General features: G+C 37.5%; 2 protein-coding genes across 2 annotated transcripts; both read left to right on the forward strand.

Annotated features, from left to right (window-relative positions):
• Window positions 1–7,866: 7,866 nt before the first annotated feature.
• LOC149801149 (uncharacterized) lies at window positions 7,867–9,218 on the forward strand. The gene is made up of 2 exons (XM_089956770.1): window positions 7,867–8,205; window positions 8,343–9,218. The coding sequence occupies exons 1-2, from the start codon at window positions 7,867–7,869 to the stop codon at window positions 9,216–9,218; spliced, it is 1,215 nt and encodes a 404-aa protein (XP_089812896.1).
• A 1,760-nt stretch (window positions 9,219–10,978) lies between these two features.
• On the forward strand, window positions 10,979–53,051 carry LOC149801150 (uncharacterized). The gene is made up of 8 exons (XM_089955170.1): window positions 10,979–11,240; window positions 13,736–13,946; window positions 19,542–19,627; window positions 26,481–26,666; window positions 29,586–29,774; window positions 37,524–37,694; window positions 40,289–40,480; window positions 47,356–53,051. Exons 2-8 carry the CDS (start codon window positions 13,775–13,777, stop codon window positions 47,923–47,925), a joined length of 1,566 nt encoding a protein of 521 aa, XP_089811296.1. The 5' UTR covers window positions 10,979–11,240; window positions 13,736–13,774; the 3' UTR covers window positions 47,926–53,051.
• Window positions 53,052–68,493: the final 15,442 nt, after the last annotated feature.

Consider the following 68,493-nt stretch of genomic DNA (forward strand, 5'->3'; position numbering starts at 1 on the left):
ATCTACGACCTTACGGACTCATCAGAGGTCTCGATTCATCATTCTAGACCTTCCATGTCCATTTGTGCCTACTTCTCTAATTGGGTTCTCTAATTCGTAGACCTATTGGTCTGTCTTGCCCCCCCCCCCCCCCACGCTTCTAGTTCACATGGAGCAATGTGGAGGCGGAATGAGACAAAGTCACAATCGGAACATATTCGGCATTTGCTGTAGTATCATATGTTCTGGACTGTGTTGTGTTGTTCGTCCGTTGTGTCGACGAGGACCACTCACATCATCCGATGCTTGGAGGGGCTAGTTCTGTTTTGTGCGTGCGCAGGTGGCTGATGAGGCCAATCATTGCACAGAATGTTCGTTTGCCTAATGGACAAGGGATGAGTGGGACATCTCCTGAAGAATTGTTGGCATGCGCTTTTCTGGCTTGCCTCTTCAGCTCTTCAGCTACTGTCCTGCTAGATTCGCACATCTTAGAGCCTTTGTGCACGCAGGAACGCCAAGTGACTCGTTCGCTTGATGTTTACTCCCTTGAATCAGGTTTTATGTAGAGCGCTTTCAATGCAGCTTTCAGATTGTCTTTGAAGCGTTTCTTCTGACCTCCATGGGATCGCTGTCCTAGCTGTAGCTTGCCATAGAAGAATCTCTTAGGCAACCGGTGGTATGGCATTCACACAACATACCCAGCCCAGCGTAGCTGAGACTGCATCAGGATGCTGTGGATGCTGGGGAGACCTGCTTAGGCAAGAACCTCAGTGTCTGGAACCTTGTCCCGCCATTTGATTTTGAGGATTTTCCTGAGGCTTGTGGTGTGAAAGTGGTTCAGCTTCCTGGCTTGGCGTTGGTACACTGTCCACGTCCTGTTCGGAATTGTTACGAGAGACCAGCTTGTTGGGTGTCAGAAATCACATGTGGACGTTGAAAGCTTTGTTCAAGAACAAAGGACACTTATTGGCGTCGTAAATCTCACCACGTTGACAGACGGCCGGAGCATTGTCTGCTAAGTTGAATAGAACAGGGTAGAATCGATATCTAATCGGAATTGAGAGAGGGTGTGGTCACCATTTCAACCCGTATTTAACTGAATACGGTAGACTAGAAACCCCCAGTAATTGTAAAACATCGTGCTGAGAAGTTGTAACAATAACTACTGGAAGTCACTTGTAAATTGGCGGGAAATCTTAGGAAATTCTAAGGAAAGACCAAGCTTCGTAAAGGTCAATGAGTTATTTGCTTGATTTTTGCAGAATATTACGGCATTGTAATTGTAATTATGTGCAGTATGTATACTTCATTACTAGAATCGTTAGTACGTAGAATTACCTTTGTAGTGTTTAATTTACATGTAGATTTCTAGCTCGTAGTTAGAATTAATATTGTAATTCGCTATTTGGTTAATTCATAGTAAACTAGTGCATTTATTCATGTGATATTCTAGATTTTGCAACTGTTGAATTGAATTGTAACTTTGGAAAATGGTTGCAGTGTGTAAAATTAGTTAATATGGATATTTTAATATTTGTATATACTTGTGGGAGTGTAATGTACAGAGATGCGTCTAATTACTGTGCTATTGTTCAGTATATTGAGATTAAGAATATATATATATATATATATATATATATATATATATATATATATATATATATATATATATATATATGTCAGTGTGTGTGTGTGTGTGTGTGTGTGTGTGTGTATATATACACGGATTTGACGCAATTATTGATGCCTGTATGATGATTAAGTAGTTGATACCGTGTTTTTATTACGACGTTATTTACCATACAAGAGCGTATGGGTATTTCGATGTGCACGAATGCATGACAGAAAAATGTAATAGCCTTTATCTGATGATTGATTGTTGGTTTAGTGTGAGGCGAGGTGGCTAAGGAAATATGCTAACGTTCTTGTGTTTTCACATGAAGATTTTAGGGGACAGACTTCCGGTGTGGTTAGTCCCAAGTCTCTAGGAGAGAGACGGAATAGAGACTAGTGGAGAAGTCTATTGTGAATCGAAGGCTAGTCGGAGAGCAGTCAAGGAGAAGAAGTTTCGAGGGAAGTCGGAAGGAGAGAAGGAATTGGGATAGGAGAGATACAGATGAGTAGAAAATAAAGACACGTGGAAAAGCGATCTCAAACTATTAATCACAGGATGCAATAGGCTATCACTTGGTCGAGAGGGAGAAGAGTGATTGGGAAATTATTATCATTTGAATATTGAATTGTATTAAATTGTTATTCTTTTGAATTTCACCTTTGTGTTCTCAATAATTTAACTGTCGGTATTGCTGGCTGGGGGCTATGAGCTTTACCTCTCTCTATCACTAATTTCACTTCCTGAAACATCGAGCGTGGGTGGAACTTCCATAGTAATTAAAATAATATATTGGGAGCACCCCACCCCAACCCTACTAAACCCCACAGCCGTTGAGAGTGAAGTTGGGCTCAACATAGGGCTTTCCAGAGGCCGGCTGATGCTGAACTTCAGTCCTCTTGGTACTGATGGTGAGACCGAAGCTTGTGCAGGAGTTTCAGAACTTGTCAACGCTGCGTTGTAGGTCGGCTTCTGAGCAAGCATTGAGGACACAGTCATCAGCAAATAAGAATTCCTTGATGGTGTCTGTCATAACCTTGGTTTTCGGTTGAAGCCTCCCGAGGCTGAACAGTTTTCAATCTGTACGGTACCTGATGCCGGTACCAACATCTCTGTCTCTGAAAGCATTAGTCAGCATGGCAGAGAATAATTGATTGAACGGTGTCGATGCCAGAACACAACCCTGCTTGACGTCATTGTTTTTTGGGAATGGTTCAGATGTATCTCCATTGTCCTGGACTCGTGCATAGATGCCGTCATAGAAATGCTGCACATTGCACATACATTGTCTCGGGCATCCGTACTTGGCCATTACCTTCCAAACACCTTCTCTGCTGACTATATCAAAGGCCTTTGTCAAGTCGACGTAGATGGAGAAAAGGTCGGGGTTTTGGTTTTCACATTTCTCTTATAGCTGCCTCGCAGAAAACACCATGATGGTTCCACTTTCTTTCCGGAATACACACTGGCTTTCTGCCAGGAGTCCCTAGTCAAGGTGCGTATTGAGGCGGTTCAGTAGGATTCTGGCGAGTATCTTTCCTGTGACTGAGAGCAAGGATATATCCCGGTTGTTTTCGCAGGCATGGCGGTTCCCTTTGCGCTTAAACAGGTGGATTATGGAAGAGTCTTTAACTTCCTGGGGGATCGTCTCTTGCTGCCACAGCAGTCGCAACAGTTGGTGGAGCCTTTCTATCAGGGCAGTGCCCCCTTCCTTGTAGAATTCAGCTGGGATGAAGTCTGAACCAGGGGCTTTGCCACTGGAGAGCAGACGTATCGCTTTCCGTGTCTCGAACAAGTTTGGAGGGTCATCCTGTGCTTCATTGATGGGTAATTGGGGGAGACGACTGATAGTTTCATCGTTGATAGATGAAAGTCGATTCAGGAAACTGTCAAAGTGTTCAGCCCATCGTTGAAGAATCTTCTCTTTGTCAGTAATTAGTGTTTCCGTCTGCGCTGAGAACGGGGATGATCCAGAGGATGTAGGTCCATACACTTCTTTCAGGGCGTTGAAGAAGTTCTTCATGTCATGCCTGTCTGCGTAGTACTGGATCTCATCAGCTTTGTTGCTCAGCCATGTGTCTCGCATCTGACGAAGTTTCTGCTGTACAGTTCTGCATATATTGTTGTATGCATCTTTGCTGAAAGCGGGCTTGGGGTTGTTGAGGTAGGTTTGATGGAGGCGGTGTTTCTCATCCAGCAACTGTTTGATCTCGTTGCAGTTCTCATCAAACTAGTCTTGGTGCTTTCTGGTTGAGGGTCCTAGGATTTCTGAAGCTGTGCTCTAGACCAGCTCTTTGAATGCCACCCAGTCGGTCTCCACATTCTGATTGTCTATAGGGGTGGATTTCAGACGTTCTCCCAGAGCATCCACGAGAGACTGTTTGGTACTGGTGCGTTTCAGCTTAGTGATGTTTAGAGGTTCAAGAGCCTTCTCTCCCTGCGGCCGTCTTTTGGGCTGAATGTGGATGTTGAGCTTGGTGATGATGAGGCGGTGGTCTGTCCAGCAGTCGACACCGCACAAGGACTTGTTCACACGCACATCCTGTCTGTCCCTTTTCCTGACAATGACGTAGTCGATGAAATGCTCGTGCTTAAAGCGAGGGTGCATCCATGACGTCCGCTTACAGGTAGGGAGGCGGAAGACTGTATTGGTGATCAGTAGTTCATGCTTGTCACAAGTCTGGAGCAAAAGCAGACTGTTGCTGTTTCAATGACCCACTTCGTGCTTTCCTAGTACTCCATCCCAGGCAACGTGATCACAGTCTACTCTTGCATTGAAGTCGCCAAGAATTGTGAGCTTATCTGCTCCTGAAGTGAAGATCCTCATAGAACGTGATCTTCACTTCATCCGGGTTGGTCATGGTTGGAGCATAGCAACTGATGATGGTAAGGTGCTTTCTTCAAGACAGGAGAGGTGTTTCACGGTGATGAGACTGTCGTTTACTCCTTTGGGAGGTCCAACCAATTCAGCAGTTAGTGCTGTATTCACTGCAAAGTCGACGCCAACCTCACGGCGCTCTTCACTTCCTCGGCCGCTCCAAAAGGAAGTGTATCCGGAGCTCTTTTCACAGAGTTCGCCTTCTCCAGCAAACCGGGTTTCACTCAAGGAAGCAATGTCCACGTTGTGTCTGGCGAGTTCCTTTCCTATTAGGGCAGTTCTCCTCTGGGGACTTTCCGTGTCACCTCTGTGCAGTTAAGTGCGTACATTCCATGCACCAAGTGTGAGAGGAACGATCTTCATTTTCTTCTTTGTATTTTGACGTCTGAAGTAGGGTCCCCGTTAGCAGCCACTGTAAGCTGGCTCGGGAGGTTGAGAGCGGGCAATGTTTAGGGCACCTTTTCTAGCCCCGTCATTATGCCAACGAGGTGAGTAGTCCATTCATGAAGAGGGCTGCTCAGTTGCTCAGGGGGCTGCCGAACCCCACTGCTGATCCATGTCAGTGACGAACGACCCTAATGGCCTGAGCCACCTGCGTCCAGGTTTGCGGTTACGGCTGCCAGTGTAGCCACACCTGCCTCTTCGTCGCTTGCCTGTTGCCATAGGACTTTAGTGGGTGATGAAATGGGATGAGTTGGGTTGAGTTGATGACAAGAGTGACTTGCGCGGTGACTTTGTTTTAAGTGAGGAAGAGTTGCGCAGTTCGTCGATCTCACTCTCTCAGCAGCATAACAAAGTCGAGTCGGCCGGAGACAGAGTTGAGTGCAGTGGATTACCAGGACGTGCTACGTGTCTCGTCGAGCTCTTATCGATCCACGGACCTATTCTGGGAATCGAAATCTGACCGTTGACCAGGTGGTTCCCTCGCACAGGATGCCGAATCGAGTCTTCACATGCTAGGCAGACAAAACTCACCGAGGGTTTAAGACCCGTCGACTACCCTCAGCCTGGTTTAGCCGGCCAGTCGATACCGTTTTCCGGGACGTAGCCGCTGCGCATGCCACAGCTCCTTGGAGCCACAGGTGAGAGCTGAGTGCCAAGTAGGGACTAAAGGTGGGCGAGCTACCCACGCAGGAGTACCACTGCTTCCCACAACTAGAGGTGCACCCCTCCCTGGACACACCATACACCACATATACTACTTAGAGTCGGAAATGGTCGAGGGATGATCTGATTGTGGTGATTCGCTTCAGTCGCATAGTCTGGTTCCCTGCTTCGCATATGCTCTCCGAGTTGCTCTCAAGCTGTACGTATTGTGGAAAGCAACTCAGAATTTTAAAGAAAAACAATTTCCCCGGCTTTCCTCACTGGTTATACTGGTTATCTAAAAAGACCTCGTATATCTTAGGTATAATTCAAAGAACCTTTAATTCCCTTTATTTTCATCTATGATTGATGTATGTACTATGGGTTATAGAGTATACAGCTTGGCCTTACTTCAGATGTGCATCTTTCAAAAAAGTGCTAGCTCTACTTGGGTCATTTTCACTTCCTGAACTTCAGAGGTAAATTGTATTAAAAAAAGAGCCGATAACTTTTTTTTTACATTTTATATATTTGGTAATTCATTCATTGCACTGTATATTCTGGCAAAATTCATTTTCCCTATTTTAATAGCTGCTTTGGATAGTATACTTTAGATTAATTCATGCTGATTTTTTAGCACAAAGGAGCAGTTATTTTATTTAGCAGTGTGCTTAAATCATGTACAATTTCCAAAAGTGCAATATCCAAAGAAATATCATCCACATTACATTAATGTAGTATAGAGGGATGCCAACATTCTCTCCATTGTGCATGTTTTAAATGCGAACAACTTCACCTTACATACGTCACTCTCTCAAAAGTATATATTAACTGGTGAGCGCCCCCTCAAGTAGAAAATCAGACTATCAAGGCTCAGGTCTCACTGGACAGTTTATCTGGTGAATTTTCATCCGACAATGACCTATTACAGAAAAATGAGAATAATTTTACACTGAAGATACAAATAAAAACAAACTAATGATTTTTGTAGAAAGCATACATGTGAGATTTTGACTGCAGTAATCAGGTTAATTCCTAATACAACTGGTGGTTTTTATACTGAACCAACACTGCCACCAACCCCTAAATTTTACATTCATTTTTGACAAGAAATAGCTATTTTGAATATTTTTCTGTGACAAGGCAGCTAAAAGAATCAGTATGTGCCTTATGCATGAATACAGTTCACTAGTACTATAACAAATTAGCATACTTTTCATCACCCCTCAACCATCTAGATTTTTAGATATTTACCTCTGTAGCAGACACACATAAATACGTAAGCCAAGTCGGCAGCTCATTTGCAGCCCAAGTTACTCTATTCAAAATGGCGGGCGTCGGTCACTTCCTGTTCTAGCTCACGACTCTTTTCAACAAATCCACAAAATTAGGCCAGGTTCTATAAACCGACATCATTTCTGTGATGTTTGGGAACATATCCTTAATCAATTTGAGAGTATCCTCGCTCATACTTTTTCTATTTAAAATTTAAGGTATTCCCTTTTAATCTACGCTGGTCACTCACCAGCAAATCCCACAATGCAACCCTAAATGGTAAACATCCGTTTTTTTTTCTTTTCTTTTTTTGGACTTGATAGATATAAGTTAAAACATGTTACACCCCATTAGCTTATCTTTCATCACCCTTACCCTCATCATGCATAAAATATTAAACCTGACGTTCCAGGCAGAGGACAATAATAATACACAATCAGTACTGATTCGGGATCGTCAGAAATTATCGCTCTCCACCCACCTCATTACCACTCTAAAAATAACAATGTCGAAGGCAAACGGACCAGTATGTAGGAACAAACTCGTTCTCCTCTATCTATGTAGCCTTTTGTTAGCTGAATCATATGCACCAGAACCAAACCCGGGTCCAAGAACCATCAAGTTTCCTTGCGGGGTCTGCAACAAAGCCTGTAAATGGACGACACCTTGTGTGCGCTGTGACTCGTGCGAAGTATGGTATCATCAAGAGTGTATGGGTATGCCAGATGCCGTTTTCAAAACCCTCCACAATGTAAGCTGAGATTGTACTCATTGTGGTTTGCCAAACTTCTCCACTGGAATATTTGACACTTTTATCTTCGATACCAGTAATAGTTACCAATGCCTTAGTGACAGTACCCAAGCAGACAGTGAGAAAAGTTTTAACAATCCAACTGCTACTTCATCTCCACACAAGCAGAGAAGCACCTCTACAACACATGGTCCCACTGGAATTAGAACTGACTTACCCATGAGAATCCTAGTAATTAATTGTCAGTCTATAAAGGGGCCTGGAAAGAAGGGACTACTAAGCAATATGATCTCCTCTACCAAAGCCACCATTGTTATTGGTACGGAATCGTGGCTAGACAGCAGCATAAATTCATCTAAAGTATTCCCAGAAAATTTCAGGTCCTATCGCAAAGATCGTCCAGAGGGATCCCATGGGGGTGGTGTATTTGTCCTAGTATCAGACCAGTATTCCAGCTGCGAGCCAGAAGAACTTAAGGCAGATAATAACTTTGAGTTAGTTTGGGCCAAAATCAAGGTTAAAGGGGCATCAGACCTATACGTTGGTGCCTTCTACAAACCTCCATCCTTAACCGAACCAAACTACTTAGATCAGCTTCACTATGTCTTACGAGAATCCCACGAGGTGCGCATGTATGGCTAGGAGGAGACTTCAACCTGGCAGATATTGACTGCGAGAATGAGTGTCCACTACCACAAGCCACAAACAATGCCCAATGCCAACATCTACTAAATATCATAAAGGACTCATTCCTGGAACAGGTTGTAGATGCAGCAACACGTGTAACTGAATTTACTTCAAATCTGCTTGACCTGTTCTTCACAAACAACAAAACACTAATCAACAAGTGTGATGTCATATCAGGAATTGCTGACCATGAAGCAGTTTACATAGAGTCCAGCCTACGACAAATGAAAGTGAAGAAAGCAGCTCGTAATGTCTTCCAATACAGGAATGCAGACTATGGCCAGTTACGTGAAGAATTTAAGTCATTACAAGAATCATTCATACGTGAAACAGATAACCTTTCTGCAAATGACACATGGAAAATGTTTGAGGAGAACATCAAACGGTTAATGGATAAATTTATACCATCTAAGACCTTATCTGGAAACAAAACAAACAAACCTTGGATAGACAAATCCATTAGAACCCAACACAGAAGACGGAACAAATTGTTTGCAAGACAGAAAACAACAGGAAAAACAAGAGATCGGGAACTATACAAAGAAGCAAAAGCAAGATCACAACGCTTAGAACGGCAGGCTTACTGGAGATATATTGAAAACTTGATAGAAGTCGGTAACCCACATCAAGAACAACAACCAAACAAGCAGAAGAGATTTTGGAAATACATTAAGTCCTTACGTAGAGACAGCTGTGGTGTGGCACCTCTCAAGGAACACGGGAAACTACATTCAGAGGCATCTGACAAGGCTAACATACTGAATCGTCAATACCAGTCAGTCTTCACACAAGAGGATAAGAGTGATCTACCAAGCCTACATGGAGATCGTTACCCACCAATGCCTGACATCCAAGTTACTGTAGAAGGTGTATACAGCTTGTTGCGGAAAATTAACCCACAGAAAGCTACAGGACCAGACATGATTCCAGCAAGGATCCTGAAGATCTAGCAGAAGAGTGTGCACCATACCTGAGTTATATTTACCAGAAGTGCCTCTCAACAGGTTATGTCCCTGATGTATGGAAAACAGCAAACGTTACAGCTATCTTCAAAAATGGAGAAAGATTTAAGGTCAGCAATTATAGACCGGTCTCCCTTACATGTATCTGCTGCAAAATGCTTGAACACATCATAGTCAGCAACATGATGCAACATCTAGATCGCTACAACATTCTAACAGACTGCCAGCATGGTTTCCGTGCCAGACGAAGCAGTGAAATACAGCTCATAACCCTAGTCGATGAGCTCGCCAAATCCTTAGACAAAGGGAAGCAGTATGACCTTGCAATCCTTGACTTCAGTAAGGCTTTCGATCGTGTCCCCCATGAAAAACTCCTCAGTAAGTTGGACCACTATGACATCAGGGGTAACACACAGAAATGGATCAGAGATTTCCTATCAAACAGATCGCAGAGAGTTATAGTAGATGGAACAACAACAGACCCAGCACCAGTTGTTAGTGGGATACCTCAGGGGAGTGTTTTGGGTCCCATGCTCTTCCTAGTGTTCATCAATGATCTACCTGCAAGCGTCAAATCCAACACAAGACTTTTTGCAGATGACTGTATAGTCTACCGGGAAACAAATGTCTACAAGGACTGTGAGATCCTTCAAGAAGACCTGAACCAACTGGCCCTCTGGGAAAGAACTTGGGGTATGTCGTTCCGTCCAGAAAAATGCAGCATCCTAAGAGTTTACAGGAAAAAAAATCACCAATCTTGTCCGAATATACTCTTAAGGGGCACACGTTAGCCAATGAGCAGGCAACAAAATATCTCGGGGTGGAGTTGTCTAGAGACCTCTCTTGGAAAAGGCACATAGACAAGATAGAGACAAGATAGTGAAAAAAGGGAACTGTAACCTTGGTTTCCTGCGCCGCAACCTCCAAATCAACAATGAAGAAGTAAAAAGTGCGGCATATTTCACTCTGGTTCGACCAGGTCTTGAGTATTGCTCGACTACGTGGAACCCACATAGTAAAGATCGAACAAATAAGATAGAGATCGTTCAGAGGAGAGCGGCTAGGTTTACCACAAATAAATATCGTAACACTAGCAGTGTCAGTGCAGTGCTCAACCATCTCCAGTGGATATCACTCGAATCCAGGCGAACCAAGGCCCAGCTAACCATGATGTACAAGATTGCGAACAACCTAGTGGACATACCAGCATACAAATACCTAACCCTGGCATATAGCCAAACTAGGGCAAACCACAGGAAAAAGTTTCAATTAAAGTCAGCATCAACAAATTGTTTCAAGTTCAGCTTCTTCCCATGTACAATAGGGACTTGGAACAAATTATCATCAATAACTGCACAAGCTCCTGACTTGCTATCTCACAAGCAGGAGCTTTCCAAAATCACATTCTAATGAACTAGTCAGCTACAAGTAAGACCTAGTGATTCTCAGGGCCATGCCGGTTGAGGTTCCATATCTCATTGCCGCTACGGTAGCCGGATTGGTCTGAGTATGAAGGGATGAAAACGGACACTGACACTCTTTTACTTATTTCTGCCTTTCCTATCATTACTCTTCTGACTGTCCTATCACTTCCATCTTTACTTTATCTTTGACCACGTACCACCCGTTGCTTAATAGTCAAGTGTGACTGCGTCACCGTATAAATAGATAGATAGATAGATTGATCTCCCATGCTCATCTAACTGTGACAGGCAGTCACCAACAAGCCAACCTATTTCCAAGCCTAACTCAAAGTAAATCTAAACCACATTACAGATCTAGCTTATGTGTGAATTTATAAATGCTAGGTTTGTGATAATTAGGTTCATGCCTTCTACCTTAAAAATTAGGGGTTGGGTGTCAAAATACGAAACTATCCATTGAGACCTCAGAGCGCAAAATATGTAACGACATCAGGTAGCCATGTGCAGGACTACCGGTCGGAAGGATTTTTAGAATAAGTCATCGATTCTGTGTGGTTTTAGGGCCTGCGTGTACCATCACCGCTATGTAAGCACCTCAGCTACATGACGATCTACAATCCAGTTTTGGAGTTTATTTCAGCTCCGAGGTCTAGTGCTACATGTAAGACATGACGCTGATATTTATGTTGTATTTATAGCACCTAAACAAAATCAACATGTGCTATGTCTTACATGTAGCACTATAGTCCTACCTGAGGCCACGCTTGTATTATCGCGGGCTCTGTATTATCGTGGAAAACGTGATTTTCCGATTAATTTTGGACACACGCGGTTTAGCGGCTGTTTACAGATGTAAAGCTGTAGCCAGTAAGGATGTAAATATCTTATAGCACGATCTCCTTCAAAATGTCAACATCATTTATAAGTTTACAATAAAAAAGAATGAACATCACTTTTTTGTAAAGTGAACGCAATTACGCAGATCCTCTGACCTCATGTACAAAAAACCCGCCGAACTTGCTATAATTGCATTGGCTTTGATTACGAAATATATTCAGTGCATCATCTGATGTTTCATGACTATAGGTCATATACTGAGAGTGACATACATGTCCTTACAGGGTTACACTTGGAATTTTATTCCATGGTAGCCAATATGGATCAAAATTGACAAACCGTTGCTTATGATCCTCCTTAACCTACATATACAGGGAAGCAGTAATAGTTGAACTATTTTTTAAATCAGTAATATTTCAGTATTAATAATAATAATAAAAATAATAATAAATTCATTTGTATATATAGATTTCTTTAGTCCACGTTGCCATTAAAATTCAGATAAATTGATATGTATTTTTGTATTTTTAATTGTTGCTATCAAGGATTTCAGCTTAACTGGCATTGGCGTATTTAATTTAGTCATTGGATCCTTTATTTTGGTGGTAATATTCAGCCAGTGAAAGCGCGGAAATTCCATATTATCACTAAGTTGAAATTTATGTTTATCGTAATATGTGCGTGCTACCATACTTACGTTAGGCGTCTACCGCGATAATATAGAGTTGTTCCCCCATAGTACGGTAATCTGGGTTAGCCGCGATTTTCATTTACGTAATTGGATTGACATAGATTTTTTTTATAGGAATAGATAGAGGGAAAGTCAGAAACTTTTCAGTTTGTAACAATGTAGCAATAACAGATCGGTTTTAATATGTACCGAAAACAACATTAAGTACCATGATAATACAGTGTTCAAAGCTATCCGGTAAGTTATCGGCATGTGGCTGATGAAGTCTACTGTAGACACAGGCACTAGATTCTGGGGGGAACTAATGTGTTCACTCACCATATAACATATATATGGTGAGTGTACACATTAGTTTTCCCAGAATTAAGTGCCTGTGTGTTAGTCCTACAATGTAAGACACATCACCAGATATGTTTGTTCTGGGGGGTAAAACAAAAATATGTGCTATGTCTAACATTGTAGGACTAGGTTTGGTGTCAGAACAGATCATAGGAACATTCTGAGATAATATTGTCTCTAATTATGACAGTAATACACAAACTTAAAACTGACTTGATGTGGGTTTGTACAGGTGCTTAAAATAGCTTGCGAAATGTGAACAATATAAATTTTAGTGCATTTGTAAAAAAAAATGTTGTTTTCCATTTAGTAACATGTTTTGTTTAGAAAATATGAATTGTGACCTGATATCAAGTAGAGGACTATATAACCTTGTTACTGGACAAATTATTCAGTCATGCTTTTAGATCATAGCAGACTCAGTTGTATTGTTGATGTGTCCAAAAACTCATTTTGGCTGGAATTTATTTATTCAGGTTATTTAATTCAAGTGATTCTTCTCTGGAAATTATAAAGTACTCTTCAGAAGTAACATTTTGGAAACAGAGACTTGAATTTATAGTGACATTTAAAATAAGGATTTAATTCTTGGATTATATTATTGTGATCCAACAAAAGACTGGTACATCACCACAGCATGGGCCACCTAGTACACATCAACACTTTCAGCATTAGATTAAATTTGGATTTCCACTAGAGTTTATGCAGAACTTTAATTATTAGGACTTGTGTCTGTAAATCTGGGATTATTTGGGATTTAATTCACAATACAGTACTTTTTTTGCATTTTAACTTTGTATGCTGGGGAAAAAAATTATTTGTTGAATTTTACAAAGCTTGTTGCTTCTGACTCTTTTCTATTACTTATTTTAAGATGATAGAGTCGTAATAGTCATTTGTCATGGATTGACATCGATTTTTTAGCCGAAGACTTCATCTGATATCTGGTTGGTCATATAGGAAAATGGTGCTCCTAAAAGATCTTTTGTAAGATTTCTACTGCACATATATGAGTGAATTTATTCTTAGACTTGTACTATCTTGTGAGTATAGGTTGCCTTGTTTTCATTTTACTTTGCTTTTTCCCCAGGCCCAGGTTTGACTCTGAATTGAATAGTGATAAAAGCCAGAGTGGGCTGATTTTGACTTAGGCAAGGCTGTATATTGTTTGTTTGAAATCCTTTGAGTTCTGTTGAATTTTGTTGTTGTTGCAGTTCTTAGGAAGTTACAGAATCAGAAGAATTAAAGTCAACATGCTGAGGTACTTACAACTAGGAGTCAGATGCGCACCAACTACCATGGCTGCATTGGGTCGGCGGAAAAAGTATGTCATTACATATAGTGACCCAGTCAGGATGCAGAAGTTCACAAAAGATACCCATATACAGCCAAGATTTAGTAAGATCCACAGATTTACCAATAGAGGTAAATATACCAAAGAACGATTTGATAATAAATACATACATTTATTTTATTCTAGGCATTTACATACTGGATTTTCCAAGTAAAATAATTATAATAATTCACTTGAATGAATTATGATAAATAATTTCACTCGCACCTCAATAAAAAGATTACAGTGAAATTCTATATTATTCTTATATGCTTACATGACTGAGTGATAAATGTGGCTGCCTTCAGATAAAGTTGACATTATGTGGGATCCAATAAGAAATCTGCTACTTTAGTCTGTTTTACAGCCAGCCAAGATGATTGAGCATGAAATAAAAAGACAATTTGCTTGCTGTGAGTGAATAATGGATATATTTCATCTCATGGGTGAAAATACTGACTTTTTAACCCACTCAATGAATTATGCTATTTACTTGTTTCAAGTAGTTAATCTGTTTTTATTATATATTTCATAATGAGATATTGAAATATATAGGTGGGAGAAAAATAATATAACCACAGTCAATACATGTACCACTTTTTTTTGCCACAGTGGTGATCTCCCATTTGGAACTACTTTCTTTTTCCAGTTCAGAAATATATCTGCCCATGTGTATGTTATTCCGATCTATATTTCCATATTTAGGCCTACTTTGTTTTCCTTCTCTCTCTTCCTACATTTTTATTAACGGTTCATAAAATTTATGTTGAGACTGTAGATCCCCTAGTATAAATTTATGTAATCCATGAGGTGAGGCGGTGCCATTAAGAAATGCCACAAGACAAACAACAACATAGAGTATATTTCAGGTATAATTTTTGCATAGAATTAGTCTTCCACAGGAATCTTGCAAATTGTTAGTGACCGAACATACACAAAATTTTGATAATTGATATCCTGTGATACCCATGCAGCAGTGTATGCCTATTACACTCTGTGACAAACAGTATACATTCTTATGGAAAGATCTTGTTAAATATAGTATTACAATTGTTTAAATATCAATTTTAGCTTTCATCACAATCAAAATCATTCATGAAAATAGGGGATAAATCAGAGATAAATGAGTGTTGATTGCAAATCAAAATTAAGTGACACTTGTAATATACAGCTGCAGCATGAGTTACTGAATTTGACTGCTAGCATGCCAAGACCCACAGCTTACATTTTAATGCAGAAATAAAGAACATCCTTACAGTAAACTCACAATCATTAAAATTGGTTAGTCTGTCCGATATGACCACTAAATGATGTTTTGACATTTACCCTGTCCAAACAATGTTCGCTTATTTAAATATGGGTAAGACATCTGCAAACAGGAATAGAAATTTCTTCATTTTTGAATAGAAACAGTCATTAATTTGACAAGATACACAGTTGAAACATTATATGTACGAGGTAAATTAGTCAAAGGTCACTGTCCTAAAAATATTGTAATATATATGATATCATTGTTGTAATGCAGCTGTTAACTGCATTGATACATAATGCAGAAAATTGATGATTTTTGCCTTAAATATATATATACATGTAATGAAAAGAAAGCCTACATTGTTTCTGTAAAGATGAAGGCAAATATGTTTCCACTTCACTTGTGAAATAATTCCATATATCTGCAAATATATATGTAGATATTCTCCATGTATTTTGTCAAGATTTTTCTGTCCACTGGTAAATTTTAAATTAATATCAAGATATTAAAATCATTTCAAGCAGAAGGTTTGTTATTATATACAGAGAGATATTTTCATTTCCTGATGTTAATACTGGATATAATTTCATCGTGTGGTAGAAGAAATGTTATATTTTAATGAGATGAAGCATGTACAGTATTTATGCAGGAATAGAATAATATCCTTTTATTATATACCAAAATTTAATTGAAACATAGAAGATTAAATTCACTTTTCGGCACATCATCCTGCCACCTTTTTGCCACTTCTCCTCACTTTCAACACTATTCATCGGCTGATCATCAAAATATATCATGCATATAGCATGGCCTGATCAGTGACAGTAAATTACATTTATGACATTTTGTAAACTATCTGACTACAAAGCAAGTTCATTCAGCAAATGCATTACAGAAGGTTTTTTTAACTCCATAGAGCTGTGAATGGCATCTCATTAAAAACACTCTCCAAATTTCTTTATGCATTTTAAGTCAGTTTTAATACATTTTACTTAAAATCCTTAAATCTGTGTTCATCTGTAATTCATTTGATTGCAGTAGCACAAAAAACTAATGGAATTAGAGTCATACAGTTTTACACATGTAGATGACCTGATTCGATTTTCAGGGTACCATATTTCATATTATTTTTCGTACATGAAAAAATAATTATTAATTTCAGTGTACGAAAAATTATATGTAAAATAAATAATTATCATTTTGTGGTAATTACCGTGTACGAAAAATAAAGGGATCATACCTGACAAGGCCTGTGGAACACACGACACTCAACAACCTAAGGTACAAAACTAATGTACAAAATCGGTCTCATTCTGCTCAACTCAAGAAAAATCTGTTGTTATTATGAGAGAGAGAGAGAGAGAGATAGAGAGAGAGAGAAATAAGAAAATAATCTTTATTGTTCGGTTACCTCTCAGTTGTGTTATTCTTTATGTAAACACTACAAGGGCACTATTATATTCCATTGGCAATTAAAACCTGAATAAATAAATCGTTTTGGTTGTAATTATGAGATTCATTGTCACTGTGCCACATGGCTTTGCAGAGGTAATATGCATGCTAATTAAATACGCTTGACCTTTAGCTTGGTCTTTTCCAGTAAATACTGGATTGAAGACCAGATTCACCTCTACAGATCAAATTAAGGAGGCTCTACATAGGGAAATGAAGCTACCCATGGGGTATTGAAAATGTGTACGACAAGTCTATTAGCTCAAGAAAAATATTAATTTACTGATACTTGTTCTGAAGCCAGTTGAAAAAAGGACAAATGATTTTAATAGAGAGAGAACAACAAAGCAGCGTGTATATAAAAATATTTTTGTATTATAAACATTGCATGTTATTTTCAAGGACATAATTTGTGATCCAACTTTGGACGAATGAGCAAAACAAATACAAAAACATGATGCAATGAAACATTCATAATTGTTAAGAGTTTTACAAGTCTTCCAGCTCAAAACCCTCAAACCATTCACATTCTTCGTCACTGGAAAGACTTTCCAATGGAGCTGCATTGTCGCACCTTATATAGTGGTAACAGACAAGTGATGGGTTTCACCTTTGTCTTTTCTAGGCTGTCCAGGTCTAATTTTCCGCCTTTTGTTTGGTGGTTCAGTGCATTTGGGTGGTGGTTGGATAAAAGTCTCTCCCTTTGGCAGGGGTTTGAAGAAACTTAATAATGAAGACATGCCCAAGCATGAACAGACCAAGATCTTTGAAGATATTAACTACCGGTATATATAACTTGAACTCACGAAGTCAATGACTTTTGCATTTATGATTAAAAGTAACTGGGGTTTTTATAGTTTTTTACTGCATTACTATATTGAGCCAATAAGATTAATTGCCAAATGGTCTGTGGTCTTCGCGTCTTCCTGTATTGAGATATTATTATTTTTACTAAATAAATAAACTCAAATGGCTTCTGAACTCATTTTCAAATGTGCACTTTGCTTTGTTAAACCGACTAACGTAATCAAGAGTGCTCATTAATGACGTTGTCCAGCTGTTGATGAATAATAGCAGTATATATTGTAATGACAACAACAGAACAAATACATCAATCATTATATATTTTCTTGCCGATACAAAAGACGAAGACGGTCAATAAAATGAATGTGAATAGATTCTCAGTTAACAAAACAGTTGCCCTTTCTGAGTAAGCTGAGCAGCGGGCTTTCTACACACTTATAATTGGTGAATTCTTTGGAAATCTTTCTGTACATTTGAAACTTCAGCACAGAAGGGGCATTTTTTGGATTTCTTGGAATTATTGGAATTGAAAGGACTTTTAGGAAACAAGAATTCATCCACCATGCTGTAAGTTAATTTAACTTGTTTGTTTTGCTATTTCTTGTTGCATAGATTAAGACACTGGAGTCATAACATGGTATTGATGGCAAAAGTAAAAGATCAATGAGCAAAATTAACATACATGTATTACTTACCCCGCCTGGATTCATGTTTGGTAACACACTCCTTCTTCAAAATATCTCAACCAGTTGAAAATGAATTGACGACTTGTGCCTCAGTTAAGAACATGCCCAAAGTTAGTCATTACTCATAACTTGCTTAGCAAAACAATACCCTGGTCATTTGATGTACCTAAATTGAACTTTGGTATATTTTTGAATCTTATTGAAATGGGAACCTGTCTTCAGTTTTAACAAAATGAAATAAAATAATGGATAACTAAAAAATAAAAATGCAACTAAAACAGTGATTTTATCTCTTATTCTAGGCTGTAAAATTTAAAGGGCCATACTTTTTTTTATCACATTGGCAAAAGTAAATCTTCACAGAAGATCGTTTTATGTACGAAAAATAATAGGATGACCGAAAAAATATTAAATTTTGTGTATGAAAAAATGTGATAGAATTAATTAATTATTATTTTTATGGTTTAATGATGCACGAAAAATTAAAGGGTACGAAAAATAACATGAAATACTGTAGTACACAATTTTTCACGCTTTTTTGGACTTTTTTATAACAACCTTTTAGTTCAGTTGGCCTTGTTTTTGAAGCAAAAATCCTTGTTAGTGCAATTAAGGAACAGGGCTCTCAGTATAATTTCAGAATGAGGAGACCTGGACTCTTCACTCATGAAACTCAGTCTATTTCTGAGATTCCCTGGCATAAACTTTGGAGTTCCTCATTTACAAAAGAATGAAAAAGGATATGATCATTATTTTATTACTTATCTGGATTAAATTCTTAGCCATTTATAATATCACACTTGAAAGAAAATATTCAGTAAGCAGAATGTCGAGTTTAAACATTACACATGTAAATTTATCATTTTGTTACTCCAACACACGAAAAACAACCCCAAAAACACAATAATAAAATTATCACAATCAGTTTCAATCAGTTTCAATCCCAAAAATGGTTATTTAGAATGGTGTGTAGTTTTCTTTGCAAAGAAACTTACATGAATAAACACTTGTCATTACACTGTAGCATATATATATAAACATCAATTACCATCATTAAATGAAACAAAGAAGGAATGAAAAAGCATACCAGGCAGCATATGTGCAAAAAACTAATTCCACATAAATACTTTAATTAGTAGTTGACCCTAAGCATTGAAAGTGGGATATAATGTCGGCTCTATAGAAAAGATGAATTAATCTTGGTCCATGTACGGTACCTAATCTTGGTCCATGTACGGTACCTAATCTTGGTCCATGTATGGTACCTATTCTTGGTCCATGTATGGTACCTAATCTTGGTCCGTATGGTACTTAATCTTGGTCCGTATGGTACTTTATCTTGGTCCATGTACGGTACCTAAGCAGCTTGAGACTGCAGATAGGAACTGTTGTCAAGATGAATTCAGACAAGTTCTAGGTACTGCTATCTAAATTTCACCAGATAGATGAAACATTCACCAAGTTTTGTACAGTAGAACTTTTGTCTTTTGTAGGTGTCCATGTTGGGCCAGAACCCCCAGGTCCAGAGAAAAATGCAAAGGATGCTAAGGCTTCCGTTCAGTATATCTGCAAACAGAAGGTGAGATGTTGATTAAATTTGACATGGGGATTATTTGTATTAGATATTTGACACAATCATCTTGCACCTTAATTTGAAGAATGTGATATCAATGGCAAACATGCAGAATAAATGCACAGAACTTTAACTGTTATAAAGTAGAGAAGATTAATTAATATTTCAATGTAAAGACAAACTGTTCGGCATCTTTTATCAAGATTTTATTGACAGTTGCTATAAATAGGTTAAAGAGTGTTAAAATTTTCTAAATTAAAGCTGAAAACCCTGATTCCATAAGGCCTTCTTAACAGCTACATATTCTGGTTTGATGGCTTGAAGATGGTCCTTTGGATCATGTTTTAAAATTTACTAATAAGCATTGTCATCATCTGTGCTTGATGCAGTGTCCTCCTGTTCTAGAAATTCTTAGAACACCAACCCAATCTGAACTAAGTGATTGGACAATGTGCAATAGTGCATCCCCATTTTTTTCTCGATAACATACTAAGTCTGATGTCCAAATATTTGCTTGAAAAAGAAAATACTACTTGTGATAATTTTGTTAAATATCAGAACTTGATATTGGTGTTCTTTATCAAAAGTCGTCTCAGTCCATAATTATCAAAAGAGAATTTTTTTTGATAAGTACAGGTAATAATTTAATTAGTGTACTTTGCATGACAGCCACCTATCCTTCCTACTCCTTATGAAAAGGATATGGGAACTACTACCTGCAGTATATATATATATATATATATATATATATATATATATATATATATATATATATAACAGGTCATCAAATTATCTCTTCAGTGTTTACATTAAGTATTTATGTGGCACTGGGTTATGTAAATTATTGTTATTTTTGTTATTAAGACAACTAGTGTTAGTAACAACAACAAATCTCCAAAAGATCTTTAGCAGAGATTACGCATTCTCCCAAGTTTTCATTAATGTAATATCAGTCATAAAAGTTATGTTCTTATGTTTAGAATTTGTTAGTGAAATATTAAAAAAAACTATAACATATTTGTTTTCATCAAAATAACTAGTAAAGAGTTATTATTTGTTCTTCTGCTTCATCGGGGATGTTTCAGGGAACCAAATAAAGGAACCTAGACAAACGACTCTAACACAAACCTATGACTAGTTGTCCTGTCGTAGTTCCTCATGTCAAAAACCACAGTTCTTGCGAACCAAAGTGGACAAAAGACAGAAATAGCAACTGCTTACACCAAAGTTTCTCTACAAAACCCCCTTCAGCTCTCAAAAAATGAAATCTCCATACTATATATTATCATGTGCAGTGCTTGCTTACTTAGTTAATAGTGTCATCATCGGCAACATGCAGAGCCTGCAGTCCATGGGGGAACTTTTTTAGTAGTGGACAGTTGTTCACAGTGTGTGACATGGTTTGTAGAGCTCCACAGCAATGGGAAGAGTCAGTGGCCTGGCCTCATTGGACAAGGCTGACTGCAAAATGACCCTGTCCTGTCCAAAAGTAGTTCAGCGTGGTCCACGGCTGATGTGTAAGTTGAAGCCAGAAGGGCAGACAGATGGCTCAGCTATGAGGGAGTGGTTTACAGCATCTCTTGAAGACCACTCAACACTCTATGATGAAATAGCTGTCATATCTTCTGGCAACAAACCTAACCGGATTGGGCATCAAACGAATTACTGGATGTGAGGTGATGTCCATGTACAGTGGAAGTTTCTCACTGGCAGACCACATATGAAGGAGTACCGGCAGCCATGGTAAAGGAGTAGGATGTAGTGTTCCAGAGATAATGCACACTGTTGTGTTGAGCTGGACATCAGTTAACTTGGTGTGGAAGGATCGAGCCCAGACAGGAGTTCAGTACTCATCTGTTGAATAACAGAGGGCCAGTGCTAATGTCTTGAGTGTCTGAGCACTAGCACCCCAGGTTGAGCCAGCCACTTTGCGGAGTAGGTTGTTTCGAGTGCTAAGTTTTGCTGCAGTTTTCTTTAGCTGTTTGTAGAATATCAGTGATCTGTCCAGAGTCACACCAAGGTAAGTAGGTATTGTGTCATGTTTTATTTGCTGCCCATTGAAGAGGATGGAAAGCTAAAGCTCTGCTTGTGCATTATTAAGGTGAAAGACACTGAAGACTGTCTTTGTTGCAATTGGCTGTGGATGCCATTTCTTAAAGAAGTCCATCATATCCTCCAGGTCCTTGTTCAGTACCTCCTAAAGCTGAGTAAATGAGTGACTTTGTTCCCGAGAGCAATGTCATCTGCATACATGAACTTGCGCAACTGTGTTACAGGTAGGTCATTGATATAGACATTGGACAAACTTGGCAAAAGAACATATCCTTGTGGGAATCTATTAGTCTGATGCCTCCACGAGCTGCATCTCTCCCTCTGATGTGCACTCTGAAGTGCCTGTAGTGAAGGAACAGTTTGATAGTCTCAACTATCCAGTGCGACAATACTCTGGAAATGTTCAACAACAGCCCTGCATGCCAGACTGTGTCATGTGCCGCTGTTAGATCAAGGAAAACAACTCCAGTTTTAAGATTCCTCTGAAAACCGTTTTCAAAAAAGGTAAATCAGGTGCTCCAATACTTTAAAACAGACTGAAAGCAAGGAGATCAGCTGATAACTCACCACATTGTGGGGATCTCTGCCAGGCTTTGGGATCACAGTAATCTTTGCCTGATGCAACAAAGTTGGCATGCACATTTCCTTAACAACCTGTATGAGCCATTCCTTTGCCTTCGGGCCAAGATGTTTCAAGAACTCAGGCAGGATGTTGTTTTATCCTGCTGCTTTGCCTGATTTGATGCTGCATAACACCGTTTCAAACTCTGTTGTAAATGCCTCTGGAGTATTTTGATCTAATTATCTGACTTCTGAATGCAAGATTGTCGCCACTCATCTCATACTTGATGTCGGCAAGATTGTCGCTGCTGTTTCTCCAGGGGTGCTTTTGTCACTTATAATAAGTGGCTAGCTACTGCATTTTGATTGACAACAGGGTGTGTTTGAATTGCTGGTTGGTTAGCAGTGCCAAGCCTTCAAATCAAGCTCATGCATTTTCAGCTAGAGTGCATAAAGTTGAGTGATCCTGTAGTTTCCTCCCAACGAGTGTTTCTGGAAGTGTCCAGGGATTCGATAAGGTGATCTGCTATGTCTGGGTATCCAGATGCTTCATATTCCTTGAGAAGAGCCTGACATTCTACATCCAAACAGGGTGCATAGACTGGAGGACGGCCATGAGGGACAGACTGAGTGGCTGCCTTGAATATGGCTCTTTGGAAACTGTGGTAGGATTCCTTGATTGGGATACAGAAAGATATAGTGACTATGCTATGCTCCAGTATGTCAGCATACTTCATCCAATCTGCTTTGCAGAAGTTCCATTGCCACTGTTTAGAGCTGTGTATATGCGCCAGTTGAAGTCCAATATGGATAAGTATTGGTCTGTGCTGACTGGAGGGGAAGTTGTCTAGAACAGTTTGGCTTACCAGCTGAGGATGGTTACTGATGCAACTGACCCAGCAGAGGTCCAGTGAGTAGTCCTTTTGCCATCTTGAATAAAGAAGGGTCCCATGCAGCTTGGAGTCATGGGTCAGAAGGAGGTCAGTGTTCGGTGTCCGCTCTACCAAGTGTTCAACATCTTCATTGGGGTGTGAGTAGCCCTAGTCAGGGTGATGACAGTAGATGGCTGGGTGTTCAAGAGTTGGAAGCATATTGTTGTCCCAGTGGATACTGGTCAGTTATGTAGATATTATTAATCTTGTACCCTCCAACCTGGACCACATCACATAATCTGGTAGGGAAACTATAGGCATATGTAATGTCGCAGAATGCGTACATAGCATGTGCAAATTTGGAGTCTGGTGTTGATGAAATAAGGTCAAAGCTTCCAATATAATATCTCCATACTGCCCTGGTAGGAAGAAGGCTACAATTATTTGCTGCTGAGTGGGACAAGATTTGCCATGATGATCATTGGAATTGACAAGTGGCTTCCAAGGGACTCTGTATCACTTTAAAAACACAGAGAGTCCCATCAGCTACAAACATTCCAACAAACCCATTGAAAGCCACCACCTTGCAGCATGAAATAAATGACCTTCTTCAGAAAATTGTTGTAGATATTGTTTGAAAGAATAAATTCCCTGGGATTATATTCCGTCCTTTTCTTGGTCCCAGAGGAACATGGCACTCAGCGCCCAGTCATCAGCTTAAATGCCCTCAGTCAATTCATTCATGGTCCTTGGTTATCAATGGGAACACCACAGTGCATTTTGAATGCTACTCAAGAGGGAGACTTCACAATCAGTGTGGACTTTAAAGAGGCATATCTTTATGTCCCAATTCATAAGGCTTCCAGGAAGTTCTTGTGATTTGCCTATAACAACATTGCTTATCAATTCCAAGTGCTCCCATTTGGACTGAAAATCAGTCCCTAGGTCTTTACTCATCAGATGAACTGAGTTTTGGCTCTTGTTCAGACCATCTCCAAAGTGGTGACATCAAGTTATCTGGAGAAGATCCTGCGAAAAATCAGATGAGTTAGAACACAATGTAATAACCCTTGTTACACTGCTTACAATGTGGGTGTCCTTATTTACATCTCCTTCAGCAACAGACATTGAAAATGAAGACCATGGTGGCTTTGTTACTTGCAAGGGAATCTCTTCACACAGGAATTCCTTCAACTTTTAGGCTTGCTTATTGTGGAAGTGGACCTCATTATTCTAGGTTGCCTTTATATGTGCCTGTCACAAATGATTAATTTATGCCATTGAGAGGCCAAATGTTTGCCCACTGCACTGACTTCTTCCCATTTGCACAAATATGAGGTACCATCTATAGATTTGGAGTGACCTAGCTTTACTCACAGCAATCGCCAGAGATCATTCTGTACAGATGCAAGTACAGTATGCTGGGTGGTACACCTACTACCATCTTTTGGAAAGCCATTGATGTATGGCCTCCCAAAGACCAGAATCTGCATATCAGTATCCTTGAGATGAATGCTGTTTTGGAAGCCTTTCACTGGTGGCAGGAATTTCTAATGAAAAGGGAGTCCTCCTTTGTATCCGACAACTCTTTGGTGGTGACTTATCTCAAATGGCAGTGCAGAATCAAGTCCTCAGTACTTTGCAAACTGGGGTGGGACTTTTTAAAGTGGTGTCATCAACAAAAAAATCCACATCCAAGTTCATCATGTTCATATATGTCTAAATGTAATAGCAGATTCTTTGTCCCAGGAGAATAAACTTATACAGTCAGAATGGTCTCTCCATCACCCCTGTTTTCACATGCACCTGATGGGACTGACCATTGGTGGACCTGTTTGCAACAAGGTGGAACACCAGGCTCGCAGCCTTCAATGCACCATTCCCAGATCTAAAAGCCTGGGCAGTCGATTTGCTATCCATAGATAGGAACAGTCTGGATGCATACACCTACTGTCCAACACCTCTGATTTCAAAGGTGATACAAGAGCAAGAGAATCGGATTGTTCCCTCATCATCCTTGCACCACTCAGATGGCAGACGTCATGGATCAATGACCTCATCAATCTCATAATGGGAATTCCATGGAAAATAGAGAATTTCCCTCATCTGCTCAAGCAGTCACAATGGCAGTTGTTTAACACCCAACCCAGACCTACTGAACCAGCATGTCTAGATCATATTAAACAAGTCATCAGAAATAAACAGTTCTCTGAACCAGTCGTTTAGCTGGATGGCTTTCCACTATAAAAGTGTACAAACACATTGGAAAATTTTAACAGTGCTGTGCACAAGAAAACACCAAGCATTTAATACCTGAAATTGTTAACATCCTTCTCTGGTTCTTTGACAAGAAAAAGTTAGCACCAGACACAATCAAAGGTTACTGCTCCATGATTGGAAGTATCATAGGTACAAATCTTGTTGAACAAAACAATATTTGAACCACTTTCCAGGGCATCTTTTATATCACATTAATGATGGCAGGCAGACTGTGCGAACTATGTGCACTATCAGGGGACCTGAATTACTTGCAGTTCTGACAAGACAGGTCAGTTTCACTTATGAGGTTTCCCTCTTTCATTGCCACAAACAGACATCCATCCAGACCTTTGTACTATCTACTCTGGACACTTCCACTGAAAGCCACCTACAGGATCCATTATGAGCCTTGAAGTGATATCTTATACAGACCAAGCTGTTGTGTTGAGGGAGATCACGCCTATATTTGCTCTGTTATGTATATCTGTTTTTTTGTAACTCCTGGTATATGACTTTTTTCTAATTTTTCTAATTCTTATTCATGGCTATAATGTGTATAGAATATCTTTTCTTATAAAATATGTACATGATTTGAATATAGTAATAACGGAATTGCATAGGATATATAAATAGATGTTTACATATGTGCTGACAGTTGGTAATAATAATTGTAATAATAAGACTTAAAATGGTGTTTTCTTACAACAGGATTTAATTCTGCTTTACAGACCTAGAGCAAAGTTTATGGATGACTTGCTTTTGGTCTATTGTTATCTGAATTCTTAAATGACGCGTAGTGATTGCAGGTGCAAGGAGAGAGTATATGCAGTATATACATGTAGATGTTTCATTTTTAAACATATTTTATTATTTAGTTTGAGATGAGTATGTAACATCATATACTTTTGCCTTATGCATAGATGATATCAAATCAGCTCAAAGCACTAGTGTCCCCGTGCAGTAAAATCTTAATAGTACACCTGTTCCTTTGAAACTTGATATCTAAAGCTATTCCTGTGCCAACATCTATCACTATAAAATGTGGAAAATGATGAAATACCAGATGTGTGGATGAAATTAATCTAGAGGTTTGAAATTTGCTATGATTGTTTCAGGGAAAAGGGTATGACAACCTTAATGAACCAATGAGTGAAAGATCTACAACATCTGGCTTTTATGACCAGTCCAGTCATGAGTCTCTGAGACATATGGAGGGAGAGGGTCATGCACAGTCAAGTGATGATGACAGTCCTTTAGATCCTGAACTAAAAAATAAATTGGGCCAAACTGTTCTGGACATGGTAAGCATCAGGCCTCAGCAGATATAACTTGGCTTGAGCAAATCAGTTCATGGCATATGTAAATGCATATGTGTCAAGAAAGAGACAAAATTTGTTTAAGTAAGTAGATTTATTTTTCTATGCCAGCTATACAGTGGAACATGTTGTGCTTTGATGTGGATTGGTTGATATTTGCCTATGTCTGTATGCATATCCATTTGTCTGTTTCTTAGTAAATTTGTGCATATCCATTTATCTGTTGGCTTGAGTCTCTTGCATCATCCAGTATCAAATTTTGTGGGTTGCATTTTTGGCAAGAATGAAGCCTGTTATTATTGGGGTCAAAAGATCAAACATCAAGGTCACTATGACTGAAAGTAGACACATTGTCTCCACATGATAAGGTTACTTTTACATCAGACATGGAGGAAACATTGATGATGACTTGGAGTTATTATAAGAAATGTCCTATTACTGTTGGATCCCTTAAACATTGATTAATGAGGGAGCCTATGGATTTGGGGTTGAAAAGGTCAAAGGTAAAGGTTACTGTGATTCAAAAGAAGGCAAATAATTTCCACATGATAACCTGAGTTCTTCTGATGGATGTAACAGGATTGAAACCAAATGGATGCGTGGATTGAATGATAACGCAACACAATGTGAGGGTATGAAAGTTTATGAAACAAACAAACAAACAAAAATTGACTTGCAGACCCATCCACTACATATAATACACTACAACTATACTGAACATGTTTCATATGTATAACAAGAATATGAGTATGGTTCTCGCATCCACAATGAAAAGAATGATTTACGGAATCATACAGCACAAAAGAATAAAGAATAAATATGAGTACAATTCACAGAATCGTATGATGCAAAATAAAATAAGTATGGTTAACACAACCATATGATACCAGTGAAAAATAAGTATGCTTTACACAACCATATACCACAAAGTTAATTAGGTATTATTCATACAACCATGATATACAGTTAAAATTAAATATGGTTAAAATATGTGTACATTGCACAATGTAATGGTCCTTATCCAGGAATTGAGAATTTACGTCATAATTCCGCGTCCTTCTCCAGAATTATACGTCTGTATTCAACAGTTCAACAATTCCCGTCATAAAACATACACTGACTGAAATGGCTTCACTGCCACGATATGGACAATAGCCTCATCATCCTGGTTCTTCTAGTCGATCTATCCATACAGACAGACAGCCCTATGGCTGTAGTTGAAAGTAAGAGTGTTGACACTCCCTGACAAGATTCAAATGATCACTGTGTTGCATAGAACAGTAAACCTCCTATAAATACAGGAGATAAAAATTGCACAGAATTAAGGATAAAGTACCAGTGCACATCGTGCTATACAAGATGCAGTCACACAAAACAAAATAAATGAACCACTCTAGGTAATGCTGTATGTGTCTACGAAGTTAATTAACCAAATTGTTTTCTTGCCTTATTCCATGACGATGGAATCCTATAGATTTATGGATGAAAACTCAAGGTCACTACCTGAAATATGAATAAAATGATTTTTGCTCAAAGAATGTCATTTCTTGCATGCATGTACATTCACTAACAAGGATGACTTTCACTTTGGGTAAAAGAAAACCCTAATGATTTGGATGTAAAAGAGAACCCTAATGATTTGGATGTAAAAGAGAACCCTAATGATTTAGATGTAAAAGAGAACCCTAATGATTTGGATGTAAAAGAGAACCCTAATGATTTGGATGTAAAAGATCAAGCTCACCTTAATTTTGTTATGGTTGTTGTTATGTGGGGTTAACACCATTTTTCAGTACATGATAGGCTATGCATGGTGGCTGGTATTAATGGTGGAGGAAGAACCCGGGGAGAACCACCGACCCACGAGAAGCTACTGGCAAGCTTTCTCACATACCCACATTGGAGAACGCTTTAGACCACTCAGGGCCACTAAATTTGCTATGGTACTTTGATTCTAGTTTTGGAGGTCTTGCACTAACAGCATGAAAGAGGCCTGTTGATTTTGGGGGTCAGAAGATGAAATATCATGATGACTTTACTGAAAGAAAAACTTTTGTTTGCTTACAATAGCACTAGTTCTGCATCACAGACCGGGATGACATGCTTTAGGTGTATAATTCTTTGAATTTTAAAATGATGTGTATAATAGTTAGATATTGCAGGGACAAGGGGACAGTTTGTATACATTAAAATGATGTTTATAAGAGTTAGATATTGGAGGGACAAGGGGACAGTTTGTATACATTAAAATTATGTGTATAACAGTTAGATATTGAAGGGACAAGGGGACAGTTTGTATACATTAAAATGATGTGTATAATACATGTAGTTAGATATTGCAGGGACAAGGGGACATTTTGTATACATTAAAATGATGTGTATTACAGTTAGATATTGCAGGGACAAGGGGACATTTTGTATACATTAAAATGATGCGTATTACAATTAGATATTGCAGGGACGAGGGGACATTTTGTATACATTAAAATGATGTGTATTGCAATTAGATATTGCAGGGACAAGGGGACAGTTTGTACATGTATTATAATCACCCTTTTTATTTAATTCATTTAAAGCGATAGAAACACTTTAAGAAGTTGTTTATTTTTGGACATATTTTATGATTTAATTTATGACATTAGATTGAACCTGTACTATCATATACTATTGCCATTGAAAATATTATGTTGCCATTGAAAATATTACAATTTATTGATATATAAAAAACACAGTTTTAGCACTAAGGTCCCCATGCAGTACAATCTTCATAGTACAAGCTATTCCTTTGAAACTTGATATCTAAAGCTATTCCTGTGCCAACATCTATCAGTATAAAGTGTTGAAATATCAGATGGGGGTATTCAATCAGTTTTAGAGGTTTAAACATTGCTATGATTGTTGCAGGGAAAAGTGTGTAACATCCTTAGTCAACCAATGAGTGAAAGGTCTGCAGCACCTGCCTTGTATGAACATCCCAAAAATGAGTCTCTGAGATGGATGGAGGGAGAGAGAAACCATGCACAGTCATGTGATGATGACAACCCTTTGGATTTTGAAACAAATAATAAATTAGGCCTTACTTTTCAGGACATGGTAAGCATCAGGCATCAGCAGACATACCGTGGCTCAAGCAAATCAGATCATGACATATCTAAATGCATAAGTGTAAAGAAAGAGATATAATTTGTTGAAGTGAGTAGATTTTTTTTATTTTATGCCAGCCATCTGGTGGAGTATGTTATACAGTGTCGATCTGTTGATACCTGCATGCACATCCATCTGTCTATTCCCTATTAAATTTACGCATTATAACTTGAGTTCTCCTGCATCATCCATTATCAGATTTTATAACTTGCACTTTTGGCAGGAATGAAGATTGTCAGTAAGATCAAATGTCAGGGTCACTATGGCCAAAAGGTTATTTTGACATCAGACCGAGCTGAAAACATTTTTGATGACTTGGATTTTGTTATAAGATAACACCTGTTAATTGTGGATGCATTATACTTGGTTTTAGGAGGAAGCCTTTGGATTTGGGGATCAAAAAGGCAAAGGTAAAGGTTACTGTGACTGAAAGAAGAAATGTAATTTCCACTAAGTAGCAATAGTTCTTAGTCAGTAACATGACCTAAGGTAGTTTGATGGAAACCTCTAGATTTGGGGGTCAAATTTTAAGGTCACTACCTGAAATATGAATAAAATGACTTTTGCAGAAGAATTTCATTTTTGACCATGTACATTCACCAACAGTATGGTTGACTTGCAATTTGGGTAAAATAGAAGCCAATTGATTTGCAGCAGACGTTCGAGATCACTTTAACTGAATGAAGGTGTATAGTTTTTGCTCTAGACCATGTACATTGACTGAAGTTTTTGGAGGTCTTGCCCTGCATCACAGACCAGGAGCAATGTTTGCAAATGGTTTGCTCTTGGTATAAGGAGGAAAGCGCTTGATTTTGGTATCAACTATTTAGGACAGATAGTAATGGTCTGAAGTCAGAAAAAAATGATTATTTATTGATCAGTGACCGGGACTGAACTTGATTGATGCAATATCCTATAGATTTGGGTCTCAGAGCTTAAGATCACTCTGCCTGAAAATGAAAAACTAGTTTCTTTGAAAAAATTAATTATTTATGTTTTATACAGCCTTAAAAAATCCTTGAATTTGAGTGGTTGCATTGAAAACTCCTTGAATTTTGAAACATTTGATAGACCTTAAATTTTCTTACCAACTTCTGCAGAAAGCTCAGTTTCCGCAAGAAAATACGAACCTTGAAAATTTTTGGAAAAAAAAACTTTTGGAAGTTCTTGAAACATTTATAAAAATTTCTTCAGAAACAACTTGTTTGTGCAGTACAAATCATGTTTTTTGACCATGTAATTTGATAAGTGTTTGTGAATGACTTGTACTTTTGTTAAGAAACAAGTCTATTGATTTGAGGGTCAAAGTGACTAGCTGGAAAAATTGTTTTTGCATATGAAATTTATTTCAGGGTCATATACCATGACTAAATATTATGGAGGGCTTGCACTTGCTACACGGAGGAGGCATGTTAATTTTGAGTTTAAAGGTCAAGGTCATTGTGCTGCAAATAAAAATCAGTTTCGCACTATTTCTTGTTCTAGAGTTTGTTCCTTGGTGTAACCTTTTAGAGGCTTGCACTTTGGGTAGTAAAAATACCTATGTTTTTGGGGTGTATAAGTGGTCCTGGTAAGTCAGATGAGGAAATAATTTTTTTTTTCACAGCATGTTGACTGCATATTTTGATTGAAGATCAAGGTCATTGAGACCCAATGGTAAAAAATCTCCAGAGTTTATCAAGCTTTACTATTGTCTGTACAGAGGACTTTTAAGTACAGATTGGTGTGTATTGTTCACTGTACTCTAGTTAAAAATCAATCTAACATCCACAGTCTGAGGGACAGAAATCCTGGGGACATCTCTAGTTGTTAATTTGTTACTAGCCTTGGTTGATATGTGTATTTCTCTAAGATTATATCCACTAGAGCTGGCTGTTGCTAGACAGACTGCATCATAATAAATTGTTTTTGATAAGATGTGTATCATGATAGTATTGCATAAATAAACAGAAAAATATACGAGTGAGTTCGAAACAAGCATCATTTGTATCACTGAATACATTCGTTATATGATGTTCTAAAATTTTGGAATGAATGAAAACTTGTTTTCCTTTGCTTACTTTATCTTAAATGTGTGATAACCACTGGTCAGTTACACGAACCTGATGTAAAAGCACAACATCATATTCCACCCATCACATAATAATAGTTGGACAGGATATTCTACCCATCACCTAACAAACATTGGGCAGAATACTTGTATTTAAGACCCCAAGACCTAAATTATTTTGTTGTTTCTGAGTGTGCATTTATGTAAATGTACTTGACAGTTTTCAGTTGCTGATGTTGTCAGCTCTTGACAAAAATAGAAACGTCATTGAGACTCTAAGAAGTAAACCCAGCATGTTCTGATGTCATCTTCCTGCCACAATATATGTCTGTATTGAGTATGATTACCCAAGGACAAGTTGATGACATGTGTTTGTTAATGTTTTGTTTTGGTTGGAATTCACGATCCCTTAATATGTTTTGTGTAAAATTGAATGGTTGAAGAATATAAATTGTGCTTTCTCCTTCAGATAAGTTCCCTGATCACATTAACATTATGATGTAAGATTGCTGTCTCCTGAATCCAGCCGTACTAAAATTTTGTCTTTCTGTCTGATATAGACAAAGGGCAATAACTCTGCTCATTACTTCCCTATGCCACCACCAGGTTTTGTTTCTGTAGTCAACTTTGTATGAAACCTTGGCATCAGTCCATGTCATTATAAGTGAAAATTTTTAGCCATCCATCCTGGAGTTTGGAATTATTGTGAGTGGGTATCATGTCACTACAGGTTGTATACATTACTTATCCTTTTTTTCTCTAGGTTTTGGGTGAATTTGTCACATTCTGTGGACTTAGTCTATTTCAATGAACATATGTTTTCACTCGTGGTTTAGCATGACACTATTTTCACTTACTCCTTTCAAAACTGGTGTTGTATTAGCAACTTCTTAGACAAATTGTTAATTTGATTTTTTTTCTTCTTGTGTCATTTCAGTATAAGATGTTGAATAATTTTATAAAATCCAATAAATTTAAAACACTCGTGGGTCTAGTATAATATGTACAAAATTTGTGTTATCTCTTCCCTGTGTGGTCAAAAGGAGTTTGGATTGTAGTTTTACAAAAGCAGTCAGAGGGAGAAATAAAAAAGTCTAAAAAAGAAACGATGTTTCACAAACTGCCACAGAACAGTTGCATCATCTTTTGTGCCACCAGGTGTGATATATACAGGTGTGCAAGCCAAACCACAACAGGATGATACACACAGTGAGTGTGATGATCCTCTTAAAAGACAGTCTGTCTCAGATCAAACCATGGAATGAACTGAGGTTAGTTTCAAGGCTGCAGTGGAAGAAATATACAGGGTGTTGTCTGCTTTAGAATGCCATACAACCCCACCAATACCTACTGCCATGCATGTCTATAAAATTAAGTGTCAGAAGATCTTGACGAGGAGGAAATTAACAAACATATGTCTGAAAGAATTTGTGACCCAGGAAATGCTAAGACTTTCTTTTCAGAAAGCCAAATACCCGTGACATTTTCGTCATGCTGGTACAAAATCCACTCTGATGCATTCCGCACTGACCTCCTGGCTCTAGGTAAATAATTTTGCGGCAGTTCACATCTTTGCTGCTGCTTTATAAAGTTGATAAGAACATATTCCATGTCATTTAGATACTGTTTTGACATTTCAACACAACTTGGATGCTAGATTTGATTTCACTGGCAATTTTCAAGCTTAAGGAAAAATTGGGCAATGACTACCTGGAACACAACAGCCCGAATTGCTCGGGTTATTAACAGGGCAACTCACAACTCAATGGCCAATGTACTGACTGCCTTAGTGAATCTTGACTTTCTCTGATGTGATGCATGTTTGCGCACCATGTTGCCAAGCCAAATCATACTCTATCATTATGGATGATCTCAATGAGTTCACCTTAACTTTTGGGAGAAAAAATTAAAGATGTTCAGAGGCAGGCAGCTCAGGACCTGCCCCTTCAACTAGTCATCCATGTCTCTGTTGCTTTAGGACCTATCAGCACCTCCTGCAATGGAAGGATGTTCTGTGAAAAGGGATCTTTTCCAGAGAATGTCCAGAGAAAAGGGATCTTTTCGGTCACATGTTCAGTTCAGTTCCCAACCTAATGTTAGGTGACAACAACCTAAACAGCTTAAGAGGCAACCTTATTAGGGAAGCAAGATAACACATTTCTCCGCCTCCAAGCCTCCTAATGTTAGATGCTGACCTGCTAACCCCACTGTCTGCAGGCAGCACACTGGTGGGCATCTGACTTTTGAAATTCCAGTCTCAGTGGATAACCCTATGTCCTCAAAATGAATGGATGATCCAGGTGATTTTGGAGGTGCTTTGGATTTCATTTATGCAATCTCCTGTTTCCTCTACTCCCCTTCTCACGGACATACCATCAGATCAAGTGAAGGTCAGTTTTATGCAGCTGGAGACACAGTTGCTCATTGACAAAAGTATGAAGATTGTGCAAAAACCACATTTTCAGGGGTTTTATTCCAGGTTTTTCTTATCCAGAAGATGAACGGCAAGTAGAGACCAATCATAGACCTGAGTCACTTCAACCAATACATTATTGTCACCAGAATTCAAGATCGAGACAGTGAGATCGATTCATCTGTCCATCAGAAGGAATGAGTATGCCATCAATCTTGATTTGACAGATGCATATTTTTACATTCCTATTTACCCAGAGTCACAGAAATGTCTCTGTTTTGCTTACCGCAATATAGTTTGAGTTTCAAGTCCTACCCTTTGGCATTAACATTAGCCCATGGGCTTTTACCAAAATCATGAATTGCATTGTTTCCTTGTTTTGGTCAACTTCATCTACAGCAACAGCAACATACTTGGATTACATGCTTCAGAACATATCTTAAGTTCTCTTCTCCTCTAGGACAGAAATAGTTTCTTATCACTTTTGAATCATCTGGGTTTTCTCATGAACTGAGAGAAGTTTGATCTTCATTCATCCCAGTGTTTTGTACATCTGCATATGGATTTTCTTACCAACCTCAGTTTAGTATGGCTTCTTTGCATTCAGATTGTTGAACTTATCGAGACTGTTTTTAACAAGACTTGGATTTCAGTGAGAGAGAATTCTTGCAGTTCTTCAGACTATTCAGTGTGGCATCAGACTTGATCCTGCTCTGCCTTCTTTTTATGTGCCCCTTACAGATGAACTTACTGGCCCAGTGGCACCTCTTTTCAAATCCCCTCAATAAAAAGGTCTTCATTGCACATGAGGTAGGACGATTCCTATGTCAGTGTTGCAGCATTAATTGGCTCATGACAGGCATCGCTGTTGACAGCCAGGGAATCAGCTTCTCCACATAGATCTTCTGAAAATGATGGCTTTCATCAACACCTTAAAGCTCTGGAAGGATCAGGAAAAACAGTCCTAATTGTATTTGACCGCTCTGTAGTGGTGACCTACCTCAAATGATGGCACCAAATCACCCAACCTGTGTGTTCTGATTGGCAGTTTCTACAGTGGTGCAGCCAATTCCATATCAGTGTACAAATCAGGCACATTCCTGGCAGACTGAGTGTCCTGGCTGACACTCTACCCAGAAAGGGTCAAATCATTCATGCAGAATTGTCTATCAGTCAGATTTTCTTATAATTTGTGCACTTTGGGGGAGTCTGATTATCCAACTTTTTGTGACAAGGTGGGATCACAAGTTGCCCACCTTTGTCTCTCCAGTTCCAGACCCAGAAGCTTGGGTTGTAGACACACTGCCTATCATTTGGGACAGGGTTGTGCCTTTGCCTACCCTTGCACAGTCCTGGTACCAGATATAATCCAGAAGCTGTGGGGTCAGAACTGCAATATGATTCTGATAGCCCCTTTCAGGTGGGACAAGTCCTAGGTGACCTATCTGCTTGATCAAACAATAGATCTACCCAAGAAGATTCCAGGGATACCAAATCTTCTCAAACAACCACGGTTGTGGGTGTTATATCCCTACCTGGTCAATCTTCTTTATGCTTGGTGCTTTTCTGGAGAGCCTTGCAAGAGAAAGAATTTAAATCTTTAATTTTAGAGAGAATTTCATGAATAAGAAAGTCCTCCACTCTGAAGTCCTATTAGGTAAAGTGGTGGGTTTCCTGGGATTGGTGCAGAGTCAATAACATCATCCCTTTGAGTGTCTCATATCAGACACACTCCAGCATCATGGTAGATGTGATATCAGTCAGAATAAAGATTTATCAAATATTTTAGTCCGTTTTGATCTGAATCAACAAAAATCACTCACCTGTTTCCAAAATGGAATGTATTATAGATTTTAACCTGGATCAATTTAGCTTGCACTTCATTGAAGCAACTTTTTCTCCCAGTGAAAGCTGGGAAGCAGGATATCACCCCATAAGCCACATTTTTGTGGATGAAGTGGGTTATACACTCAGTGTACTCTGCTGTCTGAAAAGATCAGAGTTACCTCTTGAAGATTTCAGTCCATGAAAACAGCAATCTCTGCAAGCCTCACTTTCGTTTCAATCTGAGACGTAATAGAAGCTGTTGGCTGATATGAAGAGTCAACCTTCTCACTGAGATTTAGCCTCACAGAGACAAACTTTGAATCTGGTGGGTTGCCCAAATAAATAACTACCAGACTTAATTAAATGTCAACACAGCCTATTATCTTTGCTGGATTTGCCAGGGAAAATTAATATGTAAGAAGATTTCAGTAATCATCTTCATAACCAGATGTAGGGGTCAAATGTCACGAGACCCTAGGCATTATCTCTTGTAAGGTTTGGAGAATGGGTTATCGTTTGCTTAGGGATTCTAGTTTTTATCATCCCAAATAGGATTCCCGAGGTACAGGTCAGATGATCAGCATTCCCCCATCCTATTACCTATCTCCTACCTTTAATGTAATTGTATTTAAATTTATTAGTAAATTATGTTTCTTTGAGAATACTTACCAAATCACATTACTTATAAACCTTTCCTTCACCCTGCTGCTTGAGGATCCTTTCTGGTATATTGCTCAGCTTAAAAAGTGGTGACACCTGGTGATGGCAAGGGGATTAATGGGCAAGAGTTAATGCCCTTTGTCTTCATGATATAGAAAAAAGTAGGTAACAGACTTATATGTTAATGTTAATGTGAACAGGTATTCTTGGAGAAATATAACTTACTTGAAACTGCTTTCTTCGCTGAATTTCTTTGTTGTATATATCTAAGGTGTCCATATGCTTTCATTTCAATGGGGTTGGTGCTGCCATTTATTTAAGCAGAATATAGTATGTACTTTACAAGAGTAGATCTGTAATCAGTTTATAATATGGAGTGTGCATGCAATGCACATTCTCAGATGGAACAGATATCTTTCAGGATATACTTTGTGTTATTTTTTTTTTAAAGTACTTACAAGAGTTAATAATTGGCTTCTCATGACATTAAAATTCTTTGAATTTTAAAATGGTGTGTGTAAACATTCATTAGATATTCCAGATACAAGGAGACAGTTAGTATACATATTGTAAATGGTCATATTGTTTCCTTCATTCATGCAGTGAAATATTCATAGTACAATCTATTCCTTTGAAACTAAAGCTATTTCCATGCAAAATACCTATCACTATAAAGTGTTGAACTATCAGATGTGAGGATTGGATCAGATCAGTTTTAATGGTTTGAAATTTGCTGTGATTGTTGCAGGGAAAAGTGTGTCAAAAATCTACAACATTTGCCTTGCATAAACAGCTCAATAATGAGTCTCTGAGACGTATCAAGGGAGATGGAAACCAGGTTTCTGCACAGCCATGTGATGATGACAACCCTTTAGATTCTGAAACAAAAAATAAATTGGGCCAAACTGTTCAGGACATGGTAAGTATTAGGCCTCAGCAGACGTACCTTGGCTTGAGCAAATCAGTTCATAGTATATGTAAATGCATACATGTCAAGAAAGAGATAAAATTTATTAATTTTTATAAAATCTATTTTTCTATGCCAGCTATAAGGTGGAGCATGTTATGCTATGATGTGGAATTGAAATATTTGCCCATATCTATATGCATCTCCATCTGTCAGTTCCTTATTAAATTTGTGCATAATAACTTGACTTCATCTGGTACCAAATTTTTTAACTTTCATTGCTCGCAATTTTGGAGTCAAAAGATCCAACACCAAGGTCACGATGAATGAAAGTGGACAGATTGTTTCCAGATGACAAGGTTAGTTTGACTTAAGACATGGATACAACCTTGTTGATGACTTGTAGTTGTTATAAGAAAAGTCCTATTACTGGTGGATCTCTTCGACTTTAATTAAGGAGGAAGCCAACGGATCTGGGGTTGAAAAGATTAAATGGTAATGGTTACTGTGACTCGAGTAATTTCCACATGATAACTTGAGTTCTTCAATAATGTGGACTAATAGATTATGATGGAATCCTATTAAAAGATTTGTGGATAAAAATTCAAAATCAGTGCATGAAATATGAATAAAATGATTTTTTCACTTGAATTTCATTTCTTGTGCATGTAGATTCACTACTTTTATTTTGGTTAATAGAGAAGCCTATTGATTTGACGATAAAAGGTCAAGATCGCCTTAACTGAATGAGACAGAATTTTGCTCTGGGCCATGTACTTTGGCTGAAGTTTTGGAGGTCTTTCACTTCCAGCATGTAGAAGTCTGTTGATTTTGGGGTCAGAAGATGAAATGTCATGATCACTTTACAGAAAGAAAAATGGTTGTTTGCTTACAGTAGCAAATAGTACTGCATTACAGACATTTTTTGTGGAGGACTTGGTTTTGGTCTAAAATTCTTTGAATTTTAAAATTACAAGGAGACAGTTTGTATACATGTTGTTAATGGTCTTGTTTACAGTGTATCCCCCAGGGGTGTAAAACTGAGGGTTAAAAAAAACCTTTGCTGTCAGAACTGGGGGTCAATTAAAAAATGTTGGGGTCAAAAATGTACTGACAAATTTTCATCTGACTCATACTTTTTCAGCTTGCAATAGGATTCTGCAACTTGCACAACATTCTCTCTTGCTCTCCACATACAAATAAATCAACATGCACAATTTACAAGCAAATGCATTGTCCATTCAGAGAATAAAGTTATTAGTTCATTTTTCTTTTAAAGTCATACTTTTAACAGTCTCCTTATAATCCTTTTGAAGCAATATTATAGACCAACATATTGCATACAAGCCAATACAAAAAGCCTAATAAATTTTTTAAGCAAATGGCAGTTAATTTACTGCCTGCCATAAAATGGGTACTATCATCAGTTTTATTGTACTTTGTCCTAGAATAAATTTATCCAAAAATCAAGGAGGCTAATGGTTCATCTTCTTTCTAATAAGTTACACTTGAACTTTAAGATCTTTCTTTTATTGCAGCAAAGTTAAAAAAACCAACAAAATCTGCAATGACCCCCTGACTTTGTAATCCAAATAATGCATTTGTCTCGGCAAGTTTACTGATTTCTTTGTTGTGAAAGAATGTATTGGGGTTTAATGTGCTCTCCAGACATCTTGTGGCGAATGAGGGCATTTTTAAAAAAATTCTTAAACCCTATCACGAAAAGATTATTCACTTTTGCAGTCTTCGCAATCATGCAATCAGAAGTCACACCGGTAATGCTAATAGATGTGCTGTATTCCAGTCAAGGGAATTATTTTCTCCATTTTTCATTAAAGTTAGATCCACAGTTACTCTTTTCTGTTCTGCATCTTTCACTTTCTTCACTAATGATTCTTAGTGCACGACATTTTAATCTAGTGATCACTTTCTAGTGCAACAAGCATTGAGGTTAAACATCCAGTGACATCTTGCTATATGGGGAAGCTACTCTGTCATAACCTTGCCTATGCTAGTCTGGTTCCTTGTTTTGTGTGTTTCTGCTGTACGAATAGAGGAGTGCAACGCAGGGAGCAAACAAGGTGGGGAAGCAGTCAGTGCCTATTCTCAAAGTATACACGATGCCATCCGTCGTCCAATGCATTGGATATTAAATAAATCCTGATCGCATTATGCATTATGCAAATCCTTTGCATCAAAAAAATGCACAGCGACAAAATGTGTGCGTCAGTTTTCTCCAGCGTGCATCCCAGACACACAAATGTATGTAAAAGAAAACACTGTGTTTATTTCATTAATAGGGTTAGAGAGACATTAAGACTTAATTTTTGGAAATATTTAAAACTTATTTTACAATAATAGATTGAGTCTGTAACATCATACACTTTTGCCTTAGTAAATATTGCAGTTGATTGCATGGATGATGTCAAACCAATTCATAGCAATATTGTCCTCTGCAGTAAAATCTTTAGAGAACAAGGTACTCCTTTGACACTTGAGATCTAAAGTTATTCTTGTGCCAAAACCTATCACAAGACAGTGTTGAAGTATCAGATGTATGGATCAAATTAGTTTCTGAGTTCTGAATTTTACTATGTTTGTTGCAGGGAAAAGTGTGTAACAGCCTTAGTGAACCAGTGAGTGAAAGGCCTGCAACATCTGGCTTTTATGACCAGTCCAGTTACGAGTCTCTGAGACATATGGAGGGAGAGGGAAACAAGGGTCATGATTCGTGTGATGATGGCCGCCTTTTGGATTCTGTAGCAAAAAATAAATTAGGCCATACTGCTCAGGACATGGTAAGCATCAGAAAATGTACTTTGCCTTAAAATGATCAGATCATAACATATCTAAATGCATAAGTGTCAAGAAAGAGATAACATTTGTTGGAGTGTATTGATTTTGGTTTTCAGTTCATGTCATCAGATGGAGTGTGTGATGCTATGTCAGGCTGTTGATATTGGCCTATGTTTGTTTGCACATTCATCTGTTTCCTGTTAAATATGTGCACAATAAATTGTACTCTCCTGCATCATCCAGGTACCTAATTTTGTGGCTTGCATTTTGTCTGTTGATATTTGAATGAAAAAGGTCAGTTGTCACAGTCACTGTGATTGAAAAAAGGAAAATGGTTCCCATGTATTAAGGTTAGTTTGACATTAAACTTGTATAAAATATTGTTAATTTGGATTTTGTTGTAGGATATAACCTATTTTCTTGTGGATGCCTTACACTTTGAATAAGGAAGAAAAATATGGAAATGGTCAAAAGTAAAGGTTACTGTGACTGAAAGAAGAAAATTAAGTGCCACACAATAACCTCAGCTCTTCTTCAGTAACATGGACTTATTTAGTATTATAAAAGTCTATAGATTTTGGAATCAAAACTCAGGCTCAGCAACTGAATTATATTTATAAAATGTTTTTTGCACAAGAATTTCATTTCTTGACCATTTACATTGACATGTAACAAGCTGCAGATGAATGAAGATAAAACTGAGGCCATCCTGATCACAACACAAAGATTTTCTCATTCACATCCTTTACCTCAGATAATAAATATCAGCAACACCACCATTAAATTCACACAATCAGTATGAAACCTAGGTGTTACTCTGGACAGTACTCTCACATTGCACCAACATGTCCTGAACATATGCAAGGCTGCATATCTTGAGCTGAGACGCATCAGCTCAATTCGCAGATATCTTTCAGCTTATGCCACTAGAACACTTGTGTGTTCCTTAGTACTTTCAAGACTGGACTATTGTAACCCAATTCTGTCTGGTTCATCTCAATATCTGCTCCAGAAACTTCAAAAAGTTCAAAAGACAGCTGCTCTCTGATCATACTTAGAGTACCATGATCAGAGCACACCTCCCTGCTGCTCTGTACCCTACACTAGCTATCCATTCAATCCAGAATCAAACACAAAATTTGTTCTCTGTGCTACGTTTCACTGTCAGACTCTAGTCAAACATACCTATCCGACCTCACCCATGTGTACACACCAGCAAGATACTTACACTCCTCTTCTGATAATCGTATACTCATTATTCCCACTATGAAAACAAAGTTATATGGACAGTGTTCTTTTGCATACCAGGGCCCAGCAACGTGGAATGAATTGCCCACTGAACGTAGACACAAAGACACAGTGATCCCATTCAAGAGTGCTCTCCAAACTCACTTATTTCGACTGCAAGAACAAACTTAAAGACCTAATATTGTTTCCTACCTTAATATTCTCAGTATGTTGTTTTATGTTTTCTAATTTCATGGTGTTTTTTTAATAATCATATCATTATATATTTTTTATCTTATAGGTGTTGTCTAATGTTGTAAAGTGCTTAGAGCTTCTAAAGATTAGGTGCTATACAAAGTCTTCATTATTATTATTATTATTATTTCCTAAAATTTATAGATGACTTGCACTTTGAGTAAAGTGGCTTGGGCATCAACCTTGGATGCATGAGGTCATGGGTTCAAACCCCAGACAAGTCATACCAAAGACTTTTAAGAAACAGCGGCCTCATTTGGCACTCAACATTATGAAGTTAGTGTTTGGACTGGTATACCTGGTGTCAAGATAATGCGATTGGGTGGGACACGATGCTACATATCTGCAGTGCTAGACATCACTATAAACTACCATACTGCAGATGTCATAGTGATATGACTAAAATTGTTAAAGCCATTTAAAAAATCCAAGAAAAACACAAACACAAACTTTGGATAAAATAGAATCCTATTGATTTGTGGGTAAAAGGTCAAAGGTTAACTGAAAGAAAGAGAATTTGTTTTGCATTATAACCTTTTTTCTTGACTATTTATTTTGACCATCCTTATTGGAGGTCTTGCACATCGAGCATGTAGGAAGCCTGTTCGTTTTCGGGTCAAAAGATAAAATGTCATAATCACTGTGACTGAAAACAGAACAGTTGTTTCCTTTACAATAGTAACAGTTGTACATCACAGACTTGGAACAACACAGCTTGCTCCTGGGGTAAGGAGGCAAACACGTGACTTTGGCATTGAACAGTCAAACATTAAGGACAAATATGGTTAGTGTGACTGAAATAAGAGAAATGATTTCTGTACGGTAGAGTTATTGATCAGTGACCTAGATTAATCTTGGTTGATGCAATATCCTACAGATTTTAGACATAGAAATTAAGGTCACTCTGTCTGAAAAAAGAAGAATTTATTTCTGTGCAAAAAATTTAATTTTTCATGTTTTTAAAACCCTAACATTCTTGAATTTGTGGTGTTGCTTTGAAAAAACTTAAAATTGTTAGTCCTTGAATTTTCTGACCAACTCCTTCAATTTTTCACAAAACTAATTGAATTTATCTCAGAGAATGAAATATTCACTGTTGAAATTCAGATTTGTAAAAAGTATTTATTGGCCAAAATTAATGAATGGATAAAAACATAAGCTGGAATCAAATTGGATGGGTTGATTGATACATGAAACTTGTAATTGCCAGTTGCATTAGTGGAAATATACTCCTTGAAAAGTTAACACTTGCACTTACTACATGGTGGAGCCATGTTTATTTTTGGGATAAAGGTCAGGATCATTGTGATGTAAAGGAAAGTCAGTTTGCACAGGAAGTTCCTTGACCTAACATTGTGGAGGCTTGCACTTTGGGTAGTAAAAATGGATTTTTGGGGGGGTATAAATGTTAATGGTGATGGTAAGTCTGTTAAGGTAATAATAGTTTTTGTGCAGCATGTTGAGACCCAATTGTCAAAAAATCTCCATAGTCTGCAAGGAGGACTATTAAGTATAGGATGGTGTGTGTTATGTGCTATTCAATTTACTGTACTCTGTAGTCTGCAAGGAGGACTATTAAGTATAGGATGGTGTGTGTGATGTGCTATTCAGTTCACTGTACTCTGTAGTCTGCAAGGAGGACTATTAAATATAGGATGGTGTGTGTGATGTGCTGTTCAATTCACTGTACTCCATAGTCTGCAAGGAGGACTATTAAATATAGGATGGTGTGTGATGTGCTATTCAATTCACTGTACTCCATAGTCTGCAAGGAGGACTATTAAGTATAGGATGGTGTGTGTGATGTGCTATTCAATTCACTGTACTCCATAGTCTGCAAGGAGGACTATTAAATATAGGATGGTGTGTGATGTGCTATTCAATTCACTGTACTCCATAGTCTGCAAGGAGGACTATTAAGTATAGGATGGTGTGTGTGATGTGCTATTCAATTCACTGTACTCCATAGTCTGCAAGGAGGACTATTAAATATAGGATGGTGTGTGTGATGTGCTATTCAATTCACTGTACTCTGTTGTCTGCTAGGAAGACTATTAAGTAGGATGGTGTGTGTGATGTGCTATTCAATTCACTGTACTCCGTAGTCTGCAAGGAGGACTATTAAATATAGGATGGTGTGTGTGATGTGCTATTCAATTCACTGTACTCCATAGTCTGCAAGGAGGACTATTAAGTATAGGATGGTGTGTGTGATGTGCTATTCAATTCACTGTACTCCATAGTCTGCAAGGAGGGCTATTAAATATAGGATGGTGTGTGTGATGTGCTATTCAGTTCACTGTACTCCATAGTCTGCAAGGAGGACTATTAAGTATAGGATGGTGTGTGTGATGTGCTATTCAGTTCACTGTACTCTGTAGTCTGCAAGGAGGACTATTAAATATAGGATGGTGTGTGTGATGTGCTGTTCAATTCACTGTACTCCATAGTCTGCAAGGAGGACTATTAAATATAGGATGGTGTGTGATGTGCTATTCAATTCACTGTACTCCATAGTCTGCAAGGAGGACTATTAAGTATAGGATGGTGTGTGTGATGTGCTATTCAATTCACTGTACTCCATAGTCTGCAAGGAGGACTATTAAATATAGGATGGTGTGATGTGCTATTCAATTCACTGTACTCCATAGTCTGCAAGGAGGACTATTAAGTATAGGATGGTGTGTGTGATGTGCTATTCAATTCACTGTACTCCATAGTCTGCAAGGAGGACTATTAAATATAGGATGGTGTGTGTGATGTGCTATTCAATTCACTGTACTCTGTTGTCTGCTAGGAAGACTATTAAGTAGGATGGTGTGTGTTATGTGCTATTCAATTCACTGTACTCCGTAGTCTGCAAGGAGGACTATTAAATATAGGATGGTGTGTGTGATGTGCTATTCAATTCACTGTACTCCATAGTCTGCAAGGAGGACTATTAAGTGTAGGATGGTGTGTGTGATGTGCTATTCAATTCACTGTACTCCATAGTCTGCAAGGAGGACTATTAAATATAGGATGGTGTGTGATGTGCTATTCAATTCACTGTACTCCATAGTCTGCAAGAAGGACTATTAAGTATAGGATGGTGTGTGTGATGTGCTATTCAATTCACTGTACTCCGTAGTCTGCAAGGAGGACTATTAAGTATAGGATGGTGTGTGTGATGTGCTATTCAGTTCACTGTACTCTGTAGTCTGCAAGGAGGACTATTAAGTATAGGATGGTGTGTGTGATGTGCTATTCAATTCACTGTACTCCGTAGTCTGCAAGGAGGACTATTAAATATAGGATGGTGTGTGTGATGTGCTATTCAATTTACTGTACTCCATAGTCTGCAAGGAGGACTATTAAGTATAGGATGGTGTGTGTGATGTGCTATTCAATTCACTGTACTCCATAGTCTGCAAGGAGGACTATTAAGTATAGGATGGTGTGTGATGTGCTATTCAATTCACTGTACTCCGTAGTCTGCAAGGAGGACTATTAAATATAGGATGGTGTGTGATGTGCTATTCAATTCACTGTACTCCATAGTCTGAAAGGAGGACTATTAAATATAGGATGGTTTGTGTGATGTGCTATTCAATTCACTGTACTCCATAGTCTGCAAGGAGGACTATTAAGTATAGGATGGTGTGTGTGATGTGCTATTCAATTCACTGTACTCCATAGTCTGCAAGGAGGACTATTAAGTATAGGATGGTGTGTGTGATGTGCTATTCAATTCACTGTACTCCGTAGTCTGCAAGGAGGACTATTAAGTATAGGATGGTGTGTGTGATGTGCTATTCAGTTCACTGTACTCTGTAGTCTGCAAGGAGGACCATTAAATATAGGATGGTGTGTGTGATGTGCTATTCAATTCACTGTACTCCATAGTCTGCAAGGAGGACTATTAAATATAGGATGGTGTGTGTGATGTGCTATTCAATTCACTGTACTCCATAGTCTGCAAGGAGGACTATTAAGTATAGGATGGTGTGTGATGTGCTATTCAATTCACTGTACTCCATAGTCTGCAAGGAGGACTATTAAGTATAGGATGGTGTGTATGATGTGCTATTCAATTCAGTGTACTCTAGTTCAAATGTGCAATTCACTGTATTCTAGTTCAGAATAAAACTAACATCACACAGTCCTGATGGTATAAAATCTTGGGCACATCTCTAGTTGTTAATTTGTTACTAGCCTTGGTTGATATGTGTATTTCTCCAAGAATATATCCACTAGAGCTGGCTGTTGCTAGACATGCTGCATCATAATAAATTACTTTTGATAAGATGTGTATCATGATAGTATTGCATAAATAAACAGAAAAATATACGAGTGAGTTCGAAACAAGCATCATTTTGTATCACTGAATACATTCGTTATATGATATCCTAAACAAATTGGATTTAATGAAAACAACTTGATTTCTTTTGCTTTCTTTATTTTAAATGTGTACTAAACACTAATCAGTTACACTAACATGATGTTAAAGCAGATTGATTATCATATTCTACCCATCACCTAACAAATGTTGGGCAGGGTACTTGCATTTAAGATCCCAAAACCTAAATTATTTTGTTGTTTCTGAGTGTGCATTTATGTAATTTATGTAAATGCACTTCACTATATTGTGTTCCGCTGCCAACACCTTCACATAATTGCAATGCCAGTAGCTGGTACAGGAAAGTAACATTTCCATTGGTCAGAATGTTACCACATGATCAAAACGAATCTCGTTCATTTCTGTATGAACTGTAAGGAGAACTACTTTTCCACTTCTATAAATAGAGTCACGTGTACAGCATAAGATAAACACTGCCATTTAAGGCAGACATTAAGTAAGCATTAAAAAAACAACAACATTCTAACAAACAAACAAAAAATAATTGAAAAAATTTGGCTTCCATTGGTTGAAGGACTGGTATTATGATGACCTTATTGCGATCAAGCTGGACATCCCAAGTGCTATAAATAGCTACGTAACAGAAAAACCACAAACATGTATTACTACGCTCAATTAAGATTTCTGTTTTTTAATGATGCAAACAAAATAACATAACAAATAATTAAAATTTCAATTATAAGAGTTTAACATTGTTTTTTCTGAGTTCATCGTGGTATAAACTGTCAGTTGCCGACTCACACGGCAAATAATGCCCGAAGGGCGTTATTTGCCATGTGAGTCGACAACTGACAGTTTATACCACGATGAACTCAGAAAAAACAACGTTAAACTCTTAATTTAATGCCAACACCTGTCACTATAATGTGTTCCTCTGCCAACACTTGTCACTATAAGGTGTCCCTCTGCCAACACCTGCCACTATAAGGTATTCAAAGATCAGATTTGCAGATTGCATCAGTTTTAGTTGTTTAAATGTTGCTATAATTGTTGCAGGGAACAGAGGACACTGGCAGAGGACAGTTGCTGTCTGATAATGTCAAGAACTGGACATTTTCCAGTCATGTTCCTGAGAGAGATGAGGTGATACCAGAGGCAAAAGTTTGTAACTTTTACATCGTTGAAGAAAATGTCAGCAAGAAAAATTTAGTTGAGATAGGAGATCACATAAGTATGAGAGGGAAGAAACTATTCAGTTTGTTTCCTTTGTATAGACATCATGCAATTGTAGTGGATGTTAAAATGCATTCTAGCGAAAAACTAGAGTTAACATTGATTCATTGTAAGAAAAAGAATGGACAGATGCAAGTTGTAAAAACAGCTGACGTTTATGACATACATTCACATGAGATATGCCGCATCCGGTATAGCTGTCAGACATATAACCCTGAGAAAGTTATAAAAAATGCTGAAACTTTATTATTGAAGTTTGAAAAAGGAAATTTAAAAAAATACTGTTGGCTTTTTTATAACTGTGAACATTTAGCAACATTTTGTGTAGTTGGAGTGGAAAAGAGTTTTCAAAGCGACAGATTCCTTTCACTACTGAAATATTTTTCTAAGTGACTTGATAGTTATCATCAGGGTTCTTCAATCTTAACCCTTTACCTCATAGAGTGTATGGCTTTTTAGCCAGTTGAAGTACATGAACTAAAGTTACATAGCGCAGTGTGCTATAAATAGAACACCTGTTACCCATTTGACTCCATACACATAGGCCTGCCTGTTAAATGTTAAGCAGTGTAGTGTATGTTACGTTTAACATCAATTTTTAACCATTTTACACTTTTGGTACACATCTATTATGTATAGAAAGATTTAAGAGTAAAGTCTGATTGTTATAGCTGTATAATTATTTTTCATGGGAGAATTTGTTATGTGCTTTAAAATCTTGGGAGAACTCATTCACTGTCAAGCCAGTGAAGCCGGGTGACCAACCATAGCTGTTATTTCTCATACTCGAAATTTACAAGTACTTTGCCTCTATTTACATGTCTAGATCATCTAAATTTGATTATTTATAAAACCCAATTGTTGCTGACATCAATATCAGAGCCTTTACTTAAGTTTTTTAAGCTTTCATAATAGTGATTCTAATCATGTACACTCAAGAAAGTACTGAACGAAATCCACAGCTTCCGTTTTGGAGAGTGGAGAATACGACCCAGTTACTTTAAATAACAGATTTTGACCACATCTTAAACAGTACCACATGATCTGACATAATGGTCTTTCACGTCAATGAATGTAGTATCAAATTGGGTTTTTTCCCTGAAGGTGGTACTATGAAAACCCACTCAAAATGGCTGATGTTTACAGCAGGAATCAAAAAGTGCTTCCATGCAAATTGGGTAGAGGTGTCCAAAGGCACTTCCATGAGAATGAAGTGGAGGCATCCAAAGGTGCTTACTTGAGGTAAAGGGTTAAATTCATAATCTATGAAGAAACACTGAAGAAATGGCAGAAAAGATTAATAGTGAACACAATATTTAAAAATGCAAAACTGAGTGCCTCAACACAGGCTGATCAGTTTATCCTAGATAAACTCTGAAAGTGAGAAGTCACCTGATATTAATGAAGTACCAAGTACCCAGACAGTTTGAAAAGTGACAACAGCCCTTGCCCAAAGGCAGTATGTTGCTACAAACCAATACTGTACAGAATCATGAAACCTGAATTACATATACATTACAACAAATGGATGAGAAAATCCAAGATAATACAGGTGTGCCAGAAATTTATGATCAACAGACCCGACTCAGCAGTATCAAGAACCAACAAAAATAGAGACTGATCCCAGGGTTATAGTTGGGTCATCAATTTTGAAGCATTTCAAACCAAACGGTTTCGAAAAAGTTTGGATTTCCAGACTATTGATGGAGCAAAAATGAAGGACTTTCACAATGATTTAATGGCTAACTTTAGTGTTATTGGCAAAAGCATTGATGTTAAAATATGAATATGTAATTGTAAAAGATATACAATACTGTCAGATGAATTTATGTGTTAAGTCAGTGATCCACCTTTGCCCCTATATAGGCTACCAAATTTCATTGTGGACTGGTGTGACAAATTTGAAGATGAACCAGAAAAGGTGTTTTAGAATTCCAGATGAAGTAATACTAATGCGTACCTTAAATCTGTTCCCAATGACCAAAGGGATACAGGAAATGAGTAAAACAGTCACATGTCAGATGTCTTACACCAGTTCTGGGAAAGAGTGTTTGTTTTCACTAAAGTCATGGTAGGATGGCCAAATAGGACTGAGTAGATTGTTATATAGTGATAATATGAGTTAAGAAGTTTTACAAAATGAAAGCTCTGGTGTATGGAAGCAGATGTGACACATGAAGTGTTGATGTGTCCAGGCAAATCAGAATTGTGTAAAAGGTCTTTATTGTTTCTAATTGTCATGATTTAGAAATATTTATGACCGTATTGTTTCTGTCATGTAAGGTAGGCTTTGTGGGAATCTACAGTCATGCATGTGTAAATGGTGTTACTTAACTAAACAGAGAAAATAGAAAATATGGACTCATTTTGTTTTAGAAAAAATTAAAGATGAACCCAATTAACATATTATTGCAGTCAGTTGAGTTGTCCTGTCCACCTTGTCATTCTTTTCATGTTTGTAAACTGAGATTATTGTTATACAAATAGAAGTTTTATAATGGAGTAGCAAAATGCAGTAGTGTTAACTACAGTGTGACCCCTCAATAACACGGGAACCATAGAACCCAACTGTGTTATAAGCAACCAGGTCAGTTAGCTGAAGAAAATGATGCATGTACCCTCAAAAATGTGTGGGGTTTGTGGGGTAGGTAATAAATGTGGGCGGTAAAATACATGCTTCATTGGCACAGTTACCATCTTAAAACGTTGCATATTAAATAGGAAATACACGTGTAGTAAAAACAGATAAAGCATATATAATATTTTACTTTATTTAGAGAACCATGGATTGGTACATATATGTGTATACTGTTTATATATACATGTCTTATATATAGCATGAATGGAGTATCAACACTGTATTCACCCACGAATCTCATCACATACGTTAAATCCACAATACAAGTAATTCTATTGAAAAAATCCACACAGACTTAAAATATTCAGTAATTTTTTCACAGGTCATATAGGTCTGAATTCAGTGGATAAATATAGCACAATCACGTAACCAGTGATGAAGCACATTTACTTTTCAGTACGTCCCAAGTCAGCAAAAGTTAGTTTGCGTTTTAAGCTGCTGTTGGTAGCATTCATAAGCACAAACTTTTTCCCTGCAAGAGACTTTCATGGCACAGTTAACGTGTTTCACTCACATTGGAAATGGAACAATCCATCAGATTCTATTCCTTTTATGTAAGTTTGGTACTGGCTTCCTTTGAAGAAAAGTTCTTTGTTTTTATTGAAGATTGTAGTCGGCTTTCTTTGATGAAATATGCATGTGCTATTGAAGTCACCGCTAAAGGCCAGCTTTAGAGAACCATACAAATGCCTGTTTCTTATTGTGGCGGCAACATCAAATAATTGTATTGCATTATTGAGACTGATTTTTTTCCCTTTGCTTAGTACGTTTTTATAACAGTCAGTGCTTCAAAGGTAATGTTTTCTTTGAAATTTCAGTAAACTATTTATCTTGGTACATTTTTAAAAAAGGAATTGGCTGTCGTTTGGTCGATCGTAGTTACAGTTCCTCCCTACCTATTGAATAAACCAACAAGTAAGATTTTATTTTTTTACATTTGTGGTTGCGGAGTGATGCTGCCTTCCATTCAGTTTACCAAAGGATCAAAGTATGATGTTGTTGTTGTTGTGGGGTTTAATGCCATTTTCAGCACACGATAGGCTATGCATGGCGGCCAGTATTAATGGTGGAGGAAGAACCCAGGAAAACCCCGGGAAGAACCACCAATCCACGAGAAGCTACTGGCAAGCTTTCCCACATACCCACATTGGCCGAATCCTAGACTCGAACCCATGCAGACAGAGGTGAGATGGCAGTGATCCGTAACGGAGAGCGCTTTAGACCACTCGGCCACTCGGGGCCCCTCAACGGATGATAGAGACTCAGTTGTTCTGGTCTGATGACAAGGATTAGTACAGAACATGTGGTTGTTCTGAAGGATTTAATTCTGAATGGAAAGAAGAGGAATTTTACATACCATCCACACACAATGTCAGTATATGTAAATATGTTAATTACTAGCAAGCGGCCGAAAATCTGATGAAAGATTACGAGATAATGCCTTGTCCGGTTGATCTCCGTTACCAGAAATGTCAGCAACAAAAGAAAGCAGATATCACAATATACAGTATTCATGCTTGATGTGAACATAAGCGGATTATGATATAACAATGCACTGTTAAGATGGCTTGTCAATATGGACAGAGAAATTGTTTATGTAACAATAGATAAATTTCAGTCCTTTTGTATCAGGTTTGCACTTTCTTGGGGCCTCTGAATTTCTCCACTCCAAACCAATGGTTGCATATACAAGTTTAAACAGCCAACAATGTCGGCAATAAAAATAATTGCCAGATTTTTTATTTGCCGCCAATTAGGAAAATAAAATCGCAGTTTGCGACCTTGGCGAAGCCCTACGTGTTCATAGAATAAACATTTTACACTTTATTTTGCGTACTTGTATGAGAAAAATGCATACAAATTTTCAGGAGCCACTCCACGATCGTCTTGTATTATTCATGCACGATCTCTTCCCCAAAATGATAATAAACGTTTTATGGGTTTTTTTTGCGTATCTTTCAAAATGTGGAAGAAAAATGCATTTATATAAAATTTATATAAAATAAAATTTTGGGAGTCTCGCAGCGACCGTGTTATATCCGAATTCGCGTCATATCGGAGCGTGCTATAGCGGGGTCACACTGTAGTTACTCTAAGATGCATGTATATAGTACATCCAAGCAACCAGGCTTATATTTTTACCAGGAAAAAAGTTGATCTTAATTTAAGAAATTCTGATACATATAATAATACTAAAGGATGTATGTCTGTACTATAGTTTAAGTAATAACAATTTTGTGGAGCAAAATAAAAATGGGTGCAGGGTACATAGGACCAAAGGGATTTTTAGTGGGGAAGAAGTTAAAATATACAAGTTTGAATGGGCAGGAAACAACAGAAATGCAGCACCAATATTAGATTTCTAACTAGCTATAAGTTGGATATGAGAATTTTGAAAACATCTATATCAGGCCAGTTTTCTGGGATTCAGGAAATTTATGACAAATCTGGCTAAATTGGTCAGCATCATGACAAATATGAGTAACTGGGTCATATTACTGCTGTGTCAGTGCCATTTAGTTATGGTCTTGGGGAAAGGGGGCTGTCTTCATTTAATAATGGTTAGCCAATCTTATTCTGTGCATAAGGAATATGGGTGTGGCATTATGATATAGAACTCGATTACAAGAGAATACTCGGAACAAGATACGAAATGGAAACTTAACAGAGAAACTTAATGAAAGAAGTTACAAGATATAGTCAGAAAAGAAACAAACAGACAAGATGGGGAATTAATAGACAAGATGAATACCTTATGGATATAATGCAGTGATAAATATAGATGGGCAACAAGATCAAGAAACCATGTAGCTAAGCTATAGTGTAGAACTTGGACAGGTGGACAGAACTTTATAATGTGTATATTAGATAATAAACAGTAGTTTGCAAAATGACTTAGTGTTTTCAATACTATATTACTCAACTCCCCTCACCCTCAAGCCAGAAGAAGATATCCCTTCAGTCAAAAGTGGTAGAGAACCCGAAGGTTCAGACAACAAGATCAAATGGGTCAAAATGAACTCAGCTTTGAAGGAAAATATGCACACACAGCTCAAGCTATGACAGTATGACCATTACATCAGTAAGTACTTTCAATAGATTTTCACTGATGTAGATAATATAATTGGTTCATCAGATATAAGCTGGAACAACATGTAACTAATAAAGTACCAGAAAGCTCAACGTCTTTGTGCAACAAGATGCTGAGAAAAAATATATCTATACCATTTTCCAAATCAACAGGATTAGATGGACTGGGCCCAAATCTTGAACCTCGCTTATCTTGTCATGCTTTTCTAAACTTCCTAAAAGTAGAAAAATTATGTTCTATCTATATGTATGGTGTACCGCTCAGGTGGACAAGGTCATTTGAGCGTCCACCTCAAATGCGTGATGTCACAGGTTTGAACCCTGGCCGAGTCATACCAAAGACATAAAGATGATGCTAGCAGTTGCCTTGCTTGGTACTCAGCATTAATAGGTTAGTGTTAGGACTCGTTGGCCTGATATCAGGATGTGACTGGGTGGGACATCATGCTACATGTCTGCAGGATGATGTCCCAGTGCTAGACATCACTATAAACTGCCACACTGCAAACATCAAAAGGATATGACTGAATTTTTTAAAACTGTGTTAAAAATCCAAATCACACACACACAAGTATGTTGCAAAAGATGACCAGGAAATTAACAACCTATCTCCATTTTTCCAAAATTGTCTAACATTTTGAAAAGTATATTGCCAGGTAACTTTATCAGTATCATAGCATAATATTTTACGTGAAGGTTGTGGCTGTGCTTGTGATTTGGATTTTTAATGTAGCTTTAGCAATGTTTCAGTCATATTGCTACAATGTCTGCAATGTGGCAGTTTATAATGATGTCTAGCACTGGGGCATAATGCCACAGATGTGTAGCATGATGTCTCACCCAGTCATATTATCCTGACACCAGGCCGACCAGTCCGAACACTGACCTCTTAATGCTGAATGCCAAGTGAGGCAGCTGTTAATACCATTTTTATAAGTCTTTGATATGACTCGGCCAGGGGATCAAACCCACGACCTCCCGCATCCGAGGCGGTACATGAAGGTAAATCATAGCATGATATTTTACATGAAGGTCAATCAGTCTTTTAGGATTCATATTTAACAAAAATGGCTGAAAGAGATGGGGGATTTTTAGTAGGAATACTCTTCTTAGATTTTATAAAAGCCAATGACTTGGTAAATTACCAAATATTGCTATCTAAGCTAAAATATACAAGCTATCCCCTCAGACAATAAACTGAATTGAATCCTACTTTACAGGTTCCAATTTGTTGTATTGGAAACCTAAATTCAGATCTTTACCCCTTTCTTTGGGTGTGCCACAAGGTTCAACTTTAGGGTCACTATTGCTTCTCATATGTATAAATCATTTACTTTTGCATTCAACCCATGCTCAGCCATATCATGTTGCAGATGTTACTGCAGGGGATAATTCCAAGCAAACCAAATGTTTTTACAGAAATCTAACTTGTATGTAAAGTAACGAACAATATCTTAGAGGCCTGTTGAGTTAGACTGTATTTTTATGGAGCTTTAGAAAACACAATTCAGTTTTGATAAAATTTACTGGTATAAACAGATGTTTATTTTTAGCACATCTGGAAACTTGGTTAAAGATATGTCCAGTTGGAACTATGGGTTTAGGATCAACATACATTCCTTGTTTAACTTGCATGATCATAGAAAATGTGTAAGCAAACTACATGACTAGTGCATGAGATTTAATGTCTAACACTGTACAGTTCACAAAGTGTGTTGTATGTGTGTGTGTGTGTGTGTATATATATATATATATATATATATATATATATATATATATATAGTCATGTTAATAACTCATTTCTTGAATATTGAGCAGTTGCAGATTATAAAGTTATGAATACTTCACTTTAATGTCATACATATGATCCGAATAGGAATATATACTTCTGTCTTTAGTTGAAAATGTTTTGTATAATCTAAATGATAAAACATTCATGCATCAGAATGTCACAAGATATCAAAAATTGTCCATGATAGAGTTACTCTGTGTTGGTTTTTACCTCTATTAGATATTATGATAACAGATCTTCATCTTTTATTTATCAAGTTCCCACTCAATCTTTCCTTGTGACAGCCTAAAATAAAAGACGTTTATAATTATATTAAAAGTATGGTAGTCTTAATGACTGCAAGATGCAAGGGATCCTGTATTGGAACAAAGAAAAACTAAAGAGTGGTGTCATCGCATATAAACACCAACAGAAACATGTTTGTAAACAACACCATAAAATGTATCAGACACTAAAGACCAGTGTATGTACAATCCATAAATTCCTGGACAGTTATGATTCAACCAAAAGCCATCCAAGTTTTGCTTGCATATCGTAGTATAACATAAGAGATATATCAACCAACAGCTTATGGAAGAAATCATGCTCGGGTAATTTATGATAATATGGTAAAACTAGTATATAAAGAATGAAGACCAAAAAGTGCAAAACAAATGTTTACAGACTCTGATGATAAACATTTTCATCAAAGAAACAGAATTTACAGTTGTGAGAGAGAAATAAAGGAGAAACATTTTTGCAATGATCAAATAGGCAAGTATATAGGCCCTGCACAGTTGAATACAATTTGAATTTTTAAATATCTAAAATAGATGCCATTCTTCACATGTACTGAATCTGGTTGTTACAGCCAACTATTCACGAAGACGTTGGTGAAACGAGATCCTGATGAAGTAGCACAGCTCATACTGAACAACGACAAAACATTTGGTGAAACAAGATCCTGATGAAGTGGCACAGCTCACACTGAACAACAACAAGCAAGACATTTGGTGTAACAAGATCCTGATGAAGTGGCACTGCTCGTACTGAACAACGACAAGCAAGACATTTGGTGGAACAAGATCCTGATGAAGTGGCACAACTCGTACTGAACAACGACAAGACATTTGGTGGAACAAGATCCTGATGAAGTGGCACAACTCGTACTGAACAACGACAAGACATTTGGTGAAACAAGATCCTGATGAAGTGGCACAACTCGTACTGAACAACGACAAGACATTTGGTGAAACAAGATCCTGATGAAGTGGCACAGCTCGTACTGAACAACGACAGGACATTTGGTGAAACAAGATCCTGATGAAGTGGCACAGCTCGTACTGAACAACGACAAGACATTTGGTGGAACATTTGAGGGATGAAAACATGTAGCAATACTAAAGTATTTTCGATACATGAAATCTAAATACTTGAGAAAGACAATTACCCATTGGAGTATCTCAATTCCATTAATATAAAAGTTTTACTCGTTACTTAATGGTTCAAACACGTATCAAGTGATGATTACCATTATCTACATCATGTCACAAAACTTTTATAGATTCAAACACTTAGACATTCGCAACTATGTTATGTCCTTAAGTGTATATGGTGCTATGTGACAGTTGAGGAACTGAGAAATTTGTCTTTGTAAACGTTGAGAAACTGAGAAATTTGTCTTTGTAAACGTTGAGAAACAGAAATTTGCCTTCGTAAACGTTACAAACGGGACACACCTTGCTAAAGTGCCTCTGGATTCGCATGTGATGTAGGTGTAAAGATAATGCTTGTAGAACTTGCGCTTTTGAATGGATTATGCCATACTGTTGAAGTCTGATAGTTGAATACTAGGTAAACGAACGATGATATCACATATACTGAAGTAAATCATGAATACAACTTGGACAAAGATGGGCAGACAAAGTTTGATAGAGATGATCAAGATCAGTGTCATATACCTAGGAACTCAACATATTATGGCTGGGTCATGAGCAAATTAAAGCTGGTTTAAAACTTAAGCTGAAATAAGTAGATAAGCAGAGTAGAACGTGTTAGAAATATAAGGCTACCATGATAGTGGTTGCATTATAGAAATGGATTTTAAGATTGCTTTATACATGTTTGACTGTTTAAAGGATTATTGATTTTCTCCACAGAAATTAATTCCAGATGAAAAGAATTTATCAGTTAAAAGCAGTTGATAAAGGATTATAAAAGTACAGAACCAACTTAATAAACTTGTTTTTGTTATGAAAACAGATAAATATGCTATTCACTACAGAAAGTTGAAGCTTTAGAGTTGAGCTTAAAAATAAAACTGGTATATAGTTGTCTTGATTCATTAAAAACCATGGTTAAAATCCTACAAAGAACTGAATACAAATTTGAGACAAAAAGCTTAGAATAATTTAGAAAAAGACTTTTTCAACTAACGAACAATGTTGTATTCGGTAACCAGATATAGACTATGAGGAGGAAATAAAACGAATAATAAATGTAAATGGTCAGAAATAGCTATCATTTTCCAGGAAAGCAATCATTGATGATGGTTTACTTGGTGTTAAAGTTCGAAAAACAAAAATGTGTATTTAACAAAACCAATTTATGGTGAATTTACATTGTCAGAGGTAACTATATGACTATGGTGCGAATTTTGTTACGAAAAGCTCAACAACAAATACGGGCACCAGAATGAGACTGCTAGTGACTAATACAGATGTATCGTATTTCTTTGTTGAGAAAGAACGCACATGCGCGAGCATGAATGATGACACTGGAGGCTATTCATATCACATGTTTGACATCCCACAAATGAATAAGAAAACAAAGAATTTCCAATTATACTGCTCGATTTATCACATTGTTAGTATGTCTCGCTTAGAAGACAACCCTTTCTCTGTATGATTAATTGAATTTTCAGTTTAAAAAAACGAGAAAACAAACGTTGACTTATTGTCGGGTGCATTACATTAGTTCATTTTTTTTTAAAGTTTCTTTACTTAAGTGCACCGATAAGAAAATATCAGTCGATATATAACAGACATGCTACACTTGGCTATTTTTTTCTCCGGCTAACAGCGCAATTTGCAAGCGTTCTTTGTTACGATAATTAGCTTTTCCGCAAAAATCAAAGCAAAACACGTAGAAGTTACAATACTGACACAATCATTATACACGACTCTCTTACTCTGACAATTAACAGCTCAAGATAAAAAAAAAATGATGAAAAGACTTGAGAGCTGAGAAAGTGTCACAATTTCAATTGGATTTACCTGGGAGTTTGCAGATGTGTTTGCATATACTTCTAGTTCATTTATCAGATTAATATAAAGATTTTATTTTTATAAGGCTACTGGTGCAAACAGCTGCAAAAGCACATATGGAAAACAATTGCCGACTAGAGGGCTTTTATGTGTATATAAAAACTGATAAATAGCTTTCCCACAAAGATCGCATAATGAAGGTGGTGGAAATTACTATATTAACAACAGGATAGCACTTAAGTGCGACAAATAGAAAAATAAGTGCGAAATGAAATCCTATTTTCTTTATCAAGCTCAATAATTCTTTTTTTTTTTAATGAAAGATAATGAGAAGAAAAAAAAAACAGTGACCAATGCATTTAACACATGGATTTCATGGCATTTTGGTCATCAGTGCGTACTGCGTCATCGATATATCAAATGACTTGCGAAATGAGGAAATAAGTGCCAAAAGAGCTCTATTTTCTTTACTTTTTAAACAATAATATTCAATGATTTTTTTTTTAATGAAAGATAATGAAAACCACATTGACTAATGTATTTATAACATGAATTTTCATGATGGTTTGTTACTACGACCAGTCAGTACGGACTGCCGTATGTAGACTGACTTGTGTAAAGAAGAAATAAGTGCGAAAAGAACTCCCATTATATTTATTTCTCTATCAAATTCTGCAATTACTTTTTTTTAAAGACAGATGACAAAACACATTGACTGTAGCAAAAGGTATGTAAAATGACTTGCGGAAAGGATAAGTGCAAAACAAAACGCATTTTTCAGTAATTTCTTTATTTCTTGTTCAAATTCTATAATTCCACTTATTATAGGAAAGATAAGCGCAGGCGACATTTAAAAAAACAACAAACGTATTTTCAACATAACAATATTCGAATGTTTTACTGTATGAGCGGTCAGTACAACACACGGCACCTTTAGATTATTTGCAAAACGAATATACAACTGTAACAAGAATGTTTCCTTTATTGCTTGATCAAATGGAATATATATTTTAAGACAAAGATAAACTTACACTGAAGTAAACTCAGTATAATTTTGGAAAATGTATTTACCATACAACATATAACTGCCGAAAGCGATAGTTTAACGACTTGCAAAAAAAACCATGCGATTACGTGCCCCCCCCCACCCCCCAAAAAATAGGTTCCTTCTAACTAGATCTGACATGAGTAAGTCTGTCTTTGGGTAATAACGCTCTCCATTACAGGATTACTGGGTTGTTATCGATTTTTCTTCTGAATGAGTTCTCAACATTTCTACCCTTTTTCTTTTCGCTTGGTTTGGTCTTTTCCCCGCCGAAGACGATAGTACTAGTTCCATTAGTGGACACAACGGCATTAGGGTTCGCTTTCCCGGCATCTGACAAAAAGTGACTCACTCTTCGTTCCTCAGAAATATGTATATCTATCCAAATCTATGTAATCGTGCAAGAACATTTCTGTTAATTTTCCAGTGTCCATCATTGTCCGAAAACTCTCCACTTCTTCACCTTGAATACTATCGTAAAGTGTGTTGATGACCTTTTGAAGATCATGGAACTTCCAGGCGATAGAAAACTTCAAAATATGGTTAGTACTCTCCGAATTGTTATTCGTCCAATACGACGGAATTCGACCTTTCCTAGCCACTTCTATTACATGGAGGCCGGTTCCAGACGGGTTAGCAATTTCTGGTTAAAATAGTTTCAGAAAGACTATCCTCCAGCCGTTTCATTCAGAATGTATATTTCCCAGTGGAGTCTGTCAACACGAGTGGAATATGTGTCGACATCTGTAGATTCAACGATACCGTTTTTACCAAAGATGACCGCGATGATATTTAGTTTGTGTTGTAAAGTATATCCTATACTGTCCTCCATGTTCTTCCTAAGATTTATTCAAATGCCATGTGCACAACACCTATGACCTTCCTAGCAGACATCTGGATATGGGTTTTTTAAATGCCTATTTATCGTCACTGCCTACAAGTGAATCCGAACGTCATTATCACTTAGGTTATCAGCAGTGTCACGCAGGAATATGTCTTTGCTGATGAATTTGTATGTATTAACGTCGGCCCAAAACACAGTGGATGATCCATGGTCATTCTTCTTGCAAGTAGAAAAATCTTTATAAACTGTAGGCGACACGTGAAACTCTCCTAGGTTTCAAGTTTTGTCAATACATTAAACACAACCCAGTTCCTTACAACAAAATATTGTAATGTCTTTAATTTGTTGTGCCTTAAATAGTGATATCAAATGACATATTGAACCATTGATGTGCTTGACACTTTGTACAAATGAGCATGCCTTTATAATCTCTTCGACACTGATTTATGTGGTCTGTAGCATTGTTTGATCCCTCGTTAGGTTTTCATTTCCTGTGTATTGCTAGAGTATTTCATATTTGTCAATTGTTTTCCATTGCGTTGTTTATCGTATTTTCATTATTATCTCTATTCATTAACCTTTCCACTGCGTATAAATTTTTTTCTATTAATTCCGTTCGCACCGCTGGTTTCATTAGATGTAGTTGCTGTTGCTTCCCTTCTCTGTATTCTGCAACGGCTATGTCATGAGAAAGTTCCAGGGAAGTGGAGCAACTTTCAATCCATGTAATTCTCCATTTAAATTGTCCCTTTCCATCGGAAGAAGACTTCATTGATTCCGTTTTTCTCAAGGAATATGGTTGCTGGAGTAGAGCCATGGTTCCGTGCCCGGCAACTGTCCCAAAAGTCAGAACGTTTCCCGTTTTTCCGTCTTTGTACGTTGGATGTATTGCCTACCACAAAATAATAGCGATCCTTTCAGTGCGTTCGTGTTTCATTGCAAACTGCGAAGGGACCGTTAAGAACATTGAAAGTGTCATGTATGTCCATGAACGTGTTTGCAAGGGGTCCCGGAGTGAATAATGGCTCTTCTTGTACATATTGTAAGGAACTGTCTTAATCAATTTCAGTTGGATCTCGGTCGGTATCATCTGTTGACATTGGCTCTTCTTTCAAAGAGCCTATATGTATGTCAGTTGTAAACAAATATGATGTATTTTCATCATTTGACTCTTCTATGATTGTTGAAAGATTGCTTCCTTGATTGACATATAATGGTTCAGTTTCCATTACGTTGGTTTTCTTTTCCGTATTCCTATAGTTTGCATCAGTCACACTTTGCCTTGGCAATGCTACTAGGTGGACAAAATGATTTGGGATCCATTCCCACTTCGGTTTCCCTTGTGAAATTAAGTTTTCACGGTCGGGTCCCAATGTGCTATTCCACATTATTGTTATTGATCCCTTATCAGGGTCCGAAAAGGAAGGGTTGAAGGTAGTGTTCACGCACTTAAACACATTGTGTTTGGTCCCATTAACACATGGATATACAGTACGTACTAACTGGTCGTAGAACGAAAATGTCATGAAGATTCATGTTATAAATACATTAGTCAATGTGTTTGTCATTATCTTTCATTTTAAAAACGAATGATTGAATTTTATAAAGAAATAGAGAAAATACGAGTTCTCTTCGCACTTATTTCTTATTTTCGCAAGCTATTTTACATACCACAGTACGTACCGACCGGTCGTAGGATCAACATGTCATGAATATTCCTGGTATAAATGCACTGGTCAATGTGTTTTGTCATTATCTTGCATTTAAAAAAATTTTATTGAATCGCATACAGAAATAAAAAGTACGAGTTCTTATTTCTTCTTTTCGCAAGCCATTTGAGATACCGCAGTACGTAGGACCAAAATGTCATGAAAATTCATGTTGCAAATGCATAGGTCTATGTGGGTTTTTTTTTTCTCCATTATATTTCATTTTAAAAACGAATTATTTAATTTGATAAAGAAATAAAGAAAATACTAGGTTTCTTTGGTTGCTAAAAGTTCTTTTGGCACTTTAGTATTATTGTTGGCAATATCATGCAATCGCTTCTAATGATCAAATGTTGCCGAAGTGAATCTGGAGTTTTTATTGGTGTGTATTCATTGTGTCGTTAAACGCAGATCTAATTAATGTAATAGGTTCATTTTGTAGGAATACATCAATTTTAATGCAGCTAAATATTTTAGATCACTTTCTAAATCGCTAGTATTTAATAGAAAGAGATGCAAAAGACAATTATCACTAATGGTTCAAGCTGATCAATCCATAAAGCAGAGGCGGGCAAACTTTCCAGTGCAAGTGCCGCATACACAAATTTACACCTTGTCGCGGGCCGCATAGTTCATTAAATAAAATAATATTTGAAATAGCAAAAACAAAAGGTTTTTCTAAATAACATCTAATTAATTTTCAGTTGTTAATATGTTGTTAATATTTGAAAACTTAAACTTCAAAAGAAGCACATTTATTTGATAAACAGAGTAACATAAACAGAGTCAGTGCGAATGATGACTTGTTCCTAGGCCGCATGAAAACCCTTGGCGAGCCGCGTGAAAGCCCTTGGCGGCCGCATGCGGCCCGCGGGCCGTAGCTTGCCCACCCCTGCCATAAAGCATAGGGTAATTGGCAAATTTGGCGAAATTACCACGGTTATACGTGCGATAATATAATAATATTTTTATACCTGTGATAATATACAAAAAAAATTAATTTGGTGGGTGAACTGCAAAAATATGTTTCAATGTATTTTGTAATATATCGCAGAAATCAGTTTAATTTTGGATTGTAATGTTTCGACTTTAGGGTATGTTTTGACTTGGGTACATTTTAACTGGATTATGTTTTTACTTGAGTACATTTCGGTCAAGGTACGTTATGACTTGGGTACATTTTGACTGTAAATTTATGTGATCCATTGATGCATTTACAATCTAAAACAGAATTGATTTTCCAAGAGAGCCAACACGTTACCACTTATCGCAAGTTGATGAACAAACAGTAAAGCCACCAAGCAAAACATTTGTACGAGAGGAATTGCAAGTCGTTCCTGGAAAAAACATAACTGCCACCAACGTCTATTTTAATGCAGCGTGAGTGCACAAGTCCTTGCAAATCAATCATAAGCAGATTAACAATCGCGAAGTATCCGTTTCACTGGAGAATATTTATCATGTGGTGTCAGGCGGAGACAAACTCACCTTGGTGCATCGAAACACACCCATGCAATGATTCCGCCACCGGATCTTTTTTTTTGCTGTGTGTGCTAATTCACGTCACCCACGAAGATGTACCATATACATATTATGCCAGATATCCTTTTACACAATCAGACGTAGAACTCCTTTCGCCTTTTTTGATGCTCTTGTACATGAAACCGCTCTGCGGTCCAACAAACTCGAGTACATTTTGGGGTGTTGTCACATGTATTCCTCGATAGACTTGCCCGAGATCTCATCCTTCCATTTTCCTACGACCTTTTTGTTGGTGTTACTAAACTCGCAGTTATCAAATTCACTAGTGTGTGTGATGCAAAATCCGAAAAAGCATCGTCAATGGCTATATGCACCAGCAAAGAATGTGTGTCTATATAAAGCATCTGGACATGAGCCTAGCAAAACGGTTTGACCTTATCATAATAAAACTCGTCCTTTGGCAGCTGAGATAAGTCCAGCATTGATGTGCCAACGTAGATAGGTTATGTCAGCCTCACTTGCGATTTATTACTATGTACGGCAACAGACCATCTTCAAAGATCCTCCGAGATTCAAATGCTGGGTCAGCAATAAACCTTCGAAGTATGTCTTGTTAATTTTCATGAAGATCCTCATAGTTTTGCCGAACACAGAATTGTTCATTAGTTTGAAGAAGTCTTTCTCAAACTCATTCCAAGTATCCGTTTTCAGATGTCTGTTCATCTGGAAATAAGGAGCCATCCAAGAGCTTGGCAAAACTTTAACACTAAGTGGACTTCAAATATATCCATGCCCGTATACAGATGTATGTTTAGTATGTGTACTACTTAATCGTTTTTAGTTCGTAGGTTTGGTACTAGCTTTGTAAATTCTGTAAACTTGCGTCCATATTTGTCTGCAATCAAACACTGATACAAGGACAACCAAAGGAAGGCACCGACAGCGCTTCCGGTGCTAGCAGATAATACTTATTGGTGGTGTGAAGCTCGTCTGGGTACTAATGATCAACTTCAAAGAAGTATCCGTTTTCGCTGTTGCTGTCGTACTCATGTACGTATTTTCCAAGTCTACGTGCACGTGATCAATCCATTCTAGCCCCCCCCCCCCCCCCGTTAATGGCTGCATCATCGCCAGATCGTAAAGATTATTTGAGTTAGTGGGATGATGTAAATGTTTGGAACAGTGGGGTTATATCTGTTCAAGTTTGTATTGCTTGTGTAATGGTATTGACAGGTTGCCATATAACTCTCGCCTTGAAGTAAGTACTCAAGAAACAGATACATATCAGTATCAAAAAGCAGTTTCAGCTCCACCTTGGTTTTCGACAGCAACTCATCCCATGAAATTATCGATCACGTAGAGTAGTGCGTGATATATTCATAGTCTTTTTTCCGAAATTCCCTCACGGGACAGCGTCGAGAAAGAGGTGCTTATGAGTGGCAACTGTGTCTCATAAAAACGTTTCCCGTCCACTCATGTACTGGTATGGGTACACTCTATTTCCAGTTATCAACTTCAGCTTCTCCGGGTTAGTGATAACGTATTGACTGGTGATTTTGTAGCTTCCTACAGCCAGGTTACTAACTAGTTTGTCCAGGCTGGAATTCAGTCTCTGTAATAAATTGATGAATTGCAGATGACCGAGTCAACACGTCATGTTTCTTTTCCAAGTTGTTAGGGATGACCTTTATATGAGCATTTGACGCTGTTGCTATTAGTTACATCATACCCACGCAGGTTATAAAGCATTACAGCAATTCTTGTTTTACTTGGTTTAATTTGCAGTTTTATATTGCATGAGCCGTAGTTCCTCTTTACGCACCAGTGATATGGCAGTGGTCGCGACCTTTTTATTGGTCGACGGCATGCTGCAGATCCAACAATAAGTGGCCGCGTAAAACTCATTAATATCATCACGGTTCATGATTTTATATGCGGACTCTTAATAATCCATTTAGCGAGCAATCTAAAACAAAACTACCTCAACCGTGTTTGGGGCACCATCGCCCTGGATGCAGTACAAACAATATTGAACGTTCAATTTACCCGTTGCATCTAGGAACAATGTGGCAAATCCCGCATTGAACTTGTTCGACTACTTGCGTTGTCTTTGAATGAAGTTGTCTTTGAATGAAGGTCGTTGGAACGTTCACTTAAGAAACCAAAGCATCTTACGGGTAAGTTTAAAAATGCAAAATCCACGAAAATCACATACGGAAGTTTCGTCTTAAATTGCGCCATTGCAACTTTAAAAAATGTTTTGCTGTGTTCAGGCATGATCGTTAAGCAACATAGAAATATTCTTTATCCATACACAACGAGATAGCAAATCTGAAACATTCATGTCGCTCAGTAACAGCAGATTAATCTGGATCCGTCGTTGCGAATCTTTGTTTTGGATATATGGGGATAGGGTAAGTGCATAAAACCCTTTGTTCCAAGCGAACGTGTTGACACCGATACCCGGGATAAGTTCTTCAAACTTTTTGAGTGTGGCCGTAGTAATCTGTACCGAACTTCCATATCACCAACACTGAATTCATCAGTGTATTACTGGTATTTCTACGACTGATCTGTAATGTCCCTCGCGGGATGTAACGCGGACGCGAATGCCTATTCAAAAGATCGATTGTCGTCGTTTCACACATTTATCACTGACATTGGCGGAACATATTTGGCGTTTCAGTGGTGTTAGATCAGCGAGATTCTGTGTTAGTATATTTTTCTAAAGGAGAGAGAGAGAGAGAGAGAGAGAGAGAGATATAATCTTTTTAATATCGTCAATTTCTTCATTGATAGAATCTGTGTCTTTGCCGTCCAAGGTTATAAGTGGACCATATTGAATCCAAGGGATTGTAACTTTAAGTCCATCATTGTCTGATCACTTGCGATTAAGAGGCATAGTCAAGTGTACATGAAGAATAATATCTTCTTTAACTCCTGAGGTAACAGAACGTTGTAACATCGATATGATTCCAGGAATCATCTTTGATAGAAGTTGCTTAACGCCTCTGTCTGGTTTGTATGTTGTGGGATGATTGCCAGGTAGTGTTTTAAACCACCAATACGATTGTGAAACTTAAAATCGGGGAGTTCTTGTTGACGAACATACGAAGAAATCTCGGCGGTGATAGCAGCTGTGGTACGACGGCAGCCTTGTTAATACTTGACCACGCGTGTAATTTCGGTATTTTGATGTTCAATTGTGCTGAAGATTAACGAAACTGTCTCATAGTCTGACGCGATATGGCTATAATACTTAATAGCGTACGTCAGTTTTTCTTTCATCTCTTGGTATTTTTATGTTAAACTCCAGCGCGGATTATTTTATTTGTTGTAATGTTAATGTTCCTGTGGTAACCGGCTGTGGTTAATCCGGGGAAAGTTGTTTTGTTCAGGTACGGGTCCTAATAACTCAAGAATGCCAGTTTTCGCATACTTGTTGGTATTCGTATCTCACGCTTTCGCGCGAGTTGCCTTACTTGAATTTCATTTCTCAGTTTTCTTTATTATTACAAATAAATTCGTTATCTTGCCTATGTATAAGTGCCATTAATCTTTTTAAATATTATACTAAAACATCTCTCTAATTGATTTATACTTTATGATCTTCGCTACCGCTACTATATTCACATTTTGTATCAGTGTTATTATAATTGTTGTATTCATTTGTTTTACTAGTTGTACCATGTGCTCTTTATAACGTCAGCGACTGGACTTTTTCTTTAACAATATCATATAATGATTTCTCATATGATTAACCAAGTTTCCGTCGTTGCTGCTCTAAGATAATTCCTTTATTGATTAATTTGTCAATATGCTCCAGTTACGTATTTGAAACATTAAACATTTTTTGGACCTTTTTGACAAATCTGTACAACACATTAAAGCAAAGCAACGATTTAATCTTTTCTGTAAAGTTACGTACATTCCATTGGTCTGATAGGTTATTCCCAGAATTAGATATCCTCATAAATTGTTTCAAAATAATATACGCATTAATCTGTGAATATTTTGCCGTGTATATTTTATATTCTACGGTAACTGTTCATTATAAAATTACTCTCTGTCGCATTAAGTGCAAAAATATTCTCACCCTAACTCAGCAAGTGCAAAATACTAAGAGATTAACTCTGCAAAGAGTGCATACACAGCGTAATGGCGATCAATAATCTTATTCCTGCATTAGTAGTCGCACAGAAACGTGTAGTAGAGCCGCAGTCAATAATAATATAGGCCTGACTGCAAGTAGATTTCATTTGCTAAGAAAATCTCTTTAGAAATATAAACAGCGATAACAATTAACTCCACGTGCACAATACAAACATTTTGAAAAGCGCTGAGTTTTGACGGTAACACCGTTATCGTTTTTGTCGCGACCAGAGGATGTGTTTATCTCTCTCTCTCTCTCTCTCTCTCTCTCTCTCTCTCTCTCTCTCTCTCTATATATATATATATATATATATATATATATATATATATATATATATATATATATATATATAATATTTGATAAATAACTACATCATCGCGCTAGTTGATTTTGTTATACAAAATCTTTCATGCTAACGGTAGAATTATTATTTATAATCACATGGCATGCAATCATATGTGACGATCATCGAAAAATAAAGTGATGGGTTATCGAAGGAGCTGACCTACCATTACACTACTCTAGTTCTCCTGGAAGAGGTATTTGCATGTAAACTTATGGTGTAATGTTCACATCAGCACCGGCCGTAGCAAACGCAGGGCCCGATTTGGATCATTTTGGTGGGGGCACCTGGATTTACGCGATCCCCCCTCCCCTGTGAGCATGGCAATTGGAAATAAACTTTTAAATAAGTTGTATATTATACTGAACATAAAATTTTCTTCCATGGCCGTCAAAATTACTTTCTATCTATCTATCTATCTATCTATCTATATATATATATATATATATATATATATATATATATATATATATATATATATATATTTTTTTAATTACTAAGTCGCATTGCCCATGTGAACCCAGAGTCCATCGATCCAATAGACAGCTGCACCTAAGCCGGCACTACTTCAAATAAAAACTACTCGGAACACAAGGTAACGATAAAACAGAACAGCAAAT

This window comes from Sinohyriopsis cumingii, chromosome 4, assembly GCF_028554795.1.
Source record: "Sinohyriopsis cumingii isolate HCF-2022 chromosome 4, ASM2855479v2, whole genome shotgun sequence".
Lineage (NCBI taxonomy): Eukaryota > Metazoa > Mollusca > Bivalvia > Unionida > Unionidae > Sinohyriopsis > Sinohyriopsis cumingii.

Coding starts and splice junctions, on each gene's coding strand:
- LOC149801149 (XM_089956770.1), top strand. CDS start 7,867: ATGATCTCCTCTACCAAAGCCACCATTGTTATTGGTACGGAATCGTGG. Junction 8,206..8,342: donor TCTTACGAGAATCCCACGAG/GTGCGCATGTAT, acceptor TTCCTGGAACAG/GTTGTAGATGCAGCAACACG.
- LOC149801150 (XM_089955170.1), top strand. CDS start 13,775: ATGCTGAGGTACTTACAACTAGGAGTCAGATGCGCACCAACTACCATG. Junction 13,947..19,541: donor CCACAGATTTACCAATAGAG/GTAAATATACCA, acceptor TGTCTTTTGTAG/GTGTCCATGTTGGGCCAGAA. Junction 40,481..47,355: donor GCCATACTGCTCAGGACATG/GTAAGCATCAGA, acceptor TAATTGTTGCAG/GGAACAGAGGACACTGGCAG.